Consider the following 58342-nt stretch of genomic DNA (forward strand, 5'->3'; position numbering starts at 1 on the left):
TAATTTTCTTAATATTTTTATATAGAAGACCTTTGTGTCTCGCAAGTGATTTGTCTAAAGAGACAAACACAATTCTTAGGATTCTCTAAAGAAATGATAACTTTTTTATTCATAACAAAAGCATGTGTGAGATTAGGCAGGCTTCTGCCTTGTCATAGCTTTATATGATATGATTGTTGCAATTAGATTTTGAGTGGATGCTACAAGATGGATGCCATCTATGTAATCGTATTAAATATAATCAATACCACCTTTAAAGGTAGTTTGCGTGATGCACATGGATATATATCGAAACCACTCTGTGTAAAACATATTTTATGTAGGCAATATAGATAATAGAGATCCATAAAAGTGATTCTATAGTTAGTTTATAATTTTACTAAAGATTAGTTACTACGAGGCATATCAAAATTACTTAAGTGGATCAACCATGTTGCTCACGAATTTTCGTTGTTTGAAGACACGAGCACTTCTTTCAAAATTTGTCAATAGTTTAAAAACTCAAATTAGAAAAGTTCAACCTTCGAAATTGCTATTGTATATTAGCTACGTCGCAAAAGTTTTAAATATAGACTGTGCAAAGAGAAAAAGCAAGGCCACATGCAAGAGGCAAAAAGCAAATGCAAGAAATGGAAGCAAAACAAAACCCAAGAGGCCGGCTGATCCTAAAAAGTCAAAAACATTTAAGGATTCACACGTGAGCAATTCAGTGTAAGAGCTGGCAATGGCATTTATACATATCTCTCTCTCTCTCTCTCTCTCTCTCTTCTCCATTGATGCCCTTTCTCTGCTGTGATCTCTCTCTCCAATCTCATCACAGCAGAGATTTGCAGTTCGTGCTCACAGCTCTGCAACCACCCCAGTTTCTGAAACTCAACGTACAGTAATATCAACCAGAACGGCAAGATGAGGTCAACCAGATCACCAAACTTGTTAAACACCCCCCCTTCTTGTTTCAGCTTTCCTACTCATATTCCTGTTGCCTCTTTCTATTTTAAGCTCTGGACCACCTTCCCTGTTCTATCTTGCCTTTAAAGTTCTCTCTTTTTTCTCTCCTCCTCTTTATATCACTTTCTCCTTCCTTCTCTCTCTCTCTCTCTCTCTCTCTCTTTCTCTCAAACTCCACCTCCATACACAGAGAGAGCATGCCTGAATGTCCAGAGAAAGGTATGACTTCACCACACACTCTCTCTCTCTCTCTCTCTCTAGCAATCATGTCAAGAGGTGCAACAAAAACATGTATCTTGGCATCTATGAGGATTTTAGAAGCTTGTTTAAGAACCCTAATCAGCTTCTTGTCAGGAAAAGCAGCACTATTTTTTCTCAGGTCAACCAATTATATAATGGCATCAATTCAATGAGCATTTACACTATGGCACATGTTGCATAATGTATAAGGGCTAGCAAGTGCTACTTCCACTTTTGGAGCGATGGTTCATTGGGTTGTTTTGGTTTTAGTAGGGAGAGATTTGATGAGATAGGCAAGAAGATCAAGAGAGACGGAGATGCTTCTCATAATCAGATTATGGGAAGGAGACACATGCTGGGTCCTCCAGGAACCCTGAACACCATAACTCCCTGTGCAGCCTGCAAGCTCTTGAGAAGGAGGTGTGCTCAAGAATGTCCTTTCTCTCCTTATTTCTCTCCCCATGAACCCCAGAAATTCGCTTCTGTTCATAAAGTCTTCGGCGCCAGCAATGTCTCCAAGATGCTCATGGTATTTATGAAACCCTAATTGCTAATTCTTGATTAATTGAAGCATCTCATGTATGTGTACCTTCTTGTTCCTTTTTTTAGATTGAAATCTAATAGTCTTTTTGCTTATGTGTATTTAGGAGGTACCTGAGAGCCAAAGAGCCGACGCGGCGAACAGTCTCGTCTACGAAGCGAATGTGAGGCTGCGAGACCCAGTTTACGGGTGCATGGGTGCAATTTCGGCTTTACAGCAGCAAATTCAGTCCTTGCAAGCTGAGCTAAATGCGGTGAGGGCCGAAATCATCAAGTTCAAGTATAGAGAAGCAGGCATCATCAATCCCACTTCTCACATGACTTTGCTTTCACCGGGTACGGTCTCGATTGCTGCGCCGCCTCCCACTCCGCCGCCGCAGCCTGTTCCTCCCACGATGCCACCTCCTCTCCCGCCTACCTCCTCGCCTCCTTCCTTGTTTAGGCAGCCGAGTGGCACAACTGACTACGGCGGCATTTCCAGCGAGAATGTCTCCTATTTTGGTTAAAACTTCTAAACTTACTACCGAAAGATCTGATTTTATTTTTCCTGCCCAAGAATTATTCGGAATAAAATCGAGAGCACCATTAGATTGTTAGCTGATTTGCTTGGGATAGGCAACTTTAGTCTTCTTCATGATTCAAGACAACCATAGGGTTATCACTATGTTTCGAGTTAAGGATTATTATATACCTGGTTTCCTTATCCATCTCTAGCCATGTATGTAATTTGCTTCAAAACATATATGTCATTTCTCACTTTTTTATCTTATATACCGAGAGTACTTTATGTCGTTGCTTTACATATGGAAAAAAATTTCAGTTCTCACTACACCATGAATATTGGTCAAGCATCTGCAACATCTGTGTCTTCTTCTAGTAGAAGCAGCTAAAACAAATGGAAAAAAGAGCTGAAGATAAAAGAATTTCAGAAAAGAGAAAAAGAAATGGTGTAACCTAGTTTAGGAGTTAGCTCCTCTACAGGAGAGAGCAAGTGTTTTTTGGCTCAAATGTCCAGATGTTGCACGTGTAGGAAGTAGTTGACCACTTGCAGTCTTTTCAAACATGCTCTTCTGTGCCACACTGAAGTGACTTTGAACATTACTTCAAGCTAAGGGGGACAGAAAGGTACTGTGATTCAAAGCAGCTCCTGAAACTTAGGCCACCTAAATTTTTTTTTTTTTTGGCACTTTGTCAACTTACTGATTGCTTGCACACGACTGTGCCTTAGCTGGGTGGTAAATTAACCATCTCCTTCCTAATTCTTCTTCTTTCGCCTATGTTGCATTGATCTTTCTTATTGTTCTGATACAGAATTTCTTATAGCTATGTTTTCGCTTTATTTAATCCGCCTTTCCCCTTTCCTTGAACAACTTTTATTTACAGATCATCTCTTTCACTCCAAATCATGTTTTGATGACTAAGTGAAATACTATAATTGGTTAAGTGTTAGATGAGCTAGATAGTGAATTTGTTCTCAAAGTTTTTACCTTTTCTTCCCCTTCAAATTGAGGTTACTTTAGGAAGAGGGGTTCATTTTTCCATTTAGTTTTACATTCTTAAGTTGACTATTCGCTAACTCTCTCTATCGAGAACCTATTATAGGGGCCTTAGATTCGTCAGAGACTGATATGAGGTCATTGTGCGTAGTTTTGCTAAATGACAATTTTCTGATGCCTTAATATTTCTTTAGGTTTAGCTCCACCCAGGTAAGTGTGATAGAGGAGCTGAGGTGAATAAATTTGACACAATTCGAGGTCGATGAATATAGTAGATATTCATGTTTATGTCTCCTTCTTGAAGTATACCCTTTATGGCAATTTGAAGCTCAACACGCATTTGAATGCATATGTACAGTTTTTGAATACTCTTCTTTTCAAAGTCTTCCAATTAAGTCCCATCATGGTTCACCCTGACCAACAAAAAACTGTTCTTAGCTGATCTTTCCTATACAACTTCAAAAAAGTCTAGTTGTTCAGACAAATTGAATAAAACGACCGCAGACCATAGAAATACATGCCAAAGGACACAATTAGTCTACCGTTCATGCGTACACAAGTACAAATGAAAACTCAAACTACCTATGCTCGTCATATTAACTTAAAAATATTGAAAATCTAGACTTTTCTAGCTGGGAAGGGGCAAAATATTGCTTGCACTTGATTCACAAACACCTTTGAGTCACATACACATATACATATACATATATATTTGTATATATGAGGAATTTACGGTTGAATAGTCAATGGTCGTGCCAGCTAAAAGGTAGGTGATATACACATTGAGTTGTGATGATGATGGGCGTGGTTTCCTTGGCGTGTGGACATCAGCCAGCTTAGCGGGAAGGATTGAAGCAATTAAAAAGATACATTATGGTATCAATCCAGCTTCATTCTCTTCATTCACTATCTCTCTTCTGTGTATTTCCCTCATTTTCCTTTTGAGTCTCTCTTCAACATCTCTCTCTCTCTCTCTCTCTCTCTCTCTCTCTTTCTGAATAGTACATAAAGTCGTTCAAATCAATTTAAATATCACTAGCGTATTGAATATCACATAACATATGGTCTCCATCGTGCCAAAGTTGCTCGAATCCAAATGAGATGTGATGGTATTTGGTCTTAAGTCGTGGTTGCTTGAATTTGTGGCATCTTCTTGTCCGGGTACAACCCTCCTTGAATTCCACACATCTGTAACTCTCTCTCTCTCTCTCTCTCTCTCTCTCTCTCTCTAATATATAATATCATATTGTACATTGATGATGGAAATTAGTTTAATTTACAAAACATGCGATTATGATCCATGTGCACTTCTGGATGATGGGTAATTTCCTCAATATAAACATGTCACTGGAATACTGTCACTCGGGTAAAAAGTGCATTTTGTAGATGGGCACTAGTTAATAGTAGTTATAGACTAATGATAAGGGACATTTTATAAACATTGCCTATAAAAACTCTATTTCCGCAAACAATTTGTTCTAATTTAATGATTTATCTACGGTTTAAATCTATTTGTAGAATGATTCATTCTCGGATGCATACACGATTAGATATTACCACTAGAGTTGTTTAATAGATCGAGTTAGGTTGAGTAGAAACACTATAGGAATGTGATTGATATGATCCGACCCAACTTGACCCGACCCAAAACAATAGAAATATAACCCAAAACAGTTGATTGATGCAGGTCGGGTTTCTTTTTTATTAATTATTTGCAAAACCTCATCTTACGCACAAACAATATGGAAAATGGCATATGAATTTAGTTGTTGGATGGCATATGAGGGGCAATCAAACTTACTGCTCGTCTAATAAGCTGAAAAATAAGCGTTGAAAATTGAAGTACATGATATTAAGTGCAGCAATTTTTGAATCTGACAATGAAAATAAGGAATAATTCAACAATAGATGAAGCACGAGACATGGAGTGTTGCTTTATCATTTTGACAATATAATTGGTTAGATTTTAATTTCTCATTGAATGTTTTAGCAGCTAATCAATTAACTAACTCATTCCTTATTGACTTAAAACAACCAATTAAGTCGTTTGTAGTTAGATATCATCATACGCACATAACATGGTTATCAATTTTCCAAGTTTGTCAGTATATGCATAATCTTAACATCAATTTTCTTTGAAAATATTACAAAAAAAGTCCTAAACATATTGTAATTATGCCAATTCAATCCTAAATATTTTCTTTTTTTGACAATTCATTCTAAACCTTTTGCATTTATGCAAATTCAATTCATCCGGCTAATTTTGGCCGACTTATTGACGTGGATGCTCGCCGACGATGATGTGATTGATCTCACTGCCCCTCACCTTTAACCGGTCGCCATCGGTGATCGACTGGAGGAAGAAGGAGAAAAAAAAGGAAAAAAAGGAAAAAAATAAATAAAAATTTGATAAAACACAAATAAAAATTGCCACATTAGCGTCAGCAGCGTCGGTCGATCAAAATTGGTCGGATGGACTGAATTTGTACAAATGCAAAATATTTATGACTAAATTGGCAATAGAAAATTTTAGGATTGAATTGACATAATTGCAGTAGGTTTATAACTTTTTTGATGATTTTCTCGATTTTCTTTTGATAAAAAAAAAATAATTGTATCTTAAGCTTTCCATTTGCTAAATCAATGTTCTAAATTTACCGATTTATACCCGAACCCAAACGCCAACCAACCTGGCTTGAAGTCTTTGTAACACACAGAATCTCAAGTGATTACCCGACTCGAAGAATACCTGAACCGAAAAGATCCGAAAATTTCGGATCGGGTCGGGCCGTGTTTGGATTCGAGTATATGGTTCGTTTTTGACACCCCTTTTAACTTGGCGCGTGAAGATTACAGAGACCCATCTAGCATAACTTTCGTCAATGTGTGTCACGATTTCCTTCCATCTTTACCGCCCAAATGGAATAAGATCATGGTTTCGGCGTAACATGTATTTTCCTTCCTGCCGACCATTCTTAAATTTAGTGTGTGATGTCGAAGGTGAGCAGAGAAAGGTCTCCATCTTTCCAAGTTGCTTCGGAGAGCATCCATTTGCATTTTAAAATTCTCCTGGGGAATGATGGACATGCTTGAAGGCTTCCTCTTGCTGAGAGACAGCATTAAAGAATGATTGGAAATAGACTCAACCTTAGGAAAACCTTTGGAGAATAGATAAGTGTCCTTGACTGCTGGCATTATGTGGGTTGACAACTTCAGAGAATCTCTGATAGATCATTATGTCACCTTATACTATATTTTCAAAGGCAAAAAAATAAAAATAAAATTGAATTAGGGTTTGGGATTTTCATGCAGCACTTAATTTTCTAAACCCAGATTGGCTCCTCAATTAAGGGTTTACACGTAGGAGATTCGGCAAGTATTTATCTATTTTCCTACCAAATGATAGGTAATTTCTCGAGGTCGAGGCAATATACAAGCTAAGGGCCTGCGTGTGGTTGCATAATCTTAATCCTAGGGCCATCTGGGGTAGAATCCATCCGTCCATCTCTGCAGGCCGTTCTTATTTAGAAATCCATGTAATTTACTTCCTTTAGTTTGACTAATTTCAAAGCTTACATGTAGTGCACATCAGCATGATGTTTGAGTTTTGTACACATTGATGCACACTTCCTAGCACCATAAACTAAAACACTAGCTTCCTCTCCAATGGATATGATAACAAGACTGTCCCAATTTCAACCATATCATGGCACCATGACTGTACTATATGAAATTTTGGACGTCAAACGATATTTGGAAATTTAAGATTAGACCTATCAAATGGGTAAATTGGGTGAAAAAATGGGTTGACCCATTTAGCCTGTTTGTTTGACTTTGTTTTGCTGTTTGCTTTGATGTAAGTTTTAAATGCTTTATTCAAATTGTTTCTCAAATGTCTGAGTATATAGTCCGCCCGGGGGCGCGGGGGCGGGGGGGGTTGGGGTTGTGGATTTTGGGCGTTCACCCGTGAGAAACTCGAACACCTAACCCAATACCATTGACAAGAAAAGACTGTACTTATACCAAATTGAGATGTAAAGACGGGCTGGGCCATTTCATTGGGTCAATGGGATGGGCTTTACTCGGTCGTGCTTTCGACATTGGGCCTTTTTCTCAGCCCAACATGTCCTGAATTTATTGACGTGTCCCGAGATCAATGATATTTAGGCAGATTCACCGAGCAGACATAGATTTAGGTAGCAAAAATGTCGGAACATTAAAAGTGATTGTCGAATTTGAAATGACATCGAGAATGTAAGTACTACCGCACGAAAGCAGCTTCAAATGCACGCCCCACACCAACCCAAAAGACCAAAAAGAAAAAAAAGGGCAAAAAAGTATGCAAGAAGAGAAAGAGCCTTCATCAGGCTAGCTGGGCATTGGGCCTGTCCAAATCAGAGGGCCTCAATTAACCCTCCTACAGTTCCTCCGAATCTCACCGTTGGATCCGGTCAGGGGCTTGATGTCGCCCATCCTTGTGATGGAGACCACAAAGGCCTCGTAGAAGGCGAGCGGGCTTCGGCTGTAGAGCTCCACGAGGGCGTCGGTGGGCCCACCGCTGAAGAGCTGTTGGTCCGAGTGAAGGAGGCCTCGTCCGTGGACGAGGTTCAAGTAGTAGCTGTTGTCGAACGTTACTGGGCTCCGGAAGTCGAGCGGAGCCAGATTGTCGTCACCGACACCGCCGATGCCGGGGCAGCTGAGCTTCCTCGTCTGGGCCAACAGTATGTCGATGTTGGTGTCATTGTAGACCCGGTCCCTGAAGTTCGTGCATCTCGATAGTCCGATCGTGTGGGCCCCTCGAAATGGCCCAAAAAACAAGTAATAAATTGAATGAACTCTCTATCTTTATCTTTTTAATTTGAAAAAACGTATTCTTATGCACCGATTATCAAAGATTAGTTCCACTATAGTTACCAGCTAAAGTCACAATGTCACTGGCAGAGAGACCGGCACATGCTGAGGAGATGATTATTTGGGCGAGGTTCGACGTCGGTGGGGGGATGCCGGCGTTGGCGGCGGATTGACTTGCACTTCTTGCATCTCTTCTTCCCAGCTTCACTGGCCACCATGGCCCTCCAAGCTGTCATGATAATCCAAGGGAACTAACTTAGAACATGGTAAAGTCTCTATCAATTCCATATGATTTGCTAGTTGAATTCAAACAACCGACAGTCAGGACGGAGTCTCGCGCAATAATTGCCAACAGATCAGCACAGGAGACTGTGCCTGGGCACACGCCCTCCACGGCGGACTTAACTTGGTCGACCACTTCGAACCCTCGCACCGAGTTGATGTTTGGAGTAGCATTTTTCTCTCCGATGAAAGTAGGCATGTCGTCCAGAAGAAGCGATCCGTCGCAGCCCTGACACAAGGCAAGATCAAATGCGTTTTAGCAGTAACATTGTATCCTGTCAGCTCTAGGCACATGTACATTATGACTAGCACTAGCTCGGGCTTTCATATTGAATCCCCTATGATATTGGGACAATGTACTAGATGTGGAGCTCTCGCTACTTTGAACGACGAACGGCCGTTTAGCCGACTTAAATCCGGCGTGCCTTAGAAGGCGGAGTTCGTGTACAACAGGCGAATTTTACCGAATCAAGCCGACTAGCTAAATGGGTGCGTAGAGATATAAGATGATGGACGGTGAACATAGTACACGGTACTGGATCGTGAAAAGAAGTACACCAGGTGAACTGGTTGTAAAAAAAGATTGGATGGGAATGGAAAATCACATTGACGAAGCAATCATGGAAGAACAAGCGAAGCAGCGAGGCGCCCATCCGAGCCTCCCTCGCTATAGCTGCTCCCACGACCAGCCTCACCGTGGGGAAGAGGGCGGGGCAAGATTTGTCGTAATAGTCCGAGGAAAGCTGCGAGCTCGAGGTCGCGCCGACCAAGACCAAGACGCAAGCCGAACTCAAAACGGCCATTGGAAACGAAGAACTAGCGGCGGAAGAAGCCATCCGGTAACACTTGGAATGATACCAAGCTGATTAACCGAGGTGGGAGGTGAGCTTGGTGGGCTTGGGATTTTATAGCGAGGGAGAGATGATCTTCATGACATTTGAGTACTATAGATCCATGATATTGCATGGCCAATTTGTTATTAGGAATGAATTAAGTGATAGGTCGTTGAGGAAACGGGAAAAGTGTTAGAAAAGTTATAAATCTATTGCATTGATGCCAATTCAGTTATAAACTTTTTAATGATGTCAATTTAGTTCTAAACGTTTTGACCTTGAGCCAATTCAATTCATCCAACTGATTTTGGCCGAATATTTAGATAGCTCTGACTTAGGCGATGCCCGATTAGGCTGCCTTGGCTTGGGCGTGGGTCGGCCTCACTAGCATTAGCACTCGCCTCGATAAGGCCGACCCTCCCCTGTGGCGGTGAGGCCAACCCTCATCAGCCATAGGAGAAAACCTAAAAAAAAAAAAGATAGAAAAAAAGAAAGGGAAAAAAGAAAGTCAAAAAAATTATTGAGTTTTCACTTAAAAATGTCCACGTCGGTGCGACCGTGCCACGTAGGCCGTCCGGCGTCCACGTTAGTAATATGCAATCAAAATTAGTCAGAAGGACTGAATTGGCTCATAATTAAAAGGTTCGGGAGTAAATTGACAGCATTAAAAGATTTATGACTAAATTGACACAAATGCAATAGATTTATTATTTTATGACACTTTTTCCTAGAGAAAACTTGCAATTTTTTTTTCTTTGGCCAACTCGAATTCAATTTGGAGGACCACTCGAAGCCATCTACCCTCTGAAATTACTAATTAGTGGATGTAGAAATTTTCCTTGTTATAGGAGAATCTTTCCTGTCTGCAGCAACAAGATTTCCTAGCAATGTATGATGGGGCCTAAGAAAAAGTTCCTAATTCGAGCAAAATTAATTCTAATGGTTGTAAGAAATGGATACAAGACTATCTACCTATGACAGAGATGGCTGTTACTGTTGCAGCTACAAGTCTACCCTCTGTAATTACTAATGTGTTTGGTTCAGAAAGGAAGGCAATAATTTCCTAGTTGTCTCAGCTAGCTAAATGATGGAGAAGTTTCTAACTAAAAAAGGGAAAAATAATAGAGAAGTTTATATTAATAGTGCAACCATACTAGCAGTCTTAATTTTTTGTATAAAGATATGTGTAATAAATTGTTAAAATATTTCTCGAATTTGAACTTTGTAAACAAAGTCGGATGTGAAATTATCTATTATTCGTTGACGTTCGAATATTTTCAAGTTGGAGAAAGTTATCCTGATTTGTTTTGATATCAAATCGGCCAAGGAAAGGATAAGAAAAAAATAACAGAAAAGTTAAAAAGGAAAGTCCAATCTTGGGCTTGTTGACCGACTCTCTTCTCCACGTTGAAGTCTGCAACCTTATCTTTTCTTGACACACACACACACACACATATATATATATTTTATTGTGAGACAGCGTGGGTGGTTTTTGGAAGAGTAATACTCAAGCCTTGAAGTGCCGGTTTTGCGCGAGTGCTTGTGCCCAGAATTGCAGAGGAGTTCTTTTCGTGAGATAATTGATTTCTTCGGAAGTTCCATGACGTTTGTGTTCTAGTCGATAAATTCTTGTGGTAAGAATTTATGTTTAATTCCTTTACGAAATTGTGAGATTATTACGTTAGGAATTTGGGGCTAAACACTGTGTACGTTATTGGATGTAATTGGGGCTTAGGAAACACTGAGAGTGTTTGAGTAACTCGAGTGTGGTTTGTAATCTCCGTATATCGCTTGATCTAAAGTGGAATTCGTTGCTGCTCTCCGTGGACATAGGTCTCTAAGACCGAACCACGTACATCCGGTGTCCGATTTATTTTCTTGTTCTGTCTATTTATTGTTCGATCGCTTGTTCCGCGCAACATAAATAATGGAGCATTAGTGAGAATATGTTCTTGCGTTTTGGCCCGAAAAAGAAAATTTCCTAACTTGAATGTGTATTCTATTTGAGTGGCTATCTAGTTGGAAAATGTTTCCTGTTTTTGATTACATTCTTGTCTATATAAGAAGCGAATTTTCTTTGTAAAGAGAAATCCAAGAGCGGCTTGTGCTCTGGAATTTCTTCCCAAGTATTTGAAGCCATGAAAATCTTGTGTTAAGATGTATTGTAATTTCCTTTGAGATATTGAGAGATTATTTCGCGAGTAATTGTGAGGGCTGAACACTTTAAGTTATTGGGGATCGGGAAATACCGAGAATGTTTGAGTGACTCGAGTGTGATTTACAATTTCCGTTGTGTCGCTGGATCTATAGAGAAATTTTTGGCTGCTTTTCCTGTGAACGTGAGTCACATAGATTGAACCATGTAAGTTTAATATTCGATTTATTTCCTTATTCTGTCGTTTAATTCTTTGATAGCTTGCTTTTTCGCAACAAGCATAAGTCAGAATTGCTCAAGGGCATGGAAACTCGGAATATTCAAACTCCAAACAGTTGACAAAATCTCGACAGGACTGTTATTACAATATTCCACTTTGACAATTCCATCTTGAAGCTCCCACGACAACAAAGACTTCCGATGCAAACAAACACCAGCAAAATAGAGGTCGATCCGATAGAATTTTATTATCGAAACTCCACATAAACGAGCATCGTAGACATCAAATTCACGAACAATTAATTGATCCTCCTACAGTTCTTCCTGATCTCACCGTTGGATCCGGTGAGGGGCTCGATGTCGCCCATATTGATCATGGCGGCCACAAAGTCCTGGAAGAAGGTGCCTTGGCTTACCGCGTAAGCGCTGACGAGGGAGTCGGTGGACCCGCCGTTGAAGAGCTGTTGGTCGGAGTGGAGGAGGCCTCTTTTCTCCATGAGGTTGACGAAGTAGGTGTTGTCGAATGATGTCGCGCTCTGGAAGTCGAGCCCGGCCAGGTTGTTGTCGCCGACACCGGAGACGCTCGGGCAGTTGCTTTTCATTGTTACGGCAAATGAGCCGTCGATGTTGCTCTCGTTGTAGATCCTGGCCCGGAAGTTTATGCACCTCGCTTGTCCAATTGTGTGAGCTCCTAAGTTTTTAAGAATAAGAGGACATACAAATAGGTGGACGAAACCGATTAATGTCAGAAATTGCATGAAAAGTTAGGTTCTTTGGAGCGATCCAATGTGGATCTCACATATTCTTGACATGTGATTAACTTGATTTAATAGGTTTAATCTCTGTAGTACTTGCTCACAAAAAAAATTATATTTTCAAAGTTTTTTTTTTTTCAAATATCAATAACCTGAAGGTTTTGTATGTTTATCAAGTGTTCTAAAATACAATGTACGTAGTAATTCACCGTATAGAGCGACGAGGTCCTTTTGAGAAAGGCCGTGATTTTGGAAGCTTGAAAGGAGAGCGTCGAGGTCAGAAGTTGGAGGAGGAATGTTGTTGTTAGCTGCCGCTTGGCTCGCCGTCCTCGCATCTCTCCGTCCCAGCTTCACATCCCACCCTGGCCCTCCCAGCTGCCCCAATTCATTCCCAACAAAATTATTACTCATGCAAAATAAATCAGAAGCTCCCATCTCTACAATTCCTTTGCTAGTCGAGTTCCAAATGACTTACTGTTGCAACGGCGTCTCGGGCGATAATCGCCAGCAAATCAGCACACGAGACGACGCCAGGGCACACTAGCTCCACCGCGGACTTAATCTGGTCCACCACGTTGAACCCTCGCAGGGAATTTCTGTTAGGGGCCGCGTTTTTCTCTCCGGTGAAAGTTGGCGTGTCATCCAAGAGGTTCGATCCGTCGCAACCCTGATAAATAAACCATGAATATCGCAAAAGCAACGACTTTGATTTGTTGTTTAATGAGCCAAACTCTCAGAAACATGCATTGGATTGGCTTAAATATTGGGGAAGAGCGTTGAGAAGTTAAAAGTGGATGAGAAAGAGAATTTACATTGACGAAGCAATCGTGGAAAAACAAGCGCAGGAGCGAGGCGCCCATGCGGGCCTCTTGGGCAATCGCCGCCTGCACGATCAGCTTCACTGTCGGGAACAGTACGGGGCAAGTTTCGCCGTAATAGAAGGTCGAAAGTTGAGCGCTTGTGCCGCCGACGAGGAGCACAGCGCAAGCCAAAGCCAAAATGGCCTTCGAAAATGAAGAAGGCGAGGCCATTTTCATTTTTCAGCACATTACTTAACGAACTGTGCTGTGGGTGTGATGAAGAAAAGGACTCGACGCTGGTGGGGATTATATAGAGAGTGGGTTCTCAAGGTGACAAGGGGGTTCAGCAGGGGACCTAACCCGTAGACTCACGAAGGTGCATGGGAACTCTAGGTTCAGAAAGATCAAAAGGAAAAGAACAAATTGAGAGAGACGAATTCAGACGGTAATATAATATTAGGGATCCGGAAATAAAGGGGTTAGGACACCACGATTGCCATAACTTTAACATGGCGCTCACTTGAGGACCACAATTATATTTTCGATCACTTAAGTATCATAACTTAAAAAAAAAAAAGTCTACTTGAGCGCTACATGACTTTTCATTCGTTTACTTGAGTACCATAATTTTTTAATATGTTCATCTAGGTGCCGAAAATCTGACATGACACAACACTCGTGGTGAACGTCATTAAAAAATTATGGTACTCAAGCAAACGATTGAAAGTCATATGACACTTAAGTGATCGAAAAAAAGTTATCCCTCCATTTCGCTGGCAGCCAACCCAAAAAGCAAACCAAGCTTCGATTCATATTCCCCAAAAAAGTGGATCTCGCTCTTTACATGGCAATGGAAGAATCTGGAGCAATTAACGAACAAAATATTGCAGAATCTAAAGTGGCTATAATCTACGGTAAGATGAATGAGCCCTCCAGAGCCTATCTCGATTTCGTCCTATCACCTATGTTTTATTCTTTTTTCATGACGAATCTTTATTTTGTTTTGCTATCGGAAATCAGGTCGATACAAAAGAAATGGCTGCCTTTGTTACATGATTTCTTCTTCATATAGATAGATACGGGATCTCCGAGGCAATTATAGAAAAAAGGAGTCCGTGCATCAATATCTACCATAAAAGGAACAGAAATGCTTCCCCGCTGTCGGGGACGGTACAATATCAAACGTAAATTTGCACATCATTGTTGTGTATTTTGCATAAAGCACTCATTAATTGGGAGATCGTGTTGTCAGAAATAATTGATAGTACTGTTAGACTGTTATACTATCAACTTTCATAAAGGGAATGATGTGTTAAGAAAACATTTCCTTTTCTCTTCTCATGATTTTTTTACCTTGATTAGTCTTTTTTACTCCGTTTTTGTTTCTTTTGGTGCCATTTACATTCAGAAAGCTGCATGCTTGGAATCCGCCTTCTTCTTAGTCTTTTCTTTTACACAAGAAAGGAATCCAAATTGAAGATATTTTTATACAATCGGAGTAGGGCTTTTGAGGAGTGACTTTCTCGTAGGAACAAGCAAGACTTTCATAAGGAGTGGCTTGATCTGATTACACTGTTGTATAAATAAAATGAAAGAAAAAGAGCCTAAATCTTCCTTTCCATCAACTTTTTTTTTATCCACTCCACAAAAGGCACTTAAGTGAGCATCGTGCGAAAATTTCGGTATTCAAGTGATTGGAAAAAGAGTTACGGTTCTCAAGTGAGCGTCGTGCGAAAGTTATGACACTTGTGGTGTTATTTTATCAGCAATAAAATAGATAGATGATACGGATTGAATCTGACAAAGCAGGGGAAACGCGGCTTTCTTTGAAAAGTGATGTTTACACTACCAAAAGATAAGATAATCTTTTTCAAATGGGGTTGGTGGAAGATTTGTCAAAGGTTCTCCATGATAATGTCTCGAGGGCTACACACGAGAAGAGATTAATTATTCTTGGGATTGGGAAATCGAAGTTTGCTTCTAACCCTGAGTCAATGTACAATTTTTGGCTACTGAAATAACTCTTCGAACTTAAGAGCGGTGCACGCATTTCTTTTCATGTCTTCAATTTCTAAGAGAACAAGTTGCCTAATAAATATCAAAGCATATATCAATAATTCAATAAATCGTTCAAATATTGACAATTTGTTCAATTTGTGTTATTAAACCCTCAGTTTGAGCATCTTTTTCGTGTGTAGGCCTATCTTTTCCGTGAGAAATATTGTTATATGGTGATGGTCAATGTTGATGAAGGACCATCTCAAGAGGTTTAATCCATATCCAAACAATTAGTGCCGAATTATCTGGCGGAGCAGCTCTTCTCTAGTCGCGCAATTTTAAGGGTCAATTTCCTTAGATCTTTAAGAGGCTTAGCGTGCTTCAATATGCCCAAATAACGTACGTAATTGGATAGTTGCGTGTGTCTAGTCTTAAATGCATAAGATTTTATGCAATTCAAAGTTTTCTAGAGAAGCTAATAGGCATGTGGCCCTACTGTTAAAGGGATTGGGGGTGGGGACGCTAGTATCATAAATGCAGGGTTCTACTCCTTGCACTTTGCAAAGAGGCAAAGCAAAAATCTGAGGGAGGAGAATTAAAGATATGATATACAATTTTTTTTTTGTAGAGATGGTAATGCGCAAAATACTCAGTGTTGGTAAGAAAAATGAAGATGTGAGTTTTTTTTTTTAACCATCCGATGCATCGTATTTTACTTCTAAAGTCAAGAGTAAATGCTGGTATTTATGTTTTTTCTAAGTATAGTTGGTGCTTGTCTTGGAAAGTCAAACGGTCGATGTCTTGAAGTCCCCATCTGTTTGAACGTTTCTTTGAAGCCAAGTCCATGTAATGATTCTATTTTTTAAGGTTTCCTCAACGGTTAGTTTTATATATATATATATAATTAATCGTTAGTTGTGTGTGTGTGTGCGTCTCTCTCTCTCTGTATATATATTGGTATCTCACCGAATCTCAATGGTTACCGTTATTCACACGAATAATTAATTCTGTGGTGGGATGCGCAAAAAGGAATGCAGACACGGAGAGGATAGAACTGTTTGACCTTTTGTAAAGTATACCGCTTCTCCACCAGCTTGCGTCCATCCATAATGGTCAACGATTCGAAGTTCTCTCTTTTTCATCTACTATGTGCCAGAACAAAAATGTCTGGTATGACAGGAAAATTAGATCAATGTCATTTGTAGTGGCATAATTATCCAAAAATTCCTAAACTTATTGTACGACTACCCATTTAGTCCTAAAACTTTTAACTAAGCTAATTAGTCCTAAACCTTTTGACGATTTGCTAATTTAGCCATAAACCTTTCAATTGTGTCGGTTTTGCCCTAAACCTTTTGAAGTTTTACCAATTTAGTCTTAAACCTATTGTTTGGATAATTGGCCAAAAGGGCCATATTAACAAATCGTCTAAAAGTTTATGACTAAATTGATAAATCGTTAAAAGGTTTAGAACTGAATCGGTACAATTGAAATATTTAGGAGTAAATTGGTAAATCGCAAAAAAAAAAAAAAAAAATTTAGGGCTAAATGGCACAACTAAAAGGTGTGGAATTGAATTGGCTTTCGTACAATAGGTTTACAACTTTTTGAACAATTTTCCTGCGATAGACACATTTGACTTCAACCGCGTTGGATACTAATTGCATGTTAAAGTACAAATGAAAATAATACACTTCGATCAACCAAAATGGAAGGAAATGAGATTGTAAATCCCACATGAATCTCATGTCATGATTGATTCTATCCATCGGTCAAATATGTTGTAACAAAATAAATCGACCAAGATTCACTAAAGTTTATCGGCCAACATGTCGTCAAGTTTCGCAAATATTTTCTACGCATCAACGCGAGTCAATTTGCTCAATACGCCTGCATGAAACTTTTCTAAAGCCGTCTGAGAAGTTCCTATGTTTCTCTAACTGTGATTGAGAAGTGCAGAAAAATCAGTGATTTGCGGGGGAGTTGTTGAAACGATTGTGACATCATCTATCTAATCATCTATTTAAATCAAGAGCAGTTGAATTTAAAAATACAGAGCCCTGTGGAGTCAACATTTCTCATCTGTTTAGTAGTATTTGTTTACCGATTCCGTTCGACGCCCGACCGTCCTCATCCATCGGAAAAAGGTCGAATTTGAGGATTTACTACTGAGTTTTGATTTCACACTTAAGTTTTCGTCTTTGTATTTCCTCAGCTGCAAAGGATGCTGGATGCTTCTTTGGCAAGCAAAACCAATACACCATATACTTGACCATGTCAAAGATTGGAAGTTTGAATCCTGCGTCACAAGATGAATGTTCTGCTCATACAATTCGGAAGAACATCATGCATGTAGATTTGGTAATTCACAAAAAAATGTTGGTGAGTTACTAATAGCCTACTTGAAAATAAAAAATGTCACCGGCCATTTTTTCTACCAACAGATTTTCGACATTTATCAATATCTGTTTCGAGAACATATCCCAATTTATTCTATTTGTTAAATGACAGTTAATGCCTGCATGGACATTAAATTATGGCGTCCGATGACATGATCATTGACTCATGGCTAAGTTTTGAAAATGCGCCAACGTGTTTAGGTAGTGTGAACTATTTTTAAAATCTGAGCATGGACATGGGATAGCGCCTGTAATCGAGTGCTGACTTGGTTCGAGTCCTCGCGTGAGGAACAATTTTCAAATTGTATTGTGGGTTCGATATTCATTTGACTGCCTCAATTTTTGTAATGCGTCCTTGTCATGAAACATTGAGATGTTCAATGTCTCTTTCGTAACATGTCACCTTCCATTTATCTCTGTTTCTACTTTCTAGCACAAAAGAGATCACGATACCATATCATCCTCTACAATAAAAGAGAAAGAGTCCTTGATGGTAAATGGAAGAGATAATCTTATCCCAAGATGGTTAGTTAGGGTCTTATTGATGACATCCTTGGGCATCGTGACGTACCTTTAATTAAGGAAAAAAGTGAAAAAAAGTCTTAAACATATTGTATTGATACCAATTTAGTCATCAACTTTTTAATTAGATCAATTTAGTCATAAACATTTTCACGTTTTGCTAATTAAGTTCATTTGGATAATTTATGCTGGAAATTGTAACGTGGACATTGACAGTCCTACGCGATATGGTTGGCCCCGATACAGACTTTTTTTAATATTTTTTTGAATTTTTATCTTTTTTTTCCTTTCATTTTCTTCTATGGCTTGTGCATGTGGTCAATAAGGCTAGCCCTTGCTGGCCATGGCCTGTGCTGTGGAAGAAAAAGGGGAAAATCACCAAAAAAGTCATAATTTATTGCAATTGTGCTAATTTAGTCTTAAACATTTTCTTTTGACCAATTGAGTCCAAAACTTTTTGCATTTGTGTCAATTTAATCCATCAAGTTAATTTTAGCTGGAATTGCTATGGTCCAATTGGCCGGATGGGCTGAATTGATATAAATACAAAAATATTTAGGATTCAATTGACCCAAAAAAAGAAGATTTAGAGTTGAATTGACACAAGTACATATGTGTGGGACTTTTGTGGTAATTCTCTTGAAGAAAAAGAATGAAAAACATAAAATGTTAAAAAATTAACTAAATAATAATAATAATAATAATAATAATAATAATAATAATAATAATAATAATAATAATAATCATATTCATATTCATATCAGCGTTATTCATATCGGCGTCGGTCATGTCACGTCAAACGACCGGCGTTCACATCAGTATTTTCCAGCCTAAACTGGTCGGAAGGAGTCAATTGACAAAATATGAAAATGTTTAAGACTAAATCCGTCCAATTGAAGGGCTTATGATTGAAATGGTACCGATCCAATAGATTTAAGAATTTTTTGGTACTTTCCCTGAATTAATTATGGGCTGTTGATATGGGATATTAGGGTTCATTGATCATCAAACTCGCTAACTAGCATGCTACGACATTAATAGATTTGCGCATTACGAAAATCACGTAACCGATCACCATTGCGAGACTCAATTATTTCAATTTTTTTTTTTTATGATCTAGACTCAAATCAATGAGTCTGCCTTAGCAGTTCCCATTGAAAAGAGTATTGAAAAATCAATTACTCGGGATAGGCATGGGATTACAAGTTGGAGTTCGCCTTAATCTTCGTTGAATTGCTGATTAATGATAGTCTTATTAAAGACATAGCAATCCTCCAGTTTCAACTAAGCGAATAAAATGTTTTCCATTAGGTGAACAAATAATACAGAATTCTCGGCGGAGAAGAACCTTCCAAAACCGTCATTTTCTTCTATTGAATGTTGTCATACGGAATAGAAATGCATTGATGATTGGAACGAAAATTAGAAATGTTGAGATTTTTTAATTACTATGTTTCATTACACCAAAAATAAGGCTTTAATAAAACCCTTTCTTTTATCTCTCTTTATTATTCTTTTTAGTAGATCGAGTATATATTGTTTTGATGTATACTACTTTTATAAAGATAAATTATCCAATTAGTCATAAACTCATTGTATGGATGCTCAATTTGATCCTAGACTTTTCAATTTTATCAATTTGATCCTAAACATTTGCGCCAAATTTCAACGTAGTCCTTCCAATAATTTTCTCATAAGTCCCCGACATCTCGCAAATCGTCTTATCGGCGAAAATAAACGACTGCATCTTTGATTAGGAGTCGAATTTTGATACTGTCGATGAATCCGATTCCTGAGATGATTTTGTTTAGAAAGGTATGATAAAATCTGTCGGGGTGATTTAGGTATCAACGGTAAGCAATAGAGTAGTTATGATACAGACGGAATCTCTCGTATTCTTCAAAACCAGCACATGAAATCTAGAGGAAATGGTTTTCTTTTTGCTTTCTTTTCCTCCTCTTCTTTGAGGAGCATGTATTGACTCGATTAGTGTTAGGAGATCAGCCACAATCCCAAAAATATCGAATTAGCGCAGTGGAATAAAACAATCTCCCCTCTTGCGCAAACCTAATAGGAAACGATATAATAGCGCAATATATCTGCCAAAATATAAATGACAAGCACCCACGAACGCAATGGAATTTTTACGTGGAAAATCTCCCCGATGTGAGAAGATAAAAAATCATGGGACCGGAGTCCACCCGAAATCTTCACTATCAACGGTAAACAATGTTCTTCTCTTGTTAATACTAGAGGTACATAGCAACAACAACATTAAGAACATCATTCTTGACAATAAATGTGGATTCGCAAGAGATCAAGTGTAGATTTAACCAAAACGCAGGTTCGGTTCTACTCAGGAAAACCTGATAAAAGAATATCCAGATGAAAATCAAATCGATCGGATTCGAGAACAATGCATCATGAGCAATCAGACCGCGAATCGACCTTCGATGTCAACTTGATGAAAACCGGACAATACCTTTTTTCCAGATTTTCTTTTCTCTCTTTATCTCTTGCTACCACGTCTCGACAACTTCACTTTGCGGCTATGATATAATAATAGTGAGAAACCCTATTTCTTCATATGTATCGTCATATGGGTTGAAGCTTTCGGGCTTGCAATGCATTGGGCTTCTTCCACGTGGGAGTGAATCCACCTAACATTCATGATTAATGCTCTATGTTTTAGCTGCAACAAAGCCAGATGATTGCTCCTCTTCGAGAGGTGTGATGCCACATGCTTCGTCATTCTATTTTTGAGTACCACTCTAATTGAATATCCATAACATATGTAACCCCAGGGGAGAAATTTCCAAGCTTTTGGCTTCGAATTTGCTCACAACCCTCTACTTTTTTTATCTCCCTCATGTCGATGTGCCTACCAGATGCCCGCAAGATGATAGAGAATAGTGTCGATAGGTAAACATCTTGATGCATTTCCTAACAACTTTAAAATTTTCGAACAAAAGATATGTGTAACAGTTGACGAAATCTTGGCAGGACTGTTATTACAACGTTTGATTCTTACAATTCCTTCTCAATGCTTGCACAACAACAAAAGCTTCAAATGCAAATAAACACCAGCAAAATAGACCCCGATCAGATGGAATTTTATTACCGAAACTCCATATTAAGGAGTACACAGAGATCCTAAATTCAGCAATATTTAATTAATTCTCCTACAGTTCCTCCTGATCTCGCCGTTGGATCCGGTGAGGGGCTTGATGTCGCCCATATTGATCATGGCGGCCACGAAGTCCTGGAAGAAGGTGCCTTGGCTTTGGGCATAAGCCCTGATGAGCGAGTCGGTGGACCCGCCGTTGAAGAGCTGTTGGTCAGAGTGGAGGAGGCCTCTTTTCTTCATGAGGTTGACGAAGTAGGTGTTGTCGAATGATGTCGCGCTCTGGAAGTCGAGCCCGGCCAGGTTGTTGTCGCCGACGCCGGTGACGCTTGGGCAATTGCTCTTCGTCGTTACGGCGAATGAGCTATCAATGTTGTTCTCGTTGTAGATCCTGGCTCGGAAGTTTGTGCATCTGGCTTGCCCAACTGTGTGCGCTCCTGAGTATTTATGAGTAAAAGGACATACAAATAAGTATTAATTCGAGTAATTTGGATGTTATGAAAATATAAAGAATACTATGTAGACTTAGTCTTCTGGTGACGAGGTGGACAAAACCGATTTAAGTGTAGAAATTGCATAAAAAGTTAGGTCCTTTAGCAGAACCCAATGTGCATCTCATAGATTCTTGACATGTGATTGGTTTGACCTAGTAGGTTCTATCTCTCCGTGGCACTTGCTCATGAATAATTATATCGTCAAAGCTTTTTGCAAACAAAGAAACGTTGTAATTTTGTAAGTACGGATATTTCTCGCTACATTTGAAATCAATATTCTGTAGATTTTGTATGTTTATCAAGTGTCTTAAAATATATTAAACATTGCTTACATACATACACACATATATGTATTTATACATATGAAAATGAAAGAGAGAGAGAGAGAGAGAGAGAGAGAGAGAGAGAGGAGGGAAATTCACCGTATAGAGCGACGAGGTCCTTTTGAGAAAGGCCGTGATTTTGGAAACTGGAAATGAGGGCGTTGAGGTTAGAAGTTGGAGGAGGAATGCTGTTGTTAGCTGCTGCCTGGCTTGCAGTTCTCGCATCTCTCCGTCCCAGCTTCACATCCCACCCTGGCCCTCCCAGCTGCCCCAATTCATTCCCAACAAAATTATTACTCATTCAAATTAATCAGAAGCATCCATCTGTACTATTCCTTTGCTAGTCGAGTTCCAAATGACTTACTATCTCAACAGCGTCCCGGGCGATAATTGCCAACAAATCAGCACACGAGACGACGCCGGGGCACACTCCCTCCACAGCGGACTTAATCTTGTCCACCACGTCAAACCCTCGCAGGGAATTTACGTTCGGGGCTGCGTTTTTCTCTCCGGTGAAAGTAGGCGTGTCGTCCAAGAGGTTCGATCCGTCGCAACCCTGGTGAATAAATCATAAATATCGAAAAGGAAATGGCTTTGGCCTGTTATTTAATGACCCAAACTCTTTCTTCTCTATGAGCATCGACGACTTTTTCAAATGACTATATAACAATCCACAGCCACTAAAATACATGCTTTTAAATTTGGCGAATAGGAACTTGACTAGACTACAGTGGAGCATCTTACTTCATTATGGCTTACCGGGTCAAAGTCCTTTCTTTTGTTTTTACATGGGATACGTACCTTACAAATGACATACTAGGTCAAGCGTTTCTGTTTACGTTTTTGCATTGGACACCGGAGAAGACAAACCGACACCCTACTTTTGTTTTATTTATTCTTTTCTCTGAATATGTTGGACTCTCGCCAACGATGAGAGAGAGAGAGAGAGAGAGACTCTTGTCTAGGCTTGACCGATGCAAGAATTTACACCTCGAGAACATGTTGTTGAGGTTTTGTTGACGAATGACTGCACCACAAAACTCATGCGACACACATACAAATGATGAAAGAAACAATTATGAATTGGTCTAATGTGTTGGGGAAAGAATGTTGAGAAGTCAAAGCGGTGGAGAAAGAGAAAGTTACATTGACGAAGCAATCATGGAAGAACAAGCGGAGGAGCGAGGCGCCCATTCGGGCCTCTTTAGCAATCTCTGCCTGGACGATCGACTTCACCGTCGGGCAAAGCAAGGGGCAGGTTTCGTAGTAGTAGTAAATCGAAAGTTGGGCACTCGTGCCGCCAACAAGGAGCAGAAGGCAAGCCAAAGTCAAAATGGCCTTTGAAAACGAAGAAGGCGAGGCCATTTTCCCCACACACTGATCACGAAATGTTGTGCGTCTGATGAATGAATGACTCGATACGAGCGGGATTATATAGAGAGAGTCGGTTCTCAAAGGCGACAAGGGGTTTCAGCAGGTGACCTAAAGCGAAGACTCATGGAAGTGCATGGCAATTCTACGTTCAGAAAGAGGCCAAAAAAAAGGTGAAAAGATAAAGGCATGAAGATATGGGACGAATCTTGACAAAGTTGGAGAGACGCGGCTTTCTTTGAAAATGATGTTTACACTGCCGAAGGACGTGATAATCTTCTTTAAGTGGGAGTTAGTGGTTGATTTTGTCAAAGGTCTCAGTGGGTAGTTCTGATCCTTTTGTCGAAAAGCGGGGATCCATAAATGAGAGACATCCACGGTAGTGTCTCGTGGTCTCCACATGAAAAGAGATCAATTATTCGTGGGACTGGGGAAGTAGACATTCACTTCTAACCCTGAGCCAAAGTTCATGTTTTGGCCATTTCTCTCATTCTTTTATAATACATAGATCAAAGCATAGGTGATGAATAAAGATCACATTCTGACAATTTCTCTAGTTTACGTTATTAACCCTCAATTTGAGCATCTTGTTTCCATGTGTAAGGCCTATCTTTTCCATGGGAAAAAATTGTGATATAGTAATGGTCAATGTTGATGAAGGAGGTGTAGTCCGGCGCCACATAATTAGTGCTAATTAAGTAAATTGTGTGGCGGCTAAGTTAATCTCTATTCACACAATTTTAAAGGTCAAAATTTGTTTAGATTTTCAAGATTGATTCAATATGGTCTAATAACACATAGGGTCGGATAGCTATGCGTGTCTAGTCTTGTACGCGTCAAATCTTAGGCAATTCAGAGTTTTCTAGGGAGGGTTATGCACAAAATTCTAAGTGCTGGTAAGAAAACACGGAGAAGTGAAGTTGTTAAGAATTTGTATGTCTTTATTGAGTCCTATGCATCGAATTTTGATTGTGAAGTCAGGAGTACATGAGTAATTATGTTCCATCTAAGTCTAGCAAGGTAGTTTTGATTTCTTGAAATTCCCATCCGCTTGAAGGGTTTGTTCTGAGCTGTGTCTTTATAAATCTTTGTTAAGGTTTCCTTGAGGGCTAATTGTGTCTGTAGATACTTTTTTATCTTATGGTTGACCTTTTAGGTGGTGAGTATTTCCTCTATGTTTTTACGTTTCCTTCAAAAAATTAGCATGCCATGGTACTATGGAAACTTCTTTGTGATATGCGAACGCGACGTGCTAGAAAAAGAATCACTTCTCAAGTTTGTCGTACCGGACGACAACCGTCCACCTCACAAGATGTCTCCATTGGTGTGTGTTAAATATGTCTTGAATTTTATGTACTCGATCCGGTTCATTACCCGACTCGACATAGTTTTTTGTGTAGCCAAAAAGTGAAGAAAAAATTGAGATTTAGTTCGTGACACGGAGAGTTGGGCCAATAGGCCCAACTCGAAGTAAGTGAACAAATCTCTATAACGGTACGAACATATTTTTATGGGAGTTCGGGGGCAACGCCCTCGAGAAAAAATTTTTGGGCTCTATTTATACTGCGGCTAAGTTTTTTCGTTTATATTGAGGATTTTTCTCACATGAAAGACTTGTGAGCCGTGTGCTTTTGTTCAGTTAATAAGACCGACTTCTATAATCTGTACTCTTTTTTATTGTAGTGGAATCTTGTTTTGTCTCACCTGTGGACGTAAATTACTTTGATCGAACCACGTAAATCCTTATGTTCTGTGTTTGCTTTTCGCATTTGTTACAACAGTGTCTCACAAAATCTCAATTGTTAATGCATTCAATTACCGATTTCGACGACTATCCTTGTTTATATGCATAACGGCATTTGGATGAATGAGACACAGCAGTGAGATAAGGATGGGAAAAGGGAAAGGAGATCTCTTCCCCCCTGTACCCGTATGGTGTATTCCTTGCAGTACTTGTACTACCAGATACAAGTGTTTGACCTTCTGTAAAGTACCAACTACTTGAAATCATCTCTTTTAGTACAGAAACAATTTATCAATGTCCCGTATGTTAGAAATTTGCTTGTAAAACAAACAAGGAAAGTGCCTTTACTTCATCCCACATAGGATGGAAAAGAAAGTGTGAAATACTTTTTAAGTTAGGAGGATGTTATAGTTTTCTAAATAGAGAAATGGGCAAGTGGCTAGACTCCACAATACTCGTGGGTGCGCGCACAATTTTCTGCTCATGTAGGAGTTGAAGTTATTTTTATTATCTGCTCATTGTTCAGAATGTGAACTTTCAATTTCGTGTTTTCTCAAAAATAAAACAGTTTTTTTCTCCAATTGTTTCCTTTGAGAAATTCTGGAGAGATATCAGAATTACTATCTGCTAGTCTCATGTGAGACTTTGTTGTATCTTGAAGAATATTTGTCGAAAACTATTTTTAATTCCAATTCCAACAATCTTGTCCAACACCGCATAAGCCATGGACACATTTGACTTCAACGGCGTAGCACGCTAACCGCAGGTGAATTTTTTTTTTTTTTTAATCTTGGTTGATTCTGTTCGCTGTGCACGTATGCTGCAACGAAATAAATCAACCAAGATTCATTAAAGTTCTTTGGCCTACAGGTCTTCTACGTATTTTCTACACATCGATGCAAGTCAATTTGTGCAATATGCCTGCATGAAACTTTTCTAAAGCCGTCTGAGAAGTTTCTCTGCTTTTTCTAACTGTGATTGGGAAGAGCAGATAATGCAGCGATCTTTGGCGGAGTTGTTGAGCCGATTGTGACTCCTCCATCTGTTTGATCATCCATCGCTTTCGCTCTCTCGATGTCGACATTTGGAGCAGTTGAACTTAAAAATTCCGGAGGCCTGTGGAGACAACAGTTCTTATCTATTCAGTATTTGTCTACTCTATTCTCTTTGACGGTGCGACCCTCCTCATTGATCGGGAAAAAAGTTGACTTTTTTTGGATTTTTTACAAAGTCGTCATTTCACATTTGAGTTTTCTTCTTTGGGTTTCCTCAGCTGAAAAGGATGCTGCACGATGCTTCGGCCAGCAAAACCAACACGTCGTGGACTTGACCATTTCAAAGATTGCAGCTTTGAATCGTGAGCTCATAAGATGGATCTTCTGTTCATAAAAGGTGGAAGAACATCAGGTATGTAGTATCATTAATTGGTAAGTCATGTAAATATTGATACCGAAATTGGTATAATTTGCAAACTATCAAAATGATTTAGTAATTTTACAAAAGTGTTGGTAAGTTACCAACAGCTTATCTGAAAATATAAAAAAATTGTCACCGGCTATTTTTGCTACCAAGTGATTTTTGACACTTCGCGACATTTATTGAAATTTACTAGCATGGAAACAAATCTGTAGTTTTTGGAATTGAACAACATAAATCTGCTTATCTAAAATACTTGATGGGGTTTTTACTAATTTTATTGATTGTTGTTGTTGTGATGATATTACTATCACTTTCGTAGGATACAAGGGAATGAATGAACTTTGTGAGTTTTCACCGCGCGAAGGAACCTAGAAACTGGTCCGAATGGCATATTCTATTTTGTCAAAAGATAGGTAATGCCTGCATGGACGCTGGATTATGGTGTCCGATGACATGATCGTTGACTCATGGCTAAGTTTTGAAAATGCGTCAACATGTTTAGGTGATGAGAACACTTAGAAATCTGACCATGGACATGGGATGGTGCCTACTGCCTGCAATCGAGTGTTGACTTGGTTGGCGTCCTCACATGGAACAATATTCAAATCGTGTAGTTGGTTCGAGATCTTTTTGGCTTCTTCAATTTATGTTTGGCGTCCAAGTCAAGAAACATTGAGATAGCTCTTTCGTAACATGTCACTAGACCTGTCAAACGGGTGGATTGGGTCGGCCTGAAAATGGTCTAATCCAAATAGATCTATTTCATCAATGTAATACAAATTTAGCGACTCATACTCGACCCAATCCATATTCAACATATGCACATCTCGATCCATATTGCTAAAATACTCTCATATTCTACTAAATCTAGGGAAATTCATACTCAAACCGAGATGAGAGCTTGGAGTGAGCGAGCACAAGAGAGTGAAGAGAGTCATAGAGATGGGTTAGACCTAAGTAAATTGTGAAATCATTTGATACATATAATATTATAGTTTTACTATTCTAAGCTCATTTATGACCTATTTATTGAATATAATAAACCCATTTAACAACTTAGCCATCAAATATGGATGAATGAATCGGTGTATGACCCATTTTGATAGGTCTTCATGCCACCCAATTCCTTATTTTACTCTGTTTCTATCGCAAACGAGTCAATCACGGTATCATGTCATCCTCCACAATGTAAGAGAAAGAGTCGTCCACATATTAAATATTCTTTTGCTCTATATCAAATGGCAATTTTATGGTAAAGGGAACAAATAATCTTATCTTAAGATGGTTAGTTAGTGTCTTATTGATGACATCCTTAGGCATTGTAACGAACCTTTGATTAAATATGAGGCCGTTGATATGGGATAGTAGGCATCATTGATCATCAAACTCGCTAACTAGCATGTTAGGACATTATTAGATTAGCACGTTACAAAAATTAAGTAACCGACTACCATTGGGAGACTCAATTATTTTGAATATTCTCATTATGATCTAGATCTAGATCAACGCATGTTACGTAACAGTTCTATCGAGAAGATTATTCAGAATTGATTACTCGGGATAGACCTTAGATGTAAACAATCATGAGTACGCCTTGATTTTCCTTTTATTGTTGACCATGAATAGTTTTATTAGAAGACATAGCATTGCTGCAATTTCAACTAAGCTAGTAAAATATTTATGTTAGGTGAACAAATAATGCATAATTTTCGGCGGGGAATAACCTTCCAAACCATCATTTTCTTCTCTTAAATGGTGAACAAATATTTATGAAAATATTTATGTTAGGTGAACAAATAATGTATGAAAATTGGAAGGAATATTAAACATGTTGAGATTTTCAACGTGAGGGAAACAAGGAGGATTGTATTGCAACTTTTGTCCATCGTCGGTGACAAAACAATTATTTTCATACAGCTATCGCACATTTTCGGTCCAAAGTGGTGCCTTGTTTGACAAATAATGTGGGACATGTTGGGGGAGAAATGGCAACGATTTACTGCTTAAACCCGTCCAGGATCGATATCTTCCTCAAAACTCAACCAACTAAAATCAAATTAACCTCAACAGCAACCGGTCAGAATTCCAGCAATGTCAGCCCTAAACTAGTAAATATAGTATTGTGCTGAAAATTAAAGATGAAGTAGAAAAACAGCGCACACAAATTTTACGTGGAAATCTCAATGTGGGAAAAACACGAGATCGCTAAAAAAACTTCCACTAATTATTAAGAATAGTAAGATACACAATAATTCATCTATAATCACACAGCTAGAGGCCATTTACACTAGCACCACAACAATATAAGAAGTAAGAAAAACTCTAACCATTGCTAGAGAAGTTGAAAGACAAATTGGAGAAGAATTTCCAAAAAAAAGAAGCCAAATCAATTTGTGGGATGATTGCCAAAAAAGTCCTAAACATATTATACGGATGACAATTCAATACTAAATCTTTCGATTTAACCAATTTAATCATAAAAATTTTGAAGATTTGCCAAGGTAGTCATTTCATCCAATTTTTGCCAGTAATCACCGATGTGGATACCGACCTTCCTACGTAACACAGTCGACGCCGACATGAGCAATTTTTTTTTCTTGCTTATTTGATTTATCATTGAAACACCATGTTAATTTCCATGGATTATTTTAAATTTTTTGAATTTTTCTTTTTTTCCTTTTTGGGTTTTTTTCTTCTTCCGTTTTTTTCCTGATTTTTTTGCGTCATGTTTTTTTTATGGATTGTTCTAACCAATAAGACAAGAAAATGGCAATTTTCTCCTTTGCTTTGACTATTGGGGCATCGTCAACACTGTTCTCTATATTCTTAATATAAACTTTCAATTCAATTTCCTGGGTCCCCAAGCAACAGAACCATCTTTATGTGCAATAACTTCAGAGATCATTGCGCTACTAAGGAGGAAAGTGACGGTCTTCTTTCCTTCCTAATGAAGAACAACGCCCGTCCCAGAGGGAAGGTCAGAGATTACCGACAAGTTACGCATGGGAAGAACAAAATCTCTTTTGCTATAAGCATTTCTTTCATGAACAAGTAGATGTGGTCCAGACGTGGAAGATGAGTGTGAACGTGCGCCAATTTTCTATCCAAGAGCCATTTTTTGCTGAGCAAGATATAACAGACCATGCGAATTACTTGTCGAGGTACTTTACGTGTTCATTTCCGTGCTTTGCTTGAGGATCCTCCTGGCTTAATGCCGCCATATAACCAAAGACTTCAAGATGCATCAGCAGGGACAGCAGATCATTCAGTGACCGCTTTATGTTCTTGACAGATGCATGGGAAAATCGCGGTGCAACCTAAGCACGGTCATGGACAGAAAAGCGCCAATCGAAAGCTAAAATGGTTTCATAGTACAATAAGTCCATATTAAATTGTGCAGCAGAAGCTGTCTTTCATTCTCAGTTATAACATTAGTGCTGCGAATGAGAGAGGAATGCGCTGTTGTGATTCACACGCACAAATTATTAGAATCTGAAGAGTGGGACTTTTCCTTGCTCGAGTCCAAAAGAAGTGCACATGAGGGGAAAAAAGTGTATTAACAACCTTAAGCTTTAAAGGACATAAGAAAGCTTCTCTCTTGGTTTTCCACACTATTATCGATTATTTGTCTCCGATGTTTGGAGATTACGGAATGGTTTGGACCTTCTAAGAGATGCTAGGCATATAACAACCATCTTTTATCAGCAATTAATTGACCCTCCTACATTTCTTCCTGATCTCGCCCTTGGATCCTGTGAGGGGCTTGATGTCGCCCATATTGATCATGGCTGCCACAAAGTCCTTGTAGAAGGTGCCTTGGCTTTTGGCGTAAGCCCTGACGAGCGAGTCGGTGGACCCGCCGTTGAAGAGCTGCTGGTCGGAGTGGAGGAGTCCTCTTTTCCTCATGAGGTTGACGAAGTAGGTGTTGTCGAACGATGTCGCGCTCTGGAAGTCGAGCCCGGCCAGGTTGTTATCGCCGACGCCGGTGATGCGTGGGCAGTTTCTCTTCGTCGTCGCAGCGAATGACCTGTCGAGGTTGCTCTCGTTGTAGATCCTGGCCCGGAAGTTTGTGCATCTCGCTTGCCCAATTGTGTGCGCTCCTGAGCATTTAAGAGTAAAAGTGCATACAAATAAGCATTAATTCGAGTAATTCGGATATTATAATTATATAAAGTCTACTGTATAGAGTCGGTCTACGGGTGATGAGGTGGACAAAACCGATTAGACAGAAAGAGAGTGTGTGTATTCACCGTATAGAGCGACGAGGTCCTTTTGGGAAAGGCCGTGATTTTGGAAACTGGAAATGAGGGCGTTGAGGTTAGAAGTTGGAGGAGGAATGCTGTTGTTGGCTGCTGCCTGGCTCGCCGTTCTCGCATCTCTCCTTCCCAGCTTCACATCCCACCCTGGCCCTCCCAGCTGCCCCAATTCATTCCCAACAAAATTAGTACTCATTCAAATTAATCACAAGCTTTCATCTCTACCATTCCTTTGTTAGTTGAATTCCAATGACTTACTATCTCAACCGCATCTCGGGCGATAATCGCCAACAAATCAGCACACGAGACAATGCCTGGGCACACTTTCTCCACTGCGAACTTAATCTTGTCCACCACATCGAACCCTCGTAGGGAATTTCTGTTAGGGGTCGCATTCTTCTCTCCGGTGAAAGTAGGCGTGTCGTCCAAGAGGTTCGATCCGTCGCAACCCTGATGAAGAAATCATGATTATTGACGAGGCAATGGCTTTGGTTTATAATTTAATGAAAGATTCTTTTGCTTTGCATGGGATGCGTACTTTTCAAATGACCATACTCGGTCAAGTGTTTCTTTTTACGTATTTGCATTGGACATCGGACAAGACAAACCGACACCCTTACTTTTGTTATAATTGTCCTTTTCTCTGAATACGTTGAATTCTCGCTAAGGATGACGAAAAGAAAGATAGAGCCAAATACTAGACGACGATGAAAGAGAGAGAGTCTTGGCTAAGAATTGACCGATGCAAGAATTTACACCTCGAGCGCATGTTGTTGGGGTTTTGTTGACGAATGAATGGACCACAGAACTCGTAGGACACATATACAGACAGTTGAAGAAGCATGTAGGGAATGTTGAGAAGCTAAAGTGGAGACGAGAAAGAGAAAGTTACATTGACGAAGCAATCATGGAAGAACAACCGGAGGAGAGAGGCGCCCATGCGGGTCTCTTTGGCAATCGCCGCATGCACGGTTTTCTTCACCGTTGGGAAGAGCTTGGGGCAAGTTTTGGCGTAATAGTTGGTCGAAAGTTGAGCGCTCGTGCAGCCGATAAGGAGCACAGCGCAAGCCCAAGTCAAAACGGCCTTCGAAAACGAAGAAGGAGTGGCCATTTTTTCTTTAGCTCACTAATAACGAACCGTGCTGTGGTTTGTGATGAGGAAATGACTCGACACGAGTGGGGATTATATAGAGCGCGGCTCTAAAGGCGACAACGGCTTTTCAGCAGGTGACCTAACACGTAGACCCATGAAGGTGCATGGCAACTCTCGGTTCGGAAAGATGAAAAAGGAAGAGATAACGTGAGGGATTAGGCACCAGAAACGATGACTATGGAACCAATCTCTGGTCAAGTTGGCGGAACGCGGCTTTCTTTGAAAAAGTGATGTTTACATTGCCAAAGGATTCGATAATTTCAGATGGAGTTGGTGGATAATTTGTCAAAAGGTCTCCGTCCGTGCTTTTAACGTTTTTTGTCGAAAAGCGGGGATCCATGAACGAGAGACATCCACGATCATGTCTCGTGGTCTCCGCATGATTGGGAAATCGAAACTTCACTTCTGGCTGAGCTAATGTCCAGCTTTTTGCAACTCAAAAGTACTTCAACTTGACTTTTGTGTACCATCTGCGTAGAATTGTAAGAGGATAGAGTCAATTATGTAATGGGGAGTCCCTTTTTTTTTTTCCTTCTGTTTATAGGAGAAGCAGATGTTTATTACGGGGAAAAATTATAAAAAAAATCTTAAATCTATTGTATTTTTGTCAATTCGGTCATAAATCTTTTAATTTTATTAATTTAGTCCTAAATATTTTGTATTTGTACTAATTCAATTTTAAATCTTTTATATTTGTGGCACTTCAGTCCATCTAACCAACATTAGCGGATCGGCGTTGACTTTAACAAATTTTAATAAAATTTTCAACTTCCCCATTCTTCAAGTTCAGAAGTGACCCCCCCCCAATAGCTAACATAGAAAGGGATTCCCGGATACCGGGAACCGAAAGGTCGTGAGAGATAGCAAGCTTCTTTGATAGTTACGCTGTATTATATGGATCGAGCAAAAAGCCGCCCAACAACCTATGAGGCTAGTCACTGCTCCCACTGGGGCTAGTCGAACAGCTTCCTCAAAACATGAATTCTGGCTTTGGCCTTAATATTTTTTTGAATTATTTTTTTCCTTTCTTCTTCCTCCAGTTGGTCATTGGTGGCGACCGGCCAAAGGCTAGGGCTGGCGAGGCTCGACCTCGCCTAGCGTTGCCGATGCTCACCCCCGCTAATAGCTGGCAAGGTCGACCTTACCGACCCTAGCCTCGGATGGTCGCCAAAGAACGATCGATTGGAGGAAGAAAAAAGTAAAAGAAAAAGGAAAGAGAAAGAAAAGAAGAAAAGAAAAAACAAAAATGACAATCTCAAAAAATGTTAAAATATTATAAAAATTGTCCACGTCGGTGTCAGCATCCACATGAACATCGGCCGGCCAAAGTTGGCTAGATTGATTGAATCATTATAAATGCAAAAAATTTAAGACTAAATTTGCACAAAAAAGGGGTTTATGATTGAATTGGCACACATGAAATAGATTTAAGACTAAATAGGCAAAAGTGCAATAGGTTTATGACTTTTTGGACAATTTTCCCCTTCGATAATGTTCGAATTGCGACAATTTCTCTGATTTGTGCCATTAACCCTCTGTTTTTTTTTTTTTGTCGGACAGTTTGAGAATCTAGTTTTCATGGGTACGGCCTGCCTTTTCCATGAGATAGATTGATACATAATAATGGTCTATATTGATGAAGGATCATCTCAAGAGGTTTTATACCTATGCAAATAGTTTGTGTTCAGCATTTTGGCCGCTAAGTTCATCCCTACTCGCACAATTTTGGGTCAAAATCTCTTTAGAATAATGGTCAAATATTATGTATACTGTGTTAGCTTTAAAATCTCCTCCCCCTTCTCCACAAGTGTACATATGTGCCCACAACCTTATATGACTCTGGGAACGATCAATCCGCATGCCACGGTACCATGCAAACTTACTTGTTACATGCACACTTGATGAATATTTTCCACCTCGCCAGATACCTCACCGAATCTCAATCGTTAACATATTCAATGATCAATTAAATGACTACGACTATTTTACATGAATGGTCAATTATTTGGATGAGTGAGGGCACGGAACGGACCGATAGGAATCTTCATTGCAGTACTAGTACTACTAGATAGAAGTGTTTGACCTTTTGTAAAGTACCGTTTGTTCGCCAGCTTGCATCCTTCTATAACGTACAATTTGATCTACCATATGCCGTTATGAGAATAACTGGCATGATAGAAAAATTGGATCAGTGTCACTTATAGGCGACGGACACATCTGACAGCAACCGCATCAGATGCTAACCGCAAATTAAAAATACAACCGAAGAAAGCACACTTTAATTAAGTAAAAGGGAAGTAACCGAGAAATTTCATCAATCCCGCGTGAATCTTGTGCCGCGATTGATTCTACATCGATCGTGTACACATGCCGTAACGAAATTAATCGAGGCAAGATTCACTAAAGTTTACTGGCCGATGGGTCCTCAGAGTTCCGGAAATGCTTTGTACAAACATCAAGGAGAGCCAATTTGTTCGATGTGCATGCATGAAACTTTTCTAAAGCCGTCCGAGAAGCTTCTGTTTCGGTCCAACCGCGATTGGGAAGAGCAGAAAATGCACAGATTTGTGGGGGGAGTTGTTGAGACGATTGTGTTTGTGACTTCTCCGTCCATCCAATTACTACTTAAGTCACCATGCTTGTGCATTACTCCGTTTTCGATGTCGTCATCCGGAGCAATTGAGTTTAAAAAACCCGAGGCCTGTGGAGACAACATCTCTTGTCAATTTATCATTTAATCTACCGATTCTCTTTGACAGTGTGATTTTGTGGATTTAATACTAAGTTTCTTTCATTTCCCATTTGAGCTTTCTTCTTCATATTTTTCGCTTAGTTGAAAAGCATGATGCCCGATTCTTTCGCAAGCAAAACCAAAACTTCATACACTTGACCCTATCAAAGATTGTAAGTTCTGTTCATTCGGTCAATAAGGCCTTCCAAGAAGTTTGTCGATCAAAGAAGCAAGCCACTAGCAATCAAGCTAGTTCCCACTGGGGCAGAGGGTTAATCCTACATTCCAGAATGTGGACGAAAATTGTTGTTCGCCTGGGAAGATCTCTAAGAGGAAGCCTAAGTTCGAGCTCGTCAACATATCCAATTGAACCCACTTTCACTCAAAAACTTAAGCCAATGAGTTATAAGCTAACTTGGATATATTAACTGCTCAACACCACATCAGTTCTCCAATGTAAGACTTCTCTAACATAACTCACACGTGCATCCTACCAATCTACTCCTTACCTGTGAGCTCAGTGTTTTAGGTATCCTTCTGCAAGATTAAAAGTTCGATACCTCCGTCTGAAGAGATCGCTAAGAAGGAGTCCAAGTTCGTGCCTGTTAACATATCCAATTAAATCCTCCTTCACTCAAAAACTTAAGCCAATGAGTTATGGGCTAACTTGTATAAATTAACTGCTCAACATCACATCAATTCTCTAATGTAAGACTTTTCTAACACAACTCACACGTGTATCCTAACAAAAATCATGCACGTAAGATCGTAAGTATGTAGGTTATGCAACATAAAAATTGTCATAAAAATTGGTAATTTGCTAACCATAATAAAATTGGGCAGTTTCACTAGATTGTTGATAAGTTGCCTACAGTTTACCCTGAAAAAAGAGCCACCGGTCATTGTTTTTATTAACAGAGTTATATTTTGCCATATTTTTTTTAAAATTTTTTAATTCAACAATGGTTGATGGGGGTTTCGTACCATAATTGATTGATTGGTGTTATAATATGACTATCCTTTTCGTAGGATCCAAGGGAATGAAGAACTTCGTGGTTTTTCAACGCGTGAACTTGAAGGAATCTAGAAACTGGCCCGAAAGGCATGTCCTGCTGGTCAAATATTAGTTGAGATTAGGAAAATTTTCTGAAAAGTGGCCCTCGCGTAATGTCTGCATGGACATTCAATTGTGGTGTCCGATGCTCGTTTTGCGAACGGGACATGATCATTGATTCACGGCTAAGTTTTGAAAATGCGCCAACATGTTTAGGTAACGAGGACTATTTTGAATAATCTGAGCGTATAATCTGAGCATGGACGTGGGATGGTGCATGTGGCTGTAATCGAGTGTTGAGTTGGTTCCAGTCCTCACATGTGGAACAATGTTCCAAATTGTATGGTTGCTTCGAGATCGATTTGACTTCCTCCAATTATCTTTTGCGTCCATGTCAAGGGACATTGAGATGTCTCTTTCGTAACATGTCTCCATCTTCCTCTGTTTTTAGCACAGATGAGGGAGTCACGGTACCATATCTACCTTTACAATGTAAGAGAAAGAGTGTAAATCTTCTTTGCTATAAGTCACAAAAAAATTGGTGGTAGATCTAACAAGCAATCGTACCCCAGCGTGGTTGATTAGGGTCTTCTTATAGGTGACATCTTTAGGCATTATGACGGAACTTTAAGTAAGTGGATATTGGGGCTCATTCGTCATCAAACTCGCTAACTAGTGTCACGGGCCGACATATCTCAATCGCGAAATTAGCCCGTTCGATGCTTGGCAAGCCAAGCCAAGTCAAGCCAGCCTTCCTCATATAGTTATTCCATAGAACACTTAAGCGAATAGCTTTCCCGTATTAGATCATACCACGCTCATCATAGCTTAGACATTCATTACATCGAGTAAGACGAGCATAACATTTTAGACACCACAACTGGTTTCGGTTTGCCATGGCCTCATCGGGAGAGTGCATCAGCTCGCGGGAGGCCAACCCCGCCTTTAGAGCTTCTAAAGGTATATTCTATCTAACCTAGAACTCATAGTACAAACATGTCCCGACACTACTCTAAGGAACCGGTTGTCTCTTCCCCTCTACAATGCTCGCTCACCATGATGATATCGCTTGCTCTACTCACAAGGAGACACGAGTACGGAGAGAACTTGCCCACACGGGACACGGAACAACCGGCCCATGCCATTCTCCCCCACTCAATCCGCAAACTCCCTCGTTGCGGGCTGTTCTATCTATTCTCTACATAAAATGCTCGCCCAACAGAACAACTCCACTCCACTGGTAGCTTCCTCCGATCAAGATTGTTCGTGAATCTCCAGTCACTTGTACTCCCTTGACAAGTGTGGCATCCTTCGCCAACTACACACCCTCGGCAACACCTTCTTTCACCTACTAGACTTCTCCCGACCTCAACAAATCAATGGAGGCTTCTCCCCTTGTTGAAAACATGGTAGCGAGTCTAGCGACCCTTCTTGAGATTCGCCAAATTGATCCAAGAATGTTTCCCATTTCAGTGAGCAACTCGGTTCCTTCCTATGCCCCCATTGACATCCTAGAAACTAAACGAGAGCCGCGCTTTGTCCGAGCCCCTCTTGGCCCTAGCAATCACTTTCCGTCCTTAGAGGACTGGGAAGACCACAGATTTTCCCCGAATCACCCACCTCTTGGAGGGATCCTGCTCTAATACTATTTGTCACGGGCCGACAAATCTCAATCTCGAAATTAGCCCGTGCGGTACCTGGCAAGCTTGATACCAAAAAGGAGCGGAAGCAAGAACTTGATCTAAGACAGGTATGCTATCCCACACGGGCTCTCTGGCCACTCAAGGGACTGCCTGTTAGTCTCTAGATCTTGCTCTTGGAACTAATCCTTTAAGACATCGATTTCTGATCCACGGGATCCACTATCCATTACCACCATAGGTTTATCCCGATCAAACATTGGATAGATCCAGCCTTACTCATGTAATTGTTTCATATAACACTTAGGTGAATAGCTTTCTCGTATTGGATCATACCACGCGTAGCTTAGCTCGGGCATCCGTTATATTGAGTAAGACGAGTAGAACACTTTAGGCACCACAACCGGTTTCGATCCGACATGGCCTCATCAGCTCCCAACCAATTTGTACACAGGAGGCCAATTTCGCCTTTATAACTCCTAAGAATATATTCTATCTAACCTAGAACTTCTAATACAAATCCATCCCGACACTATTCCTAGGGACCCAATTGTCTCTTTCCCTCTACAATGCTCGCTCACCATGATGATACCACAAGCTCCACCCACAAGGAAACACGAGTACGGGGAGAACTTGCCCACCCGAAACGTGGAACAACCGGCCTGTGGCACTAGCATGCCACAACATTGTTAAATTTGCGCATTACAAGAATTACGTGATTGATCACCATTGTGAGAGCCAATTTTTTTCTTTTGAAAAAATAACTATACGCTAATGACAAAATTTACATGTTTAAGCCAAAAGTCTGACTCCAATTCAATATAATATCAAAAGACTTTTTCGAAGACTAAAATGATAAAACCCCCTAACACAAAAACGAAGGGAAAATTGTAAAAAAAAAAAAAGTCTTAAATATTGCTAATTCAGTCTTAAACTTTTTATATTTGTGCTAATTCAGTCATAAACCTTTTTTTGTCCCAATTTAATTCTAGACCTCCGGCATTTGTGTCAATTCAATCCATTTAATCAATTTTGGCCGGCTGACGTTGATGTGGACACCGGCGTTTATGTGGCCAATTTCTAATTATTTTTTACTTCCTTTTTTTTTTCTTTCTTTCTCTTTCCTTTCTTCTTCCTTCAGCCGATCAGTCGACATCCACGTCAACGGTGACCTACCAAAATTGGTCAAATATACTGAATTGACATAAATACAAAATATTTAAGACTGAGTTGGCACAAAAAGGAGAGTTTATGAATGAATTGAAGATTTATGATTAAATTGATAAAAGTACAATAAATTTACGACTTTTTTTCGACATTTAAAAAAAAAAAAACAGACAAACAAACAAACACTCACCAGTTCTTAAGTTTAAAAACTATCCACCGCCTGAAAAGTCAAATTCATTTATGAAAAGCATGAGTTGCGTGCAACTCACGTTGATTCTAGTACATAAAATATAATTAAGAAATGTTTTGGCCCTGCCATAAAGTCAAAGAAAACTTAATGAAAAAAATTGTCATGTAAAAGCCAGGAATCAATGCGTTGTTTAAATAAGAATTGGGGAGAATTATAAAAATATTCTAAACCTATTGTAATTGTGCCAATTCAATCTTAATTTTTTGTTTATCAATTGAGTCATAAATATTTTGTAATTGTGTCAATTCAGTCTATTTGACCGGTTATTGCTAATGTGACAAATTTTTAATAATTTTTTATGTCTTTTTTCTTTTCTTTCCGTTAGGGTCGGTAGGAGGGTGCCAACCACCGACCGAGCTCCGGTGACCTCTGTTGGCCGCTGAGCTAGGACTCACAACCCTCTCTGAACTGCATCGAGGGTTCATGGCCCTCACCTAGTGGCCGACAGGCTGTTGGCCCTAACCAAAACAAACAAAAAAGAAAAGAACAAAAGATACAAAAAAAAAAATTACTAAAAGAATAATTTAAAATTTTTAAAAATATTATTAAAAAGTTGTCACATCAGCATCGGTCGGTTAAATGGACTGAATTGGTACAATTGTAAAAGGTTTAGGACTTATTTGAAAAAAAAAAAAAGAGTTTAAAACTGAATTGATACAATCGTAATAGATTTATGACATTTTTTGTAATTTTTCCGTAAGAATTGGTTGGATATTGAAATGATGGAGAAGTCTTTGCCAAGGTTAACATAATTTGCATTGCCTTGCCTTGCCTTGCCTTGCGCAGATTATGGTGAGATTCAAACATGCTAAAGCATGGTTGCGGCAAAAGGTGTCAAAAAGAACAACTCGAAAAGTCTAAATTATCAGCCGAAACGAGACAACATGCGTACAAGCCAGCAGTCAAACACGACAATCCAATGACGTGATACAATACTTTAACTAACACTAAAGGAAACAACAAAATTTAAACCATGTGAGGGAAAAGGCATACAAGTGAGCAATAGAACAGTCCTAATACAGTCGAAATCTCTCATATTCTTCAAAACCAGCACATCAAATGTAGAGGAAATTGTTCTCTCTTTTGCTCTTTTTTCTTCTCCTCTTCTTTGAACAGAATGTACTAATTGGATTAATGCACTATTAACGCTATATGCTTTAGCTGCAATGAAGCCAGATAATCACTTCTCTTCGAAGAGTGTGATTTGATTTTTTGTACCACTCCAATGGTATGTCTTCATACTTGTAAGCCCAGAGGAGAAATTTCCAAGGCTTTGGCTTCGATTTGCTCACAACCCTCAACTTCTTTGATCTCCCTCTTGTAGATGTACCTGCTAGATGCCCACAAGAAGGCACCGAGATTCAGTGTGGATATGACCAAAAGGAAGCCATAGTAATAGTCCAGGTGAGAGTCATTCAAGTTGTTCCCGATCCAGCTCTTGTGTCCTAGCTTCCCGGTGATCTTGTCGACCATTGTCACGAGGAAGCTGTTCAAGAAATTCCCGACGCCAATCCCGCTCGTGAAGAACGTGGTGCCTAGGCTCTGCATGTCTTCCGGCGACTGGTCGTAGAAAAACTCAAGCAAACCGATCGCATTGAAGACGTCCGCGATCCCTATCAGGATGTACTGAGGCAGTAACCAAAAGATGCTCATGGGGACAATGTCCTTCGGACCTGCTATGCGGTGGGTGCTGATCACGCGCATCCTTCGAACTTCCACGGCATAAGCAATGGCAATAGCAATCACTTGAATCACGAACCCAATCCCAAGCCTCTGGAGCAGCGTGATCCCTCTGGGGTTCCCGGTTTTCTGGCGCATGAAGGGCACGAAGTACCGGTCGTACAGTGGCACGGAGATGAGCATCGAGAGGGTCACGAAGCTCCCTAGGGAAGCGGCAGGGATCTGAAAGTCTGGCCCCAGAGTTCGGTCCAAAGTGGTGCCTTGTTTGACAAATAATGTGTTGATCTGTGCCCATATGGTGCTTGGGATTAGAGTGACAAGCCATATCAGGATCATCCCTAAGATGAGCTTCATGCTTTCAACCTGAGTCACAGTGCAGGGTGGTCTGCAGGAATTTGTGCTGCTCTCTTTTATTGCAGCCTTGTCCAAGAACCTGCAAGAACAAAAAAATGAAGCAATCAAGTAATCTTATGGTCCAACAATGCCCCTGTTAAAGAAAATAAACTTTCAGTACAATTTCCTGGATCCCTTAGCAAAAAGTGAAAAGCTGATTTTCTAGCTTTAGTCGAACGACATGAATCACTCCACCTACATTGAAAAGGCCAATACTTAGTGGACAATTAAGAGAACCATCTTTATGTGCTATTAACTTTAGAGATCATTGCGCTGATGAAAAGGAAAGTGATGGTCTTCGTTCGTCTCTAATGAAGAAGAATGCCCGTCCCCCAGGGAAGTTCAGAAACTGCCGACAAGTTACGCAAGTGAAACACAAAAATTCTTTTTCTATTAGCAATTTTTCCAGGAACAAGTAGATGTGAACCAGATGTGGGAAACGAGGGTGAACATGTCCAATTTCACCATCCATGAGTAAGTTTTGCTAAGTTTAAGTATCGGACAACACTAATCACTTGTCGAGGTACCACACGTGCTCATTTTTGTGCTTGCTTAAGGATGATTTAACGCAACCAGTAAACCAAAGACTTCGAGATGCATCAGGAGGGGCTGCAGATCATTCAGTTACTGTTTTATGCTCTTGACAGATGCATGGTACGATCGCTGTACAACCTAAGCACTGCTTCAAAGATGAAAATGCGTCGATAAAAAAAAAAAAAAAAATGGCTTCATATCACATGAAGTCCTTATTTAGTTGTGCAGCAGAAGCTGTCTTTCATTCTCAGTTACACATGAGTGCAACGAATGACAGAGGACTGCACTGTTGTGATTCACACACGTAATTTATTAGAATCTGAAGAGTGGTGGGGTTATTATTTAGGGGCAAGCACGATCTCATTTCGTGTCCTCACACATGAACCAACTTGCTCAAAGATAGCGACTTTTCCTTACTCAAGTCCAAAAGAAATGCGCATGAGGGAAAAAAAGTTCACTGATACCCCAAGCTTTTGCAATTGATGATGTAGCAGATTTCCAAACTGCTCAAATGAAATGGTAGGTTCCCTTAAAACTCCTCCAGTACAATGGCTTGAAAGGACAAGAATGCTTGTCTCTTGGTATTCCCCACTACTAATGACTCTGCCTTTCCGATGTTTGAAGATAAGAGGGAGTTATGGAACTTTTCAGAGAACTTAGGCATATCAATTGTCTTTTATTAGCCCTCCACCACCACCACCACTACCACTACCACTACCGACCAACCATGTAATAGTCATGATGAAGAGGATAAGTAGAGAAAAAAAAAGCATTGTCCACGAGAAAGGGGACAGACTTTAGTTGATGATCACAGAAGATCTTGAGTTCATTCACTGGGTCGTTGTCAGTGGATCTCATCTGTCATTTCATAGAATTTGATACTCTGTGTAACGTCTTCCAATTTTCTAATAGAGTCATAGTCACGAGTATCCAATATGATGATATGTGAAGTCTGCGAGATCTATAGTTCTTTCCTTCCAATTTTCCAACTTTTAAAGATTGTAAGCAAGGTTCGACCAAAAAAAAAAAAAGATTGTAAGCAAGGAAAGAACAAAGAAAGCTTAAGCATCAATCCACATCAATTTCACGGCCAAACAAAAGGTATGATCTGTGAATGACGCTGGAGGAATGTTCAAAATGTCAATGATGAGCAGAGTGGCTAGCTAGCTTACCTGAAAACCGAAGTGTGATGGACCTGGCGTTTCCCACTACTAACATAGTGTCGTAGCTCGAGCTCGTGAAGCGCTGAGGGATCATCAGGAAGCCGAAGCTTCTTGTTTTTAAAGGCAGTTATTGGTACTCGAATTAGATCTCTTGCAGGACTCTTGGTCTTCCTAATTTTGTGCCTGTAAATTGGTGTCCCTAAGTAAAATATAAATAGGGACAACAGCAGACCGACCGTGGGGATTCCGTACCCCAATCCCCATCCTAAGTTCTCCTGAATGTACACGAGGCCAAGTGTTGCAAACAGACCACCCAAGAACGAGCTGAACATCCACCAATTGAAGAAGGAGACCTTGAGCTCTTTCTCGTGAGGATCAAAGTCGTCGAACTGATCGGCACCGAAAGTCGATATGTTCGGTTTGGTCCCGCCGGCCCCAATAGCGATTATGTATAGGGCACTGTAGAAGAACGTGATTTGTGAAGTGGAGGCCTTGTTGCAGACTCCATTTACACATGTTGGCCTCAGGGATTTTAGTGACACAGCCATTGTGAGAAAAACCATTCCCTGTTGAGCAAGTTACAGAGACATCATTAATTAAACGTAGAAATACAAAAGGCTAAAAATAGGAGAGCCCCCATATCAGACTCATTGTTGATTGGACAAGAAGACCGACTGCCTACGTTTCTTGGCGCGTGGATTCTCTTGGTATTTTCGGATGAATCCAAAGTTTCATGTCTTAATCAAGTCAGATGAAGCTAATTTCCAGTCAGTTCAACATAAAAAAACAGAAGGCAATAAAATAAAATAAAATCAGATGAAGGGTCCCAACAGACAATGAGACCTGGCCTGGGTGTGAGATTAAGCTTGTGGACAACAAAGATGCAGCTCATTCATTGGGTCAACACCAATTCATTGGTCCCACAAACTTGGAAGTCGTATTCCTCAATTGGCTGCCGCTAGTGGGTCACAGCAGATTTCTTGCAAACAAGTGGTATGCTCTGTTTTGATTGCTCGCCGTCATGTAAATAATCCAACTTTTTCGAGAACTTTCACCAAAGCCACCATTACCGGATTGGACCTTGTTGCTACCCCATGCTGATCAACCATTAATAACACACTAACATGACCAACTCGACGCGAATGATGATGAAGTTCTCATGGGAAAGCGAGACTTTGATGCAACACAAACAGGATGAACTTGAAGAGCGGTAGACATCGGCCAGGCATCACGCATCAGCAATATAGGTACTAAGAAATTATAGCATAAAGTGGGTGGTAATTACCACGACGTAGATGAGAGATGAAACGGTGAAAGTCCAGAACCGACCCACGTAGGCATCGGCGATATAGGCACCAAGAATCGGCGTGATCCACACAGAGCCCGACCAGTTGTTCACGTTCCTAACAGAGGACACAGTGTCTTCGTGGAGTTGGGTGGTCAAATAGTTCACCAAGTTGGAAGCTATTCCATAAAAAGCCATCCTCTCAAATGCCTCATACCCTGCAAATTCGACACGGTTCAACGAACGAGTGAAGACCCTTTTGTTTCACTTCATGACTAATCGTTGGCGGAAAAGGGCTGCCTTAAAAAAATGCGAGTTCTGAACTTTTACTATTCTAAAGGACATCAGTTCGGGCATCGAGAGAGAGAGAGAGAGAGAGGAACAATCAAAGAAAAACAGAGTCTTCCGTGATGCAAGATGAACTACGTAAGCATCAAAGGTAGAAACCCCGAGAAGGATATTGAAGCAGGGAAATCATTCGTAGATTAAAATTATGAATCTTGAAGAACCTCTGGGTTACTTTTGAAGTATTAAAGTAAGACCGTGGCCTTCTTTTTTTTGTTGCTGGCTTACCAACAAGAAAAGCACAGGCTTTCCATTTTCCAGTCTTGGAGGCCAAGACCGGGCGACCACGAAGATCCACAGTGCCATCTTGGGTGTAACCTTCGATATCCATGAGAGAGAGAGAGAGAAGTGGGAAGTTGGGTTACGAAGAGGGAGTGCAAGAAGTGGCAAGCTTTTATAGTGGCTAACTGGCTATGTACGGGAAGGCAAAAGTAAAAGGTGCTTTGATGGAGCTTACGTATTGTGGAGCTTGAGCCCGTGGGATGGTTTCATTTGCTCCCTACTCCCTTCGTATAAAGCTGTGGCGACGTCCCGTACACGTCAACGCTGACTGGAGTTATTGTCCGTGATTTTCGATCAAAATTGGCCACAAATAATTGAACCGGTACAACTGTAAAAAGTTTAGAACTGAATTGGCAGAACTAGTAAAATATTCGTTTGGACGAGAGCTTCTAGACAAATCATAGGCTAAACTCGTGCTGACGAATAACCCACCCTCAATTTATATATATATATATATATATATATATATATATATATATAAATTAGATATTTCTCTATAAAAAATACGAATCGGATTTTGAAAAAGGGAAAGGAGAAGGAGTCCTCGACCCGACAAGCATAAAGAAGTTAACGATACTTCTTTATCTTTTGAGTTGTTCTGCCGGATCGATCGCTCAAGATCTTTGGTCTGTACCCGGATCCAATGAAAAAAAATGAGATCATTGAGGATTTTTTTGGTAATTCCCCCTCTCGTACACTTACTACAGGTGCATAGAGTACTTATGTTTAAATCAAATATTTCGTAGCAATTGCTTCAGTCTCCTTGTAAAATCCAAAGATATAGTTATGCTAATCGCCTCGCTCCATTCTTTTAATTTTCTCATATATTACATTCCATGCCCGCAGAGATCGATTTGAAGTCCCTAGGCCACGGGTCACCTCATCACACACCCGAGGAATGGCCGTTCACTCTGTTGCAAGGCGGTGGAAGTTGCCCCAAAGCCCAGAAGAAAACAGAGCCGGGCTTTCTGTAAATCGATGGCAAACCTCATTTCCCTTCTGTGCTCTGAAAATCCATGGAGATTCTGATGTTGACTCTTTTGCTTTACTATATACACAGAGAAGAGGTAAAAGAGATTCATCAACAAGAACAGTAGAGTCACCCAGAAAAGAAAGAGAAAAATAGGGATGATCGACACCTACTTAGCTCCAACTCAAAACAAGTAGGGACAATTTCGGAGGTTTGGATGCATGATTGCATGGACCAAATAATTAAGTCCATTGCTCGAAATTTAGTGCGTTAAAAAGCCTCACCCAAAAACTCAAGTTATAAGTGCACGGGGCAGATTTCGTCTCTATTTCAACCCAGAAGTTTAAACTAATGGGTGGAGGGAGAGTGAGAGATCACATGTATATAAAGCTCTGCTTATTTCACGAAAAAAATAAATGATTTGGAAAATGTTTTGCTAGCAATGATTGCTTATGTCGCTTACAAAATGAACGAACGGATAATATTTTCGTCGTCCACGAAAATATTTAGATGCGAATGTTTGTCAATAATGAAAACATTTTTGCTGACTAATTATGCGATACAAGTAATCATTTTCAAGAAAGAATTTTCTAAAACATTCATTTTTTGTGAAACTCTAATTATGCGATAAAAGCAATCATTTTTAAAAAATATTTTTCAAAGTATTTATTTTCCGTGAAGCAAACGGAGCCTTAGAGCATAAACACATCAATGTCAAGCGTTGTTGGATACTTTAACATTGTGTATTAATATTATTTAACCATCATTTCAGCTGAAAATAATCGTTCCTAGTTTTATGACTCTTGGAATTGTCTTCTCAATTAGTCTTTTTTTAGGGCTGTACCTTTCGATTAATATTTATGAGTGTATATTTTGGTGTTTTTTTTTTCTGGCTGTACTTTTCAGTTAATTGCTACGAGTAAATCTTTTGGTTCATTTTAGTTAAATCCTCTCGAGACCTTCTTCAAGGTGAACCACCAAAAGGAAACCTAATTGATTAAGCCAAATACTTGGTGCGGACTCTTCCAAGTCTATACTTATTGCAACTTTGAGATTTCAATTTAACATGCAACTTAATTCATTCAAGAGCCGCTACTACTCTATTATGTGTTGATCAGAAACTCAAGTAAAGTGTACGGGAATACTTTACTCCTACAAACCTATGATATCATGGATAGGGGACTTGATTATACTGGATGAATCTAACGCCCTTTATGTGCCTTTTCTCTTGTTTCAAAAATGTATTGCAGGCAACCTTGGATGATTTCAATTCTAATTAACTAACATGTGATGGGTGTTCGGGCACGTGGTCAACAATTTAACACTCAATAATCAAAGTAAGAAACAAATTGCTAAAAATTTAACAAACCTCAATACAATAAGCATAGGATGACTTCACTATGATTAATTACCCTAATCAACAAGATGTCAATGAAAAAAAATTCATTCCGTAAACATAATTTCTAAAAGTAATGATGATTACTTTTTTGTTTTTCTTGTTTAACAAAAATTAAACTATGTGCAATGCATGCTATGCAATTTAATTTTAGGTTATGCGTATGTGACGTTAATTTAACTACTAAAATATGACTGAATAATTATCTACATGCAATTTATATGCAACCTAATTCTAAAATAATACAAAATATAATTTATATGAGCCTAAACATGCAAAACTAAGTGACATTGATATGATGACAGATGGTATGATGACTTGATAAGGATGACATGCCAATGATGACGATGTGGCAACGATTACATGATCTAGCAATGATGCAAGTAATTCTATTCATATGATATATGTATGCTATTGTTTATGATTTTCTTTTAAACTACAATAAAAAGCGCAGAAAATATGTGTTTACTTAATTTAAATTAGTAAAATAATATATATTGATCCTATTGTAAATTAGGATTTTCCTTGCACACTATCCGAACATGCAATGAATATTATTTATATTTTTCAATATAAGAATATTTACTAATATAAATGCTCTAATGAATCAATATTGTCCACCTTGGCACGCCCTATTTCATAATTTTCGGCCACTTGATGAATAATGGGCTCGACCAATTTTCATATTCTTGCAGTCTTAGTCCAATTAAAACAATTAAACTTAGAACCCCTTTGCTTTTGTCCCTTTGCTCTAGTCCAATGTAACTTATGTGGATTAATGGAAAATGCTCGTAATATCTTCATACAATTTAACTAATGTTTTTGTTATGGTTGGGATTGACTCCTAATTTTTCTATGCAATAAATAACTATGGATTGCCAAAATTAGGTGTCAACAAATTTATGGGATGCCATTGCATTTAAGCTACTTAATTAGAAATGAATCCTACTCTTTATTGTCAAGCTCCTCCTATAATGGAATTGGAAGATAACTAAAAAATAACACGCCTCTCCCAATTAAGTGGTGTGTTGAAAGGTCATTGTCGGAAAGGCCATGAAATGATGTAAATGGAAAAAAAAAAAAAAGGTCTCTGACTTTAGATTGCTCCAGTCCAATGCAATTTATGGGGGATCAATGAATAATGCTCGTAATATTTATGTGCAATTTAACTAATATTTTTGTTAGGGGTCCTGATTGACTCCTAATTTTTTTATGCAATAAATGACTAACTAGGTCGCCAAAATTTAGGTGTCATCAAATTCACGAAATTGTCATTGCATTTAAGCTACTTAATTAGGAATCAATCCTTGCCTTTATTGTATTTGTCAGGCTCCTTTTATTTTCATTCTCCACTTATAATGGAATTTGAAGATAACCACAAATTAACACACCTCTCACAAAAAGTGGTACTTTAAGACTATGTTTATTCATCTGGATTTTTAGTCAAGAAGACCTAATAGAAAACGAAATTCAAGAATTTCATCATATCCTATCCACTATTTGGTGAACTGCAGATTTAAAGTCGAATAAGCAAAGGCAAGACGCAGCTAAGATGGAATCTGTTTTGCTGAAATACCATAATGCTTTGAAAACTATTCAGTGATGAGTTTTAATGACTAGTTATTGTTGAGCACATGTTTGTGCCATTTGAATTCGGGGCACGACATCAACCAACCAAATCCCAGAGAACTAAGGGTGTTGATTTGGAATTGAATCCTTTGAGAATAACCCTCTTGCCTTGCTAGTTAGCTTGTCGAGTGAGTAAACAAGTGTTGAACAATCGAATCATTCAGCCTATTTTCATAAGTTGAAGATGCACTCATGTACGTCGTCCAAGAACTACTTTGAAAGTCGATGATCAACCTCGAGTTCTTCGTAACATGTTTCAAGCGATTAAAGAACAAATGACATGATCTCATATCATGCCAAATAGTCGATTAAAAAATCAGGTCATGGAGATATCTAGCTTTGCAGCTGGAGACCCCGGTTTGGCACCGTCGGAGAGGCAGCCGCACTAGTCGGTCACCGTCACCGGAGAGGCGAGTCGACGTGAGGGAGAGATGGCCCAGCACAGAGAAGAGGCAGCCCAATGTAGAGGAGGGGTGGTGATTATGGGTAAAGACACTTTATCCTCGTGTCCGCTCTCTTAAAAAATCTTGTCCAGGTCTATCTTACCCCCTCCCCTAGATTATTTTGTCCGGGCTATATCCCCCTATATCTTTTTTTATCCTATTTTGAATAACCACCAAATACATGATAAAATAAAATATATCATATCCTAACAACCAAACACGGCTTAAGGGATCATTATCGAAAAGGCCAAGAAAGAGAGAAAAAAAATATATAAAAAAAAAAATCCCTGACTTGACCTAAAAATTCAAGTATTGCTCCAGTCCAATGCAATTTATGTAGGATTAATGAAAACTGCTCGTAATACTTATACACAGTTTAACAAATATGGGGTTGGGATTCACTCTTAATTTTTTTACGCAATCTGTGACTAAATAGATGGCCAAAATATAGGTGTCCACAAACCTATGGAATTGTCATTGCATTTAAGCTACTTAATTAGAAATCAATCCTACCTTTTATTGTCAGGCTCCTCCTATAAAGAAGTTCATATCAAAAACCTGGGGAAAATTTTCAAATAAGGATCCAAAGTGCTCTCATTTCCTCAAATAAGAGTTTAAAGTGAATATTATTTCAAATAAGAGCCTAAAGTGCTATTATTTTATCAAATAAGGGCTTGAAGTAAACTTTGTTTCAAACAATGGCCTGAAGTGGCCATGTAATTTCAAAAAAGGACCTGACCGCAAGGTCATTTTTGCCATTTACATTTTTCTTCTTCTTTTTTTCCATTTTCTATTTTTTAAAAATTTTAAAAGAAAAGTAAAAAAATATATATAGGTGGCTTCGCCTATGGCCGTCGCCGGCGGGGCGTCAACGATGGCCGGCGACCATGCCGACCAGAAGTTCGACCAGTCCAATCTCCATCTTCTTCGCCGACTTTGTTTAGCTTTGGGTCATCGTCTGTTAGGCTTCTCCTTCCCGTGAACTCTGTTAAGCTTCGTAAGCAAAATGGGGCAAAAACACGAACAGGCGTCAAGCACTCTTCCCTGTTCAGTGAACTGTGCATCTCGACCCGTCAGGCTTGGTATCGCTTTTCTTGATTGTCTCCGCATTCCCGCGATTCTGTTGCTCCTCCCGGCCCACCCCTCCATCCTTCACTTTCTTCTTCATTCTCCCTATAGTTTAAGAAAATGCTCACGTAAACCTGATTTTTTTTTTTTTCTTCAGCTCACCGAACGAACAAAATCTTCCGATTTTCATAAGGAAAATTCGAAGACGGCAAAAGAACATAGAGATTGGACTAGTCGAACTTCTGAGAGCAACATGGATTGCTGGGATTTTTCCTTTGATGGTCGGCAAGGGCTGGCAACCACCTCTCATCGGCGTGGTCACCGGCCCTCGCCGAGGTGCTAGCCATAGGCGGGAGGGGTACCCTTCCTGTCTGCACTTCTTTTACTTTTCTCTTTAAAAAAACAGAAAAAAAACAAAACAAAACAAAAATTCAAAAAAAACCAAAAAAAGTAAATGACAAAAATGTACTTGAGGCCAAGCCCTTTTTTGATACTACATGACCACTTTAGGTCCTTGTTTGAAATGAGTTATGGCACTTCAAGCTTTTATTTGAAACAAATTCCTCTTCGGATATTTATTTGAGAAAATAAAAGCACTTCAAACCCTCATTCGAAATTTTCTCAAAACCTGTTAATGGAATTTGAAGATAACCACAAATTAACATGTCTCTCACAAATTAAGTGGTGCGTTGAGAGATCGTTTTCGAAAAATCCACAAAAGAGAGAAAGTTGATGTGAGTAATAAGGAAAGAAGTCCCTGACTCCTTACCCAAAAAATAAAAAAAAAAGAAATCCCTGACTTGACCTAAAAAGTAAGAAAAGCATAAGGTCCGCTTTAACATAGCGCTTTGAGTGAAAAAAAAAAGGAAAAGAAAAAGCTAAATTTGTTTCTTTTTGATCAAAACAAGACTAATATCACGATCGATTTGATCCTCCAAAACAAGCAAATTATTGGGGATCTATTGACAGTTTGGCTTCTATCCATTCACATAATTCACATTATTAACTAAATGCCATCTATTAGAAGAAAAAAGGAAGCTGCTATCCTAACAGTACTATTATTATTTATGACCCCATGATTTTTTAATTAATGAGTGTTTTATGCAAAACACGCGGTGATGATGTGTTGATCTATGGTCACGGATAACTAACAATCTTGTCAAACTGTCATGTAAACATTTTCTAAAAAGGAAAAAAAAAGTCCACTATGAGATTCTCTTACTCATTGTCTCTAGAAAAGTGGGGATGCGAGTGGGGACTATGAATAAATGACTATATAACTAATTTCAAGCATAATCGGCGTATGAAAAAAATAAAGTCACCCGGGAATTTTTTTTTCCTTCATCCACAACAAATATACCTAATTAAATTCATTCAATGTACAAATGATGGAGATGCATTAATCTGAACAATGTCGAGAAAAACACACAAAAAAAAAGTCATAAATCTATTGCACTTGTGCTAATTGAGTATTAAACTTTTCAATTATATTAAGTGAGTCCTGAATATTTTGATAATTTGTCAATATAGGTTATCCAGCCAATCTTGATTAGAAATTGTTGATGTGGACTTCGATTGTCCTACGTGGCATGCTTGGCGCTATTATGGACAATTTTTGTAATTCATTCTTTTCTTTTCTCTCTTTTTTTCATTCTTTTTTTGTTGGTTGCCGGGCTTGGGCGATGGTTAACAATTGACAAAGGGTTGCCCTCCCCGACCACGGGCGAGGTCACCTTCGTCGGGATCTAATGAGGGGCAATCTCATCGGCCTTGCTGACTTCGAGCAAAGCTTGACCTTATTGGATCCGGCGAGGGCAAACCTCACCCGAGGCCAATGAGGTCGCTCCTAGCCAACTTTGATGTGAGGCTTGACCTCAGCAAATCTAGCTAAGCCAGCCTCATGTGAGGCTGGTGAAATCAATCCTCGCCCGCAGTTGGAGAGGCCAACGTGGGCGACCCTTGTTGGTTGTCACCTTTGGCGGGTTGTCGGCCGTTCTTGAGGCCTAGCGATAGGCTGGGGGGGGGGGGGCAAGGAAGAAAAGGAAAGGAAAAGGGGAAAAGGAAATATAAATATAAAAAAATTCATAAAAATTTATAAAAATTGTTAACATCAATGCCAGTCTTGTGACGTAGAACGGCGACGTCTATGTTAGCGATTTAAGCTAAAATTGGCCGAATGGACTATATTAGCAAATCATCAAAAGTTTTAGGACTCAATTGGAATAATTGAAAAGTTTATACTGAATTATCACCAATACAATAGGTTTTGGATACTTTTCCGCTTAAAAATCGAGGGTGCTTCGATGTAGTGCAACAAGACATTTTAGAATCTTCTTGCGGTGTTATTAGAATATTACATCATTATCACCTCCACGCGAGGTCATGTTTTGGTTGGACATGCCGATGTAAAAAGCTACACCGAGGAAAGCGTCACACGAGTCTGTCCAAGAATAGAGGTATATTCATTGGCATGTGTCGCGACCTAAAAAAAATAAACGAGTTTATTTTCGGGCTAATGGATTATTAGGTTAATTAATTAACTAACCTAACTCGGACTCTCCCAAGTCCATACCAAATCGCAACTTAAGGTTCAAATAATTAACATGCAACGTGTTTTGAATTTGGAGTCGCCACTAATCATTTTCGGTAGGTTGATTAGAAACCTAAATAAAATAGCGGGAGAAAACTATCTTATTTCCGCGAACCGGAGATTTTGAATTCGGGGATTTGGTTACGTCAGATTTCTCTAACGCCCTTTCGGTACCATTTTCATGAAAAATATTTGATTTGGCAATTTTGATGGATTTTACTCGAAATTCAAAGATGCAATTTTTTGGTTTTTTCTTCTTTTTTATGGGGATGTAAAACATTGAACTTTGTACGATATACACCATGGGTGATTTAGAAAGAAAGAAAATGCAGCCAGTCACGAGTATTTATAAAAATAAATTAACATGTAATAATGCTAAAATTTGAAACACGTGGCATGTCTAAAATAAACAAACAAATATTCAAACCAAACGATTACATTTTTGTAGATCGAGATGGAAAGGATTACCTTCTATTACACAAAATCTTACTCACATATACGTTATAGTTCCCTTCAAGATCTCGGAGCTGGAAGAACGCGGCTGTCGTCGAAAATGGCAAGCAATGGCCTTGTTGGGTTGCGAGGGGCGAAATATGTGTCGGGACTCGTCGAAGATGATGCTCGACTAAAACACTTTTCTTCACTCTCGAATTTTCTCTTCTGATTTTTCTCAAGAACTCTCTTTTTCCTCTCTAAAAATTCCTCTCAAAAACTCTCTCAAAACTCTCTCAATTCTCTTCCACTCTTCCTAAAAAACTCTCTCAATTCTCTTCTACTCTCTCTCTCAATTCTCTTCCACTTCCCCCTTCTAAAACTCTTCTCAAGAGCTCTCTCTTTTATAGGCAAAGTTCTTCATCCTTCATTCTTCACCTTCATTTCTTCACCTTCCATCTTCATCTTCTCTTCTTCATCTTCATTTCTTCACCTTCCATTTTCATCTTCCCTTCTTCATCTTCATTTCTTCACCTTCCATTTTCATCTTCCCTTCATTATCTTCCCTTCATCATCTTCCCTTCTTCATCTTCTTTTCATTATCTTCCCTTCATCATCTTCCCTTCTTCATCTTCTTTTGGTATTTGCAATACAGTCCCTGAAGTTCCAAGTATTTGCAATACAGTCCCTGAAATTTTAAGTATTTGCAATACAGTCCTTGAAGTTTCAAATCTTCTCGGTGTATTTTTCCATCCCGTGCCTAGTCTAGACGCATGCTAAATTAAGTGTTCCGCTTGCCCGATTATATGCCAATGCAATGTACGCTAAAAATAAATATGTGAGATGATTTTTTTATAATTTTTATGCAAAAAATAGATTAATCAAAATTTAGGCGTCAACAGCTGCCCCTCTTTGAGTGGAGGCTCGTAGAGGTTCCGCTCAAAGACAAAATTGAATCCTAAATTTTGATAGTGCAAATTATGGATGAACTTTTTTGGCGGGAGTTTTAATCCCATTTTTTTTAATGTAATGAAGTGATGCATGATATGCAAGACTGTAAATAACATGTGTCATAATTCCTCTTTTCCATGTTAGAGAAACATGCACATGGATCGCATACAAGAATACCTGTTTTACCAAATTTCTCGTAAGCTAATGGTTCTCTTAATTTCCAAGTTTCTTTTTGCGGATGCAAGGATTTTAAGGTATTTGGCCTATCTCGTTATCGAGACTTCTCCCTAATGCAAGACAGCGCAAGATATGTGTGTCGTTTGAGATCACAAGAGCTACGTCGTTGTGAGTCGAAAGAAGTGGGATCAAGTTCACAAGAGCTACGTCGTTGTGAGTTGATTAAATGTCGAAATCGCCAGTGCATATGTCTTCACGATTCGATAAAGGGGAACCAAAATCATAAGAGCTACGTCGTTATGATTTGGTTTGGATAAAAAATATGGGTGCTTATGTCTTCATGATTTGATAAAAGAGCCGAAAATCATAAGAGCTATGTCATTATGAGCTCGACTAAAGGTCAAGATCACCGGTGCATACGTCTTCGTGATTCGATACTTGAAATCATAAGAGCTACGTCGTTATGATTTGAAGAGATGTCAAGATCGCCGGTGCATATGTCTTCACGTCCCGAGATTGAAACCATAAGAGCTACGTCGTTATGATTTGATAAGATGTCAAGATCGCCGGTGCATATGTCTTCACGTCCCGAGATTGAAACCATAAGAGCTACGTCGTTATGATTTGATAAGATGTCAAGATCGCAAGTGCATATGTCTACACGACTTGACGGAAGAGGCATATTGCCCGAATTGAACAATATTTGATAGGAGCACCATCGAATGGAATCGATAAGTACAAAAGGGGCATATTGCCTGAATTGAATCATAACAACTATCATGAGAAGAGTTGTTAATTTGAAAAGGGGTTCGGAAAACTTACCCGGGTTCTCCAAACGATTAATCAAGGAACGGCGATTCTTTGTATCGCACCGGTAGGCATTTGCCAGCAAAACTTGCTCATTCAATAATCCTTGGAAGAATTTCGAGACCTTGGGAGGGAACTCGAACATCGGGAATGTATTACCTATCATAGAATGTCGGAGGTAACACACACAAACATATTCAACAATGAGTATAATGCAATCACTCATACTATGGTTCATGCATAACCATTCTGTCAAGTTTGCATTACCAATTTTGTCTAGGGAGGTTCTCACATTACGAATACCTCGAATGTGAGCTGAATGGGGGACTTCGGTCCGAAAGGGCTTTCTCTCACTCTCGAGAAAAGCTATTTATCCTGTCTGCGAGGATTCAAGAGAAATCACTCAATCTTTCCATCATCGCATTCGATAAGGATCCAAGTAATCTCGCAATTGATACGACCGAGTCGATCCGGAGGTCTTGATTAGGACCGTAATGAGAGCTAGGTCAAAGGTTTACAAAGGGGACTCCGGTTGAGTCAAGGTTGCTTTGAAATGAATTTCTTCATCATTTGCTCCGGATTTACAAGTCAAGAATCCCGCAAAAATGAGAGAGAAATAATCTTGCTCGAACTTCTTCGAGTGATGCTTAAAATCATTTAACTCTACGTTAACTCAAGTGCCCTAATCGGAAGAGACTTTGGAGGGTTATAACGTAGGCTAGGATTGGGGACCGAGGAACGAAAAGGCTCGTTTTGGCTCGGAAATTAAATGAGAAGGGGCTTGACGTTGGTGATCATCGTTGACTAGTCACCGATCTTGGTCTTCCTGGAAATGTCTTGGGAAAGAATACCATCATTGAATGAGGGATGGTAGATTCTCTACCGAAAATTGCACTTTGCAACCGATTTCTTGGGGAGTCTTCTTCATAACAAGTGTCCGTCAAGGATTTGCAAGAGACACAATGCAAACATGTACATGGAATTTACAACTTAACAGGCAAAACGTACATTCAAAATTCAGAAGTACTTTACAAATGAATGTGCATTGGCCTTACTTTTGGTAGGCACTTTGCTTTTCCTATGCTTGAAATTTTCGTATGAGATCGGTCTTTGCTTTTCTTACTCCCGACTCTCATTTTTCTTTTTTTCTTCTTTTTTTTTTTTTCGAGAAGAGATTTCTTTTCCTTTTTCTTTGAGAGCTCTTCGACATCTCTTTATTTTACTTTTTTTTTTATTTTATTTTATTTTATTTTTTTTTTTTTTTTTTTTTTTTTTTTTTTCGAGAGCGGGCCCTTCTCCTTTAAGCTGAGTTTGCCTCTCCTTTTTTTTACAATCCCATGATTTTGAACCAGGAATTACAACAAACATAAACATTTACAAAGAAAAATTATGTAAACATAAAAAATCTAGCATACAAGAAATGAGTCCATTCGGGAATTGTACGTTGACCCGACCATCTCCAATTCTAATCCTTGGGAAAATGCTATCTTCGTCTTTGGAATGAGCAAATGATCACCAACAGGGGTTTAAGAAATGAATTTGCAGGCTCAAGTGGGCTATGCAAAGAATGAAGTGTATAGGATAGAGAAGTGAATGCTCTTCATCATCCTAAGACACTTGAATTAAAATTCGAGTATAAATGTAAAGAAACACCCGAAGATTAATGTTAGTCCAAGCAAGAAAATTTCTAACCATTTACCTCGTGTTGCTGCTTTGGAATTAACTCGCCCGGACCCCGATGTGGGGTGGTTCTTGACAGGGGTAAAGAAATGAAATCACCGCTCAAAAGGGGTAATCAATGGATCACCTGTAGTGTTTGAGATAGAGAACCGAATGCCTCTGTCATTTCGGCTATCGTACCTTTCGCGAGAAAACTCTTTACCTCGGGGAATGCAGAATTTAGCCATCGTTCAACTCTCCCGAAAAAATGGGACGTGTTTGGGAAAGGATTGCCTTTCATCATCCCGCTTTGCCCCATTCTATACATTTGATGTATCTTATGTAGTTCATGTTCCTTATTCAGAGTTGGTAAATTAAACATGAGGAACAGTCATGCGCAAACTATGCAATGTATGAGTGTTTTTGAGCATACAAAATGCAGCAACTTTTTATCTTGGTGGATAGAATTTGCAAGCACATAAGAAACTTCTTAGGGGCGTGGATCGTGAGTTGCCCCTGCTCATGCAAATGAGTTGCCAAACTTCATTATCTGGTTCGAGACATGAGATTGTCAAATGCTCCAGGAATTTCTTATTTCATTAATTTTTCGGGGAGAATGGATACTTCCCTATCTGGAAAGGCAAGTAACCCCCGTAAAAATCAAAAGGGAAAGCGTCAATGTACGTTCTCATGTTCTAAACGAGTTGAAACGATACCGATTTACCCTTGTACGAATTTCTTGTGAACTTTGAATTGAAAAGATCAACTCATCTGGATCGGATTGTATGTCCGGGATGTTATCTCTCCGCTTTTGTAACCATCCGGGCTGAGCTTCAATCGGCATTGAACTGCGAAGCAAAAAGGTTTTTATTAATCTTTGTACATTGATGCCAAATCCCGGGATCGAACCTGGAACGCCTCGGACCACCGTCATTCCCCCAATCACTAGGCTGTGGTGATGTTGGCGTCCACGGTTGGTTCGCTTTTTGCTATATTGTTCTCAAAACAGTTGGCAATCCCCTGTTGAGAATGAAATAAGATTAAATTAGAGTTTGAAATGATCGAGAGCCAATTGGGACGATACGGAGTTACCCATCTTTGAGCTCGCTTGGTCTTTTACTCGTATTCTCTCAAGTAAGGCTATTTAGAATCTCTCTTTACGGGCGTTTAGGGGCGTCGTCCACAAATTGATTTGCTACAGGCCTAGCTTAACAAGGAACTCACGCATTTGATAAGGGAGGAGAAAATTCGCCCTTTAACTCTAGGCAAATTCTAGACAGCCGGAAAGTAAAAAAAATATCCCACGCAGGGGAACTATACATGGAATTAAAGGAGTATTCATGCAAGATTGGTTCCACCTCTTTTGTTGGCCATTCCAATGATCGACTGATTTTGTCTTGGATCATACACCAACGATCGTTGTTTGAGGATCCATAATCACTTGATTCGGATCATAACTCTGGAGGTCCTTCAGCTCCGAACCGGTCGATCAAGGTAGTGAGCTCATCATCAAAGTAATCTTCTGATTTTTCGAGCAATTGATACTCGAATTGGGCATTGTTACTTGCTAACACCGGCGACAGATTTCCCACTTTGTTTTCGCCATGAGCAGTCTGACTCCTTGAGCTTGAGCTTTAGTTGTTGCCCACAATTATCTTAGCCACCATAAGAGAAGTGGTTAACATTTCGGGAACCGGCAAAGGACTTTCCAGTGATGCATGAATGGTGTGTACTATCTCAAAAGTGTGGTAGCAATCTTCTTCATCATGAGCCG

General features: G+C 39.4%; 6 protein-coding genes across 7 annotated transcripts; 1 reads left to right on the forward strand and 5 right to left on the reverse strand.

Annotated features, from left to right (window-relative positions):
- Nucleotides 1-799: 799 nt before the first annotated feature.
- LOC115743687 (LOB domain-containing protein 15) lies at nt 800-2512 on the forward strand. Of its 2 annotated transcripts, none has more exons than XM_030678586.2 (3): nt 800-1167; nt 1462-1717; nt 1836-2512. In XM_030678586.2, exons 1-3 carry the CDS (start codon nt 1154-1156, stop codon nt 2232-2234), a joined length of 669 nt encoding a protein of 222 aa, XP_030534446.1. In that variant the 5' UTR covers nt 800-1153; the 3' UTR covers nt 2235-2512. The 2 variants fall into 2 exon arrangements, with proteins under 2 accessions (XP_030534446.1, XP_030534445.1); XM_030678585.2 differs by having other exon boundaries at nt 801-1167; nt 1459-1717.
- A 5116-nt stretch (nt 2513-7628) lies between these two features.
- LOC115743685 (peroxidase P7-like) lies at nt 7629-9193 on the reverse strand. The gene is made up of 4 exons (XM_030678584.1): nt 8963-9193; nt 8395-8586; nt 8139-8304; nt 7629-8020 (listed from the first exon to the last, which is right to left on the reverse strand). The coding sequence occupies exons 1-4, from the start codon at nt 9191-9193 to the stop codon at nt 7629-7631; spliced, it is 981 nt and encodes a 326-aa protein (XP_030534444.1).
- Nucleotides 9194-11783: 2590 nt separating this feature from the next.
- On the reverse strand, nt 11784-13370 carry LOC115743682 (peroxidase P7-like). The gene is made up of 4 exons (XM_030678580.2): nt 13132-13370; nt 12795-12986; nt 12529-12694; nt 11784-12255 (listed from the first exon to the last, which is right to left on the reverse strand). Exons 1-4 carry the CDS (start codon nt 13354-13356, stop codon nt 11864-11866), a joined length of 975 nt encoding a protein of 324 aa, XP_030534440.1. The 5' UTR covers nt 13357-13370; the 3' UTR covers nt 11784-11863.
- Nucleotides 13371-21023: 7653 nt separating this feature from the next.
- On the reverse strand, nt 21024-23399 carry LOC115743684 (peroxidase 4-like). The gene is made up of 4 exons (XM_030678583.2): nt 23126-23399; nt 22344-22535; nt 22079-22244; nt 21024-21599 (listed from the first exon to the last, which is right to left on the reverse strand). Exons 1-4 carry the CDS (start codon nt 23342-23344, stop codon nt 21208-21210), a joined length of 969 nt encoding a protein of 322 aa, XP_030534443.1. The 5' UTR covers nt 23345-23399; the 3' UTR covers nt 21024-21207.
- Nucleotides 23400-30078: 6679 nt separating this feature from the next.
- LOC115743683 (peroxidase P7-like) lies at nt 30079-31911 on the reverse strand. The gene is made up of 5 exons (XM_030678582.2): nt 31662-31911; nt 31028-31219; nt 30764-30929; nt 30215-30613; nt 30079-30173 (listed from the first exon to the last, which is right to left on the reverse strand). Exons 1-4 carry the CDS (start codon nt 31878-31880, stop codon nt 30222-30224), a joined length of 969 nt encoding a protein of 322 aa, XP_030534442.1. The 5' UTR covers nt 31881-31911; the 3' UTR covers nt 30079-30173; nt 30215-30221.
- A 7801-nt stretch (nt 31912-39712) lies between these two features.
- Nucleotides 39713-44554, reverse strand: LOC115743678 (protein NRT1/ PTR FAMILY 5.1). Its single transcript, XM_030678572.1, has 4 exons — nt 44393-44554; nt 43820-44037; nt 42544-43100; nt 39713-40877 (listed from the first exon to the last, which is right to left on the reverse strand). Exons 1-4 carry the CDS (start codon nt 44493-44495, stop codon nt 40001-40003), a joined length of 1755 nt encoding a protein of 584 aa, XP_030534432.1. The 5' UTR covers nt 44496-44554; the 3' UTR covers nt 39713-40000.
- Between the last annotated feature and the right edge of the window lie 13788 nt (nt 44555-58342).

Source organism: Rhodamnia argentea, chromosome 5, assembly GCF_020921035.1.
Source record: "Rhodamnia argentea isolate NSW1041297 chromosome 5, ASM2092103v1, whole genome shotgun sequence".
Taxonomy (NCBI): Eukaryota; Viridiplantae; Streptophyta; class Magnoliopsida; order Myrtales; family Myrtaceae; genus Rhodamnia; species Rhodamnia argentea.

Coding starts and splice junctions, on each gene's coding strand:
- LOC115743687 (XM_030678585.2), top strand. Junction 1,718..1,835: donor ATGTCTCCAAGATGCTCATG/GTATTTATGAAA, acceptor ATGTGTATTTAG/GAGGTACCTGAGAGCCAAAG.
- LOC115743685 (XM_030678584.1), bottom strand. CDS start 9,193: ATGGCTTCTTCCGCCGCTAGTTCTTCGTTTCCAATGGCCGTTTTGAGT. Junction 8,587..8,962: donor TCCATGATTGCTTCGTCAAT/GTGATTTTCCAT, acceptor GCCTTGTGTCAG/GGCTGCGACGGATCGCTTCT. Junction 8,021..8,138: donor TGACATTGTGACTTTAGCTG/GTAACTATAGTG, acceptor GGCCATTTCGAG/GGGCCCACACGATCGGACTA.
- LOC115743682 (XM_030678580.2), bottom strand. CDS start 13,356: ATGAAAATGGCCTCGCCTTCTTCATTTTCGAAGGCCATTTTGGCTTTG. Junction 12,987..13,131: donor TCCACGATTGCTTCGTCAAT/GTAAATTCTCTT, acceptor TTTATTTATCAG/GGTTGCGACGGATCGAACCT. Junction 12,695..12,794: donor CCCGAGACGCCGTTGCAACA/GTAAGTCATTTG, acceptor GAATTGGGGCAG/CTGGGAGGGCCAGGGTGGGA.
- LOC115743684 (XM_030678583.2), bottom strand. CDS start 23,344: ATGGCCTCGCCTTCTTCGTTTTCAAAGGCCATTTTGACTTTGGCTTGC. Junction 22,536..23,125: donor TCCATGATTGCTTCGTCAAT/GTAACTTTCTCT, acceptor TTTATTCACCAG/GGTTGCGACGGATCGAACCT. Junction 21,600..22,078: donor GGACCTCGTCGCTCTATACG/GTGAATTTCCCT, acceptor ATAAATACTCAG/GAGCGCACACAGTTGGGCAA.
- LOC115743683 (XM_030678582.2), bottom strand. CDS start 31,880: ATGGCCACTCCTTCTTCGTTTTCGAAGGCCGTTTTGACTTGGGCTTGC. Junction 31,220..31,661: donor TCCATGATTGCTTCGTCAAT/GTAACTTTCTCT, acceptor TTTCTTCATCAG/GGTTGCGACGGATCGAACCT. Junction 30,930..31,027: donor CCCGAGATGCGGTTGAGATA/GTAAGTCATTGG, acceptor GAATTGGGGCAG/CTGGGAGGGCCAGGGTGGGA.
- LOC115743678 (XM_030678572.1), bottom strand. CDS start 44,495: ATGGATATCGAAGGTTACACCCAAGATGGCACTGTGGATCTTCGTGGT. Junction 43,101..43,819: donor CATCTCTCATCTACGTCGTG/GTAATTACCACC, acceptor CTTGCTCAACAG/GGAATGGTTTTTCTCACAAT. Junction 40,878..42,543: donor CATCACACTTCGGTTTTCAG/GTAAGCTAGCTA, acceptor TTGTTCTTGCAG/GTTCTTGGACAAGGCTGCAA.